The following is a 61,771-nucleotide window of genomic DNA, read 5'->3' on the forward strand; positions in this document are numbered from 1 at the left end:
AGGTTGTTAAATTCCTTCCTACAACAGGGACCTGAGACCCAGAAAGATGCAGACATGACCAAGGTCCTTGGAGAGGCCGCAACAGAGCCAGGAGAGGAGCCCGTGTCCTAAGCCAGCATCCAAATCGTGATGCTTAGGGAAGGTCTGCACGTCTGGGCGTCCAGCCCGTGGCACACATGCCGTGCTCCAAAAGCCACGGAGGTGCACAAGATGCATCTGCTGCTGCAGAAGAAACGGAATTAGCAAGCGGGAACTTGGATGGCCTTCTCCTTGGTGTCCCCAAGCCCTGCTGCCTCCGTGTTCTCCTCTCCCTGGGAAACTCAACCAGCAGCACTAGGAGATGGGGGAGCTGCCCCACTTCCACCCCCAGGTCAGCAGGGTCTCCCAGGGTCCAGCCAGGCCCCCTTGGACCGGTTGGGGATCGCAGGGGTCCCGGGCCACACATGTGGCCGAACATGTCCCAGGAACAAGGGACCGGCCGGGGGTCGCGGCAGCCACGTGGGTCGCGGGGACGAGACTCCCGCCCTGCCTCCCCCGGGGGTCCCGGCGCTGCGAGGGGGGTGTCCGCGGCGTCCCGGCCCCGCTGCGGGCGCCGCTCCCGGTCCCAGCGCGCTCGGGGGCGGAGCGCGCCCAGCCCGGCGCGGCGGCGGCGGCGGCGGCGGCGGCAGCGGCGGCGGCGCCGACCCGGCCCGGCCCGGCCCGGCCCGGCCCGCCCCCGAGCCGCGGCGTGGCGGATCCGGAGCCCCGCGCGGCGCTGCGGCCGCGATGGCTCCGTCCCGCCGCGCAGCCGCCGCATGAAGGTGCGCGGGGCCGGGGCGGCGGCCGCGAGCGGGAGCGCGGAGGCGGCGCGGCGGCGGCCCGGGGCTCCGCTGGCCCGGAGCCGCTTGGGCACATGGCGAACCGGGCTGGAGCCGGGCCCCGGAGCGGCCGCGCCGCCGCCGCTACCCGGCGGGCTCGCCGCTGACGGGAACCGGCTCTCGGTGCTGCTCAAGAAGATGCACTTGTTCCGGAGCTCCAGCTACGAGATCCGGCTGGAGGGCGAGGGGGGCAGCCTGCCCCGCATCCAGGGCATCCGCTGGGTGAGTGTGGGCTGTGCGCGTGGGGGCCCGGGGGCGACCACAGGCCACTGAGTGCTGCCCCAGGGGTGCTGGGAGCCCCAGGGGTCCGGCCAGGAGGGAAAGGACCCCTCAACCCACCTTACCTGGTGGTTTTCCCCACGCTGGTGCAGCCCCTTGCAGCATCTACCAGGCTGGGGGCTCCTTGCTTGGCAGTGGTTCTAGGGCTGGTTGCTGTCGTGGGATTAGGGGTGTTAACAGGGACACAACAAAATGGGGAACCTGGGGGACCTACACATGGCCCCAGTGACTTATCTCAGCCTCCAGACCCGCTTCCTGGGCAAGGTTTTGCAGGGCAGGTCCAGGCTCCTGCTGCCTTTCCAGGTGGCCTGGCACGGGGCTGTGATCTGTGACCTGCACGCTGCTCCCCGCCGCCTTGTTTGCTCGCTGCGAGGCAAGGCGTGCGGGGAGAGCGGTTCTGCAGCCGCCTGCCCCGAGCCCTTCTCCAGGCGTAGCTCGCAGCGAGGCATGAAATGAGCCCTGTGCTATTGTGCTCCGGCAGCGAGCGCCCGGGCAGCGGCGGCCGAGCGCGCGCGGGACCCGAGCGTGCGAACAGGAAACACCGTCCCCGCGGCTCTGCCTCTGCACGGTTCGAAATGTTCCTTCTGCATCGGGTCAGACTGTTTCTACAGGGCGAAACCTGCCGCTTGGCAGCAGGACAGGGCTCAGCATCACGGCTCCCAGGCCGGGGTCAGCGCGGTCCCCTTGCCAAGAGCTGCTGGTCTCCCGAGGGGACGTTCGGTCCCCGCTTGTGGCCTCTTCTGGCCCCTTTGGATCAGGAGGTGACAGCAGTGCGTGGCCACAGGCGCGTGCACCCGTCCCAGCGGTGCAAGCACGCGGTTCCAGCACCCTTTTGTTGGAGCTTCTTTGCTCCAGGCCATCTCCGGCCCCTTGCTGCAAGGGGGGACACCTGAGGCCAAAGGTTTTAATGAAAAAAAAACATTAAGGAGACAACCACCCTCTTTTTTTAGCATTTTTATGTGGCACTGAAGTTACTTTACAAATAAGAAAGATTTCCCTCTTTCTTTTCCTTTCCCCTGTTTCCAAGTGGTGGAAACTGATTTCTTTTCCTAACCGAATGCACAGGACAGCAAAACCCAGGCAGCTCAGGAGAGCAGGAGGGTGCAGAGGCAGTATTTAAAAATCCATCTGACAAAATACTGTGAAGAGTATGTGCAGGTGGGAGCTCTCCCTGGCACCGGGCTCAGCTCAGCCCTGGTTTGAGCAACGAGGCTCCAGCTCAGGCTCTCGCTCCTTGGCATCGCTGGTGCATCGCAGCATCCCCAGGCAGCTCTGTGCTTTGTCCCTTCCAAGAACGGCTGTGACACTTGAGTACGAGCGTTATCCGTATGGTGAGAAGACGGAGAGGGGCAGAGCAAGTCCTCCAGAGCCCCCTCTCCATCAAGGGTCCGGGGGGGAAGGCAGGAGCCTGGCTCGCTGCCATGCTCTTGGAGGCTGCGGATGGGCGAGGACTTTCTCTGGAGCCGTAAAGCCTGAAATAGCTCCTGTTGTTTTCCTCGGAATCCCAAACAAAGCGGCGCGCGAGCGCGGAACAGTTGCTCCCGGCCTTGGCTGGGCGCCTGCGGCTGCCGGATTTCTGGAGACAGACAGGATCTGAGTGCCCTTGTGTCCCGTCAGCAGGAAGATGGAAACAGGCAACTCCTTAGGAAGCCGTTTGGAGACGGCAGCGGGGATGCTGTGACAATTAGGCAGGCGCTCAGGGCGGGCCGGGCATCCTGTTGAGTCAGGATGGACTCAGGAACGGCGCAGCACCCGCCATAGCAAAGTGCAGGGGAGCGAGCACACTTTGGGAACACGTTTCAGGACATTTCTAAGACTTTTCCTTGCTGGCCGGTTCACGAGGGGATGTTTGGGGTCTGGAAGGTGCTGAGGACCAGCTGGTGCCCATGCACGGAGGTGGTGACGTCTGCCACCGGGTCCCACGGGAGGGAGCTCCGCGCTGCGGCCGCGGCCTGGCTTGGGTTTGCAAACATTTGCTCTACAATTGCCGGAGAGTTTCCTGTTCCATGGGGCAGTCACGAGGCCCGTGAAAGTTTGCACAGTGAGTAAGTCACGGTGTCCCAGCCGCAGGAGTGGAGTGGTCAGGTTGGGAGCGTCTCCAGGGACCTGCTGCATTTGCAGAGCTGCTCGCGTTCCCCCTGCTCCCCCACTATCTCTTAAGCATCTTGCAAACCACCACGTGCCTGTTCTTGGCTTGGACCAGGACTCTTCTTCTGGTCTGGGCTGCTCAGAGGAGGAAGAAAAAGCCCTGGGGCAAAGAAGGAGCTCCAGGAGATACCTGAGGTCTTGCAGGACTAGGAAATGCTGCCGCAGACCAAGCAGCAAGGGCAGAGCAGCACCTGGCCCAGAAGATGCCAACTCACCCGTGCTGCTGCAGCCCTTCCCATAGAGCCGGGCTTTGTAATCGCCTCTATCATCACCAAGCAGCCGGAAATAAAAGTGTGAGCTTGCAAAATCTTCCCCTTGAGATAACCGCCGTGCAGGTGAAAGCACCTTGAGGAAGGATCGCTCTGATCCCGTCTCGGGGTTAATGCTCAACGTGCGCTAACTGTCCCAGCGCGTGGCGTGGGGAACAGGTCTGACGGGTGCCTGGGCTTCCCGTAGCCTGGGATTTATTCGGCGCGTGCAGCAGAGATGAAAGGTTGTTTATGCAGGGCCGGGGCCGCGCGGGAGCCCGCATCCCTCATCCCGTCGCAGTTTCCCCTCCGTCAGCGCTTGCAGGGGAGATGGAGCCTGTGGATTTGCAGTGTGGAGCGGGGCTTTCTGGTGACTTCTGCCACCGTGGGGTGAGAGGGTGGCCGGGACGAGGTGGCCCCAGGGTGCAGGGATGGGATCACCCAGGCTCTTGGGCAGCGGGAGAGGGAGCTGCTGTTTTCTTTTTGTCTCCCTTCTTTGAACTGAAACAGCTGGAAAAAAAAAAAACAGGAAAAAAAAACAATTGCTGATGGGGGACAGCAGTGGAAATGACAGCACTAAAGGAGCCAAGGGAGTCCCAACCCCAAGAGCTCCCCTGCTCCTGACAGGCATCCGTGGAGCTGGGGGATGCCCTGGAGCCGCTGTTTGGATCCATGAGCAGACGTGGGGACAGACACAGCTCCACAGTCACTGAGATCCCCCTCCAGGTCCCTTCTCCTGGTGATGGGAGCCAGTGTGATGAGGAGCAGGAGGCTCCCAGCCGTGGGGCCTTGTTTGGGGAGAGCAGGAAAGAACGAGAAGGGGAGCCAGGAACTCGCAGGAAGCTCTGGATGTGTCAGGACAGGGACTACAGCCTGGCACTCCCCAGGGTCATCTGTGAAAGGAGAAGGAGATGGAAAATCCATGACCAGGGCCACCATCATACCCATACCCAGGCATGGGTTGAAGGCAGGAGGTGCATGGCTTGGATGCTCCCTTGCGTTTTCATCATTGCAATGACATAGCCATTCCTGCTCAGTATGAAAGGGGAGCAATTTGGAAATACAGTGGGGAATGGGATTAGAATGGGATGCCATGGGTGTCTCGCTGGGCCCCACGTGGGGATGAGGACTTATTTTTGAGACAAATGTAGAAAATCCTGCCCTGCCAGGCTGGAAAATACGTGGGTGAGACTCGCTCTGCTCAGTGCCCTTGCAGGTGGTGGCTGGTCTATCCAGACCCTCAGCCCAGAGCATGAAGAGAATTCCCAGCTATTCCTGACAGCAGTGACAGATTGTTCCAGGAGAGTCCCCAAGCCAAAAAGCGTGATGCTCTTTTAGGTCTGGCTTTGGTAAATGGCAAAGACATTAAAGAGCTGGTCTTAGAAAATAGCACTGGATCAAATCTTCACGTGTTGCTTCAGTTTGAATTAAGCAGAAAAAGAACTCGGTCTCCGTTTGGGTTTTTCCATTCCCAAAGGGTGCGTTTTTAAGGAACAAGGAGGCTATTTAGAGAAAGGGAGCTGGACGGAGGAATTCAGCGCCGTGCGGGAGGGACCGGCTTGCCGTTTCTCATGCGGCACGGTACAAAAGCTGCCTGGAATTTGCATCCCAAACAACAGGGAAGAGCGCTCAGAGATAAGCTCCAGGCTTCGCTGCCTGAATAAACACCTTAGAAAGGACGTGCAGAGGAAGTCGCAGGCACGGGAAGGCGAGCAGGGGGTGGCTGCAGCATGGGAACGGCTGGAGCGTGTCAGATCCGCCTGGAGCGGACACCAGCCTATGGGGGTTCAATATCAACATTGTTTTTTCCAAGTTTTATTCTGCCCTCTCCATTAGTGACTCGTGGCTCTGTTTTCCTGGGGTGGAACTCATGTTTTTGCAGGTAGCAAACTTCGATAGATATTTTTTAGCTCCCATTAAATTGCCTAGTTCTTTCCTTGAGGTAGTTTGGAGCCCGTCACTAGGAATGTGGAAAATCTGGGCTTGTTTTCTTCTGTCCCTTGCTAATATTTAAATTTTACCTGTTCTTCTGTTTTCCTGGTATACTTGGTGCCAACCAGGACTCCCAAACCCTGCTCCACGGAGCTGCTGGTGCCTGGGGTTATTCCTCCCCAAGTGCAGGATCCCCCTCAAATAGCTTCATATTTGCTACCTCCATCTCTTTGGTGTCGAAGAAAACGAGAGGTTGCAATCTGTGATTAAATCAACTGTTTCTAGATCCTCGACATGCCGGGGACCACCAGTGATTGGTGACTGCTTATTTTCATGATTTAGTCTGTAACCTTTTTCCAGCAGTGCTTCATTGGAGACCAGTTCTGCAACATGTAGCCTGCAAAGAAGGATTCAGGCATGCGCTCCTCCCTGGTGCACACAGACACAAAATTCATCGTTTTCTTTGCTGACCACAAGTCTTCTGGACCCCTGTCCTCTTCCATAGTGCAGACAGGAGCAGATCTGGTCCTTAGGTGCCCCCACAAGTTGTTTCTCCAATTCTTCAGGGCCTTCTTGTGCCTTTCCAATAAGCTGCTGGAGCCTGTGATCTTCTCTGTCTTTCACATTTGGAGCCGGTTTCAAAGTTGGAGGAAACCCTTCCAGGTCTGAACGCCTCTCCTCACCCTAGGGCCACACGAGCTTTCTGTGGGTCTTTCTGAAGTTCTTCTCCGCAAGTGTTTGCTCTGTACCCCAAATGCACCGTCTTTGATCGCTGCTTACAAGGATTTTAGTCTTTTAACTTCCTTCTTTTATCTCCCAGCTTCCTTATTTTACTGGAACTTCCCCTTTTGAAATTAAACACAACTGCGGGGGGTTTCTTGTTTGCAAGTCTCTGGCATGCACGTGGTGGTGATGTGAGGATGCTGTAAGGTAACTGTAGTGTTTTGAACTGGGTCCAAACTTGTTTTCCCTTTGGGATATCTCAACCAGCTGCTCCACGAAGCAGTTTTTGGTGGTGTCTGAGGAGTTAACTTTGGTAGTGCCTGTCCATGCAAGTTGGGCACCTTGCGGTAATGCCGATAACCCTCATAGGGGCTGATCCAAGAGCTCAACCCAGCTCCTGTGAAGTCCATGTCCTCCTAAGTGCCTTGGGGGAAGCAGGAACCTGCCTGGACCACGCAGGACGCTGTGGGACCATAGCTGTGACCCCACACTCACCATGTCCCTTCTCTTTGGTTTCGCAGACCCCGCTTTTGGACAGTGAATCTGCCTTGGACTATGGACATAGCCTGACCCAGGTGTGTTGGCAGGGAATATCCACAAAGGCTGAAGTTTGGGATCTGGGGGATGCTGGGGTGGAGGAATGTGCCTTGAAGGCTGAGATGGGAGGACAGGACTGGAGCATCCCAGTGCGCAGGGCCCTCAGCTCAGCGCAGTTGAGCTTTGGTCAGTCCGGGGGCCAGGGATGGAGATCATGTTATGCATGACCTTGGCCGGGTTTAGGACCCTTGCAGGGACAAACCCTGCGATGCCTCGGAGCAATCAGTCCGCACCTCCCTTCCCACGTCCTCATGGCAAGGAGGGGTGCCCGGGGGCACCATTCCCTCTGCAGACCATAGGTCTTCCTTGCCCTCCAGGCATCCTCGGAGAAGATCTGGCGAGCTGGGAAGCTCCTCTTCAGCCACCTCGTGATCACCTGCCCCGGCCTCATCCGTGACCACAAGCATCACCTGCGGCACCACAGGTGGGACATAGAATCGTAGAATCATAGAATGCTGAAGGTTGGAAGGGACCTCTCGAGGTCACCTAGTCCAACCCCTGCACACGCAGGGTCACCTAGAGCACGTGGCACAGGACTGCATCCAAGCGGGTTTGAAGATCTCCAGAGAAGGAGACTCCACAACCTCTCTGGGCAGCCCGTTCCAGGGCTCTGGCACCCTCCCTGTTAAGGAATTTTTCCTTAAGTTCCTGTGGAACTTTTGGTGCTTCAGTTTGTGACCGTTTCCTCTAGTTCTGTCGGTGTCACCAGTGAAAAGAGGCCGCCCCATCCTCCTCACTGCCTCCCTTGAGGTACTTCTAGACACTGCTCAGGTCCCCTCTCAGCCTTCTCTTCTCCAGCTGAACAGGCCCAGCTCCCTCAGCCTCTCCTCATAGGGCAGATGTTCCAGGCCCCTGATCATCCTCGTAGCCCTGCGCTGGCCTCTCTCCAGCAGCTCCACATCCCTCTTGTCCTGTGGAGCCCAGAACTGGACACAATACTCCAGATGTGGCCTCACCAGGGCTGAGCAGAGGGGTGCCACGCACTGGGGGTACCACGGGCTGCTCCAGGCTCCGTCCAGGGACCGGGCACCCCGAGGATGTCAGGATTCGCCCTGCCCCTTGCAGGCAGTGCCCTCCTCATGCTGTGTGCCCTTGCAGGCAGTGCTGCTCCGGGAAGGAGCTGGTGGACTGGCTGCTGGGCGCGGGGCTCGGCGTGCAGACGCGGAGCCAGGCGGTCGGCGTGTGCCAGGTGCTGGTGGACGGAGGAGTCCTCACGCACGGTGAGCAGGGGCAGCACCTGGGACCCCAGAGGTCTCTCTGGGGCTGTTGGTGACGTGGGTCGGGGTACCAGCCAGCGTCTCCCATGGGTGCGCACGCGCCTGGCCGTGCCCAGCCGGCCGTGCCACCGGGCACAGCTCAGTTCCCACGCGCTTCTTCCCGCAGTGAAGCAGGAGTGGCACTTCCAGGACAAGGACACGCAGTTTTACCGCTTCGCGGAGCTCGAGCTGAGCCCCGAGCCTGGCCATGGGCTTCGGGATGCGGAGGAGCTGCTGGAGGCACTGGGCTACCTGGCCCAGCTGGGCCCTGATGCGCTGCTCACCATGGCCCTGCGCAAGCCGTGAGTGTCCAGGCCGTCCCCAGGGAGTGGGAGGGACACAGGGCCCGTTTCAACCCAGCTTCACTCGCGGTGGCTGGAGATGCCAAAGGCTGCCATGGACAGAGCTCAAGGAAGGTTTTCTGCACAGGGCTGGGGTGCAGGGTGACCCGAGCATCTTCTCCCAGGCTCTCGGATGGCTCCGAGGACCTCAGAGCGCAGTGGTACCCATGCAGGGTATTTAGTGGCCCTTGTTTGAGACCCTCCTGGCACCTTCTGGACAATACTTTGGGGAGAGAAAGAGGCTTCCCTGCCCACCAGGCTGTGTCTGTAGAGGAGCGTTTGCACCGGGCTGTGCCCCAGGACGTGGCAGGGAGAGGGTACAGAGCCTTCTCCGGGGGTGCCATATCCCACAGCACTGGATCCCGGACTGCCACTTACTCCAGCTCTCCCCGCAGGCCCACGCAGCGCACAGAGGATGAGCTGGAGCTCATATTTGAGGAGCTCCTGCACATAAAGGCTGTGGCTCATCTCTCCAACTCGGTGAGTGTGGCCATGCTGTGCTCCTCGTCTCCAAACTCTGCCCTGGCTCATCGTCACCTCCCAAGGCATCGGGACATCTCCCCGTTCTCCCCCTCTGCCCTCTCCAACCACCGCGGGGTCCCTTCATGTCCCTGCCACCTCTGTTTGAACGCGTCCCCTCCTCGCTCGGCTCCAGGCCGTGGTGGCACTAAGGGAGGGCGCCTCTCGCTGCAGGTGAAGCGGGAGCTGGCGGCCGTGCTGATGTTCGAGTCGCACCCCAGGGCCGGCACCGTGCGTGAGTATCGGCCTCAGCTGGCCCTTGCTCCAGGAGAGGCTGCTGGGCTGGGCTGGCATCTCGAAGAGGGTCCCCTGCTAAGGACGAGCGGCTGGAGCCATTGCCACCAGCTGGGGACATGCCCGATGTCCTGCAGCAACCTTAGGATCTTCACGGACCAGAGATGGAGGGGACTAAAGCACCTGGGCCGGGTTGGCTCCTGGGGTGGCTGAAGAAGGCCGATGCCCATGGGGGATGCTCAGGGGACACCCCTGTCCCAGTGCTGGACACCACAGTTTTCTTTGCAGTGTTCAGCCAAGGAGATAAAGGCACATCGTGGTACATCATCTGGAAGGGCTCGGTGAACGTGGTCACCCACGGCAAGGTACATGGAGCCCCTGGAGCTCCCTAGGCCCATCCTCACCCTCACTGTCCCCAAGTGCTGGTGGAGCTCTCTAGACACTCAGCTTTGATGGTCCAGAGCGAGGGTGAGGGCTCCCACCCTGTCCCTCCTTCCCCAGGGCTTGGTGGCCACCCTACACGAAGGGGACGATTTTGGGCAGCTGGCCCTGGTCAACGACGCGCCCCGTGCGGCCACCATCATTCTGCGGGAGGACAACTGCCACTTCCTGCGTGTGGACAAGCAGGACTTCAACCGCATCCTCAAGGTGAGCAGGACCCTGGACACGTCAGCGCTGCTCGCTCCAAGGCGCTTCATGCCTCTCATGTGGGATGCACTGGGGTCATAGTGCTCCCAGGGCCCCGGGAAGGTCTTCTCTTCTTCTGCATCTCCGATGTGGTTTTGGGGATGCAACCAGCTCCCCTGGCACCACCCAGGGTGCCTGCTCCCATGGGTTTGAGACACTAGCACCCATCATTGCCCACCAGCTCCAGTGCAGGGTGCAGGAGGCCGTGAGCAGCCCTGGGCCATGGTTTTGGGGGATCGGATCAAGGTCCCGGAGCCCGGCATCCCTCTCCGACGCTCATGGCAGTTCTCACTCTCTAGGATGTCGAGGCCAACACCATGCGTCTGAAGGAGCACGGGAAGGTGGTGCTCATCCTGCACAAGAACCTGCAGGGTGGCAGCAGCCAGTCGGTCACAGCGAGGAGCAGCAGGTAACAGTGGCCCGTCCCCATCCCTCCTTGCTTGGAGGTGTCCCTGGGTGAGGGACACGTGTCTGCAGGGCTCCCAGTGTCCCCATGTCCCTTGCTGGCTGCAGCCCATCTCTGAGCTGGTGCCGTCCCGCTCCCTTTGGAGGACTCCCCTGGGAGGATCCTGTCCCCGGAGCGGGGACAGGGATGCCTGGCCAAGCTGGCTGTCCCTTGGTGAGGACACGGCTCTGGTGCTGTGTCCTTCCCTGCCTGATGCTCCCTGCGTTCTCCCTGCCAGGTACTCGGTGATGGCTGGGACGCCCGAGAAGATCCTGGAGCATCTGCTGGAGTTCATGAGGCTGGACGCGACGCTCTATGACCCTGCGGGTACGTGGGCATCCCTGCCCTGGCAAGGACAGCCTGGGTACCCCCAAAAAGCAGCTGGTCTCACCCTTAGGAGAAGGTGATTCCCTTCACCTCCCTCTGCCTTTTAGCGAGGAAAATAGGGTGAGGGAGGAACCAGGAGATGTCCCCAGTGAGTAAGGAATGAGCTTCTGAACTAGCCTCATCCAAGGCTGTTTTGTGAGCTCCTTTCTGCCTGCTGAACTTCTGCCATTTCTTTAACGCTTTCATCCCTATAAGCTCACGTTCTTGCCAGCCCTTTCCTCAGCATTTAGGAACAAATCATGGCCTGGGTCCAAGACCAAGAGCAGAGTCCCCACGGAGGGAAGATTGTGGTTGCCCCAAATAGACCCCGAACAGGGGATGGGTGCCCAGAGCTTCGTGAAGCCCGAACAGGGCCCGGTTTGGTCTCTTGCAGACACCCTGCTGGGGGATTTCCTGCTGACATACACCGTGTTCATGCCGACGTCGCAGCTCTGCAGAGCCTTGCTGCACCAATATCCTTCTGCAGATGAAGGGGGGCCGGGGGGTCCACACCACAGCGTGCATCCCCCTGCCCAGGACTGCTCCGCTTGCTCCCTGCCTTCCCAGTGGCTCCTTGGTGGACTCCAAGAGAACCCCAGGTTTCTCAGGCACAGAGCATCCCCTGTCTCTCCTCCTGGTATTGGGGTCTCCTCCCTGTCCTCTCCCCTCATTCCCAGTGGTGACCCCCTCCTTGACTCATCCCACTTTCCGCGCGGAGCCGCTGGAGGGCTCGGAGCAGGAGAAGGCCACCTACTCCCTGCACAAGCGCCGCAAGATCCTGCGGCTGGTGAGCCAGTGGGTGCTGCTCTACGGGCGCCTGCTGCAGGGCGACCGCAGCACCACGGCCCTGCTGCAGGTACGCGACGCCGGGAGGGAGCTGGCACCGTCCCGAGGGCATCGGGACGCGGCCGGGCCCTGCTGAGCGCCCGGCGTCTCCCATCCGCAGAACCTCGCAGACCTGGCGAGCCAGGACCCTCGCCTGGGTGGGATGGTCCAGGAGCAAGCGCAGGACCGGCGGCGGCCCAGACCGTGAGTCATAGAATCATAGAATCACAGAATCATAGAATCATAGAATCACAGAATGCTGAAGGTTGGGACCTCTCGAGGTCACCTAGTCCAACCCCCTGCACACGCAGGGTCACCTAGAGCACGTGGCACAGGGCTGCGTCCAAGCGGGTTTGAAGATCTCCAGAGAAGGAGACTCCACAACCTCTCTGGGCAGCCTGTTCCAGGGCTCTGGCACCCTCACTGTGAAGGAATTGTTCCTTAAGTTCCTGTGGAACTTTTGGTGCTTCAGTTTCTGGCTGTTTCCTGTAGTTCTGTCGGTGCCACCAGTGCAAAGAGGCCGCCCCATCCTCCTCACGGCCTCCCTTGAGGTACTTCTAGACACTGCTCAGGTCCCCTCTCAGCCTTCTCTTCTCCAGCTGAACAGGCCCAGCTCCCTCAGCCTCTCCTCACAGGGCAGATGTTCCAGGCCCCTGATCATCCTCGTAGCCCTGCGCTGGCCTCTCTCCAGCAGCTCCACATCCCTCTTGTCCTGTGGAGCCCAGAACTGGACACAATACTGCAGATGTGGCCTCAGCAGGGCTGAGCAGAGGGGCAGGATCCCCTCGACCTGTTGGAGACTCTTCCTGATGCCCCCAGGATCCTATTGGCCTCCTTGGCCATGAGGGCACCTGCTGCCTCATGGTCAACTTGTCGTCCACCAGGACACCCTGCGGAAGGACGGGGATGCCCATCCCAAAGACAGCCTGGTGGCACCCCAGGGCCACCGCATGCTCTGGAGGCCACAGGGAATTGCACTTTCCTTGGGGTGAGGTCTTAGCAATCCAGACAAGCTTGCAGTGCAATCGCTTGGCATCCTGGCGTGGCACTGACAGCTCCCGAGCATCCTCAGCCTCGGCACCAGGATTTCCCAACACGGCCGAGGCTCAGGGGTGCTGGATGGTGCACGGGTGCTCAGCGGGTCCACCGCCGTGGTCTCCTGGGCTCTAAGCCCACATTTACTCCTCTCTGTGCAGGCTGGAGAACGGAGGCGGCAGCGTTTCTCCCCAGCCGAAGGTAGGGGCAGCCCTGACAACTGCAGGGAACTAGAGTTGGGTCATCTCTGCCCTTCCCTCCATGGTCCCCATGCAGGAGGGAGGGTCAGTGCATGGGCCCAAAGCATCACCCCGCACTGACCGTCTCTCTCCCACCTTGACCCCAGGCTCGAAGCTCCGTGAACTGGTTTTCAGGCCAGGAGGAGGCAATTCTAAACAGCAGCTGTGCCTTAAGAGCTCAGGACAAAGGTACAGGTGACACACACGTGTGTCCCTGCTGGAGGGGCTCCGTCCCCTCTGTGATGTCCCTCTAAATCCTTTTCCCTCCCCAGTGCCCTATGAGATCTACAGACCCGACCACTCGTGCCTCATCACGGTGCTGCCCGTGAACGCCTCGGTGCGGGACATCCTCCGTGCCCTCACCCCCAAGCTGGGCCGGGACGGCGAGCACCTCCTGGTGAAGGTTAATTCAGCTGGAGGTGAGCAGGATCTCCGTGTCCTCGGAGAGGCTTTTCTTGCTGGAGAGCTGCAAATGCACCGCGGGCTGCTGCCCTGCAGGGAATAAAGGCAGCATTTGCTGGGTTCTTGGATAGGATCATAGAATCATAGAACGCTTAAGGTTGGAAGGGACCTCTCGAGGTCACCTAGTCCAACCCCTGCACACGCAGGGTCACCTAGAGCACGTGGCACAGGGCTGCGTCCAAGCGGGTTTGAAGATCTCCAGAGAAGGAGACTCCACAACCTCTCTGGGCAGCCTGTTCCAGGGCTCTGGCACCCTCACTGTCAAGAAATTCTTCCTTAAGTTCCTGTGGAACTTTTGGTGCTTCAGTTTGTGGCCATTTCCTCTAGTTCTGTCGGTGCCACCAGTGCAAAGAGGCCGGCCCCATCCTCCTCACTGCCTCCCTTGAGGTACTTCTAGACACTGCTCAGGTCCCTCTCAGCCTTCTCTTCTCCAGCTGAACAGGCCCAGCTCCCTCAGCCTCTCCTCACAGGGCAGATGTTCCAGGTCCCTGATCATCCTCGTAGCCCTGCGCTGGCCTCTCTCCAGCAGCTCCACATCCCTCTTGTCCTGTGGAGCCCAGAACTGGACACAATCCTGCAGATGTGGCCTCTGCAGGGCTGAGTAGAGAAGCAATCTCTCAACTCACCAGGACTCGATCTCTCTACTCACCAGGGCTGAGTAGAGGATCTACTCACTCCTGCTGGGGCTGGAAGCAGCTGGGTTGGGAGCTGGTCACCGGTCCATCCCAGCTCCGTGCCGGGATGCCGGCTGCATCCCGATGCCGACCGTCCTCTCTCCCGCAGATAAAGTGGGGCTGCAGATGGATGCCGTGGGGGTGTTCACCTCGCTGGGGCTCAACGAGAGGCTCTTTGCCGTGAGCGTGGAGGAGCTGTGTGGCCTGGTGAGCGCAGGGTGGGTTGGACGGGCAGCCCAACACGGGGGAGACCAGGGCTGGGCACGACCAGGGAAGGATGGAGCTGTAGGCAGGGCTGTCCATGAGATGGGGTTTGTGCCCAGGGTGAGAGGTTCCTCCATCCCGCAGAGCCATCCTGGTCTTCCCTCTTGCTAACAGCAGGGTGGGATGGGTGTCCCCTCTCCCATGCGCAGATCCCCCATCCCGAGCAGCTGGGTCCCAGCACCGGCTCCTCTGAAACCCTGGACCTCATCAGCTCCAAGGACCTGGCCAGCCACCTCACGGACTATGACTGGAACCTCTTCAAGAGCATCCACCAGGTAGGGTCAACGCAGGGTCCGGGGAAACCCCCCCTGCACCCCTCGCCCTGATCTGCATCCCGGGATGCCCACCCGGCGCGGGATCCCTCGCCGACGGCGTTGGGCTCTGCAGGTGGAGATGATCCACTACATCGTGAGGCCGCAGAAGTTTCACGACGTGACCACGGCCAACCTGGAGCGCGTGATGCGGCGCTTCAACGAGCTGCAGTACTGGGTGGCCACAGAGCTGTGCCTCTGCCCCGAGGTGGGCCGGCGAGCCCAGCTCCTCCGCAAGTTCATCAAGTTGGCTGCACAGTGGGTACCTGCGCGGGCAATCGGGTCCCTCTCCGCGTGCTCTGGCTGACTCTGCCCTCGCTTGCAGCCTCAAGGAGCAGAAGAACCTGAATTCCTTCTTTGCGGTGATGTTTGGTGTGAGCAACACGGCCGTGAGCCGCCTCGCCAAGACCTGGGAGGTGAGGAGCCACCAGAGCCCTCCCGTGGGCTCGTGGTGGCCCCACGGAGCCTCCCAAGGAGGGGCAGATCCGTGTCCTCTGGCCTGACCAAGGGCTGAGGGCAATGGCCTGGCCAGGCTGCTGGGGGCCAAGCTGACCCCACACCCCAAAATCCCAAAGTGGGAGATCTGCTAATGCCGGGAGTGTCTTTCCCGGTTTCCCACCTAGAAGAGGGGCAGGATCAGAGCAGACATTCGAATCAGCTCAGTGCCCAAATCCCATGAACCTTCATGGAAACCCCCACCAAATCTACCCCTCCTAATAAGCACCGGGACCAAGGGGTGTCGCAGAGCCAAACTCTCAGAGATGGGGAATACAGGGCGTGAAAACCAGGAGATCCCTGGAGACCTGAAGGGCATCACGCTGCATCCCAGCCTTCATGCTGGTGATGCCCAAGCTGAAGCTTGGCCAGATGCTGCCACCACCGATGGGCACATTCCCCTCTGCCGTGAGCTTGCGGCAGCCGCGGCTCTGGAGGGGACACGGTGCTGGTGACACTCTGGTGACACTCTCTGCACAGAGGCTGCCCCACAAGATCCGGAAGCTGCACTCGGCGCTGGAGCGGATGCTGGTGAGCACGACCCCCTTCCTGCCCACGTCATTCCCACCTGGAGGATGAGCCAGAGCAGGGATGCTCCCGTGCGCATCAGGATGGGGTCGTGGGTGCACAAGAAAGGGGAAGGTCTCCCCCATCTCCCTGCATTTGCCGGGGCTCCCTCCTGCCCTCAGTGCCCAAAAACACACCGGGTCACGGGGACAGGGACAGTGCCACCTTCTCCCCCGAGCTCTGACACATGCGGGTTCAGGACATCGAAGGGCTCTTCTCCTGCGCATCTCCCTCCTCGGAAGCATTTTGTGTCTCTGGCTGCCCCATGCTGAAATCTGGTTCTGTCCCCAGGACCCCTCGTGGAACCACAGGGTCTACCGGCTGGCCGTCGCCAAGCTGAGCCCCCCCATCATCCCCTTCGTGCCCCTTCTCCTCAAAGGTAGGTGACTCGGCACCTGCCAAAGGGAACCCTTCACCTGCATCCAAGAGGTTCCTCATCCTCATCTGGGACCCCAAGACATAGCCAGGCAGCTGGTCCTCATGCCGTGAGGTCCTCTTGCAAAACACGGCTTGCGTGGGGCACTGCCTGGCCCCAGGACTCAGAGGACTGAGCCCTTGGCCCCACCACTGCTTGCTCTTTGCAAGGCGAAAGCTGAGGCAATGCACGGTACCTTGAAGCCAAGCCCCGGTCTCAGTCTGATCCCAAGATTTCACCCGCAGATATGACGTTCATCCACGAGGGCAACCGCACATTGGCCGAGAATCTCATCAACTTTGAGAAGATGGTGAGTGAGGCAGCGTTGCTGCCCCATGGAAGGGCAGCTCCCGTCACCTCCATCCTCTGGGGGCCTTGGGATCTGCCTGTCACCCCGTGTGTGGGACGTGCCCCCTGCACAGCCTCCGCTGGAGGCAGGTGAAGAGCATCCACGTGGCCTTAGTGCAGCTCTCCAAGAGTCCCCTTGGAGCTCTTGGAGCGTGTCAGGAGCAGCCAGGACTGGCTTCCAGCTGCTGTCCTTCGCAGAGGGCATGAGGCAGCCACATCCGCTACCAAAGCCAGAGGGGACCGTGTCTCACCAGCCTGGGAGCAGAATGGTGGATGTGGCAGCAAGTGACCCTTGTGCATTGCCCACAGCACATGATGGCTAAGACCGTACGTGTCCTGCAGCGCTGCCAGGGACACGCGCACGGTGAGCGCTCGCCCAAGGGCTCAGGTTGGGCTGGCGTCACCCACGGGTGGCTTTGGGGACACTGCTAAGCTCCTGGTCTCTCTCTCCACCTAGCCCCACTCTCCCCACTGCGGAGTCGCTCCCCACACCGCCTGGAGGACCCCAAGGCCATGAGGATCTCCACGTGTACGGCTTGAGCTTGCGGAGCCGCTCGGAACCCTGCGCTCCCACCCAGGGGCTCCGCGTGGGGAACACGTGTCCTTGCGTGGTGCAGTCCCTTGGGGACACCATAGGGACATCAGCCTCATTGCAATGGGAGGAAGCTGAGCTGGGCACTTTGGGGATCCAGGGATGGAGGCTGAGCTCCCTCTCCCTGCCATGTTGAGCAGTGTGAGCCTGTGTCCCACGTTCTCCTGGATGGAGACTCCAGGCTGCTCCCTGTTGTGCTGAAGGGAGAATCCGGCTGCGATTCCCACCTGCCTGCGTGCCCTAACCGTGCCGTACGGCTCTAGCCATAGGCAGCAGCCGGGTGCATCGCTTCGTCCTGGGGTACAAGGCTGTTCGTATTCCTACCCCTATTCCCCAGAAGTGATGGAGGGGGTTCAATGAGCCACTCCAGAGGCAACGGAGGAGGCTAGAGGTGACAGAGAGGGATGGGTGAGCTGAGCCAAAGGCGTCGGAGGGGGTCTGCAAGCTGAGCCCGAGGGGATGCAATGGGATGGGGTGAACCCAACTGGAGGTGGATGGATGGGTCAAGTCAGAAGCGATGGATGCAGCTTGTGAGCAGAGACAGAGCTGCCAGAGGAGGCTGGTGAGCAGAGCTGGTGCTGCTGAAGGAGGAGCCCAGCCAGAGGCATCAGCCCAGCTTCGGTTCCGTCTCTCTTGCAGGCTCCGAGCAGTCCCTGAGCGTGCGGAGCCCCGTCTCCACCTGGGCCTACCTGCAGCACCTGAAAGCCATCGACAGCCAGAAGGAGCTGCTGCGGCTCTCGCGAGGCCTGGAGTCCTGACGGAGGGCGCGGAGGGGACGCGGAGCAGGGACGGAGCGGGCGGCCCTGCAGCTCGCTGCCCGCTGCAGCGCGGGGCCGCGGCGGAGCTGCCCGAGGGCACCCGTGCGCCCGGTCCAGCACTGGAGCCCGCGGGGGCTGCAAGCGGGCCAAGGCCGCGGACAGTGGGGCCACGGGCCCGCGCACAGTGAGCAATAGAGGTATTTTTGTATGCAAGGCTGCGCTCGCCTTTCTGCTCCGTGCAGCAGCCCTGGTTCGCTCCGTGGAACAGGGTGGCCCTGTGGTGCTTCCTGCCCTGGGGGTGCCAAGGCTGGGAGATGCCCTGTCTCGTGGTGGGGGCTTAACCAGGGCTTCCCGGTGGGCAGATCTGGCTCCATCGGGACATGCAGGATGAGGTCGCACTTGTGCTTTGGGAGCTGTGACCACCCAGGGGATCAGTGGCTGGACAGCTTGGTGTGGTGACAGTGGGCAAAGTCCCTGGCCCTGGGGACAGGGCAGCCCCCACGAGCTAATGTCACCGTTGCCCATGCTTCAGTTTCTCCCCATGGATGGGGGCAAGACCACCACCCACAGCGGGGGTACAGGGCATGGAGCCAGGACAGTATCCATAGTGGAAAAGTGCTGCGATGGCTCTTTGGGATGGAGCCTGTGACCTGATGATTGTCCTGGTTTGCAGCCGGGGATGGCCAGGATGGGCCATTATCCCTTCCGGGCGCTCTCCGCATCCAGGATGGAGTGTGGCCTGGTTGTCTCTGTGGGCACCATGACCTGGTGTTAGCAGGAAGGAGAGCAGCAGGGCAACCTCCTTTGCACTGCTTGGGCCCAAGCTGGGCCCGACCCTTCCCAAAAGCACAAGCAGAAGATCAGGAGTATACGTTCAAAGGGCTCTTAGCTCCCAGTGGCAGATCCAAAAGACCCAAGAGATGAGGACTCCCATCCCTTGCTCCAGAAGATCTCTGGATGTGCACAGAGCAGATGTAGTTGCTCAGAGAGGTCCTCAAATTTCGGTTTCAGGGAAGATTGCTGCCCCTAAACATCTCCCTGGAGCCTGGCAGATGCTCTCAGCCTATGGTAGGGCATCTTCTGGCCACAGATCGGTGCCTCACTTGAGACATCAGGTAGCCTTGCTCAAACCCCCAAAACATGATACACCTGGACGCAACCACTGCACAGTAGGAACCCCTGGTCTCAGCCAATGCTTCCTAGTCAGCTATTGGGCAAAGACATGATGCCAAACCCTGGCAGACCCAACTGAGCGGTGGGGATGGTGTCAATGTGCAGGACTGCAGCTAAGGTAGGTGTTCTGAGCGTGCTTTAAACGACCTAGTCGCATGATGGTGACAGGGTAAGGGGCAAGGTGCTCATCCACCAGCCCCATTTGGGAGCCCCGCAACCCAACCAGCTCATCTGAAAACTCCGCTGGGTCTTGGCCCTGGTGTCGGCGCTTGCCATGTCCCCGCTCCACGTGTACGGAAGAAGCTGCCACCGCTTCCCATCACATCAGCTGAGCCCCGTCAGCCTCGCAGGACATTGCAGAGCACCCGCAGGGATGGGGGAGCAAAGCAAACTCTCAGGAGATAACGGTGTGTCCTTCTCCAGGGCAAAAGAGAGAGGCAGTGCCAGATCCCTTGGGATCTAGGCCCTAATGGGGCAGCCCAAAACTCCCTGTCACATTCCGAGGGGTTGGGTTTTCCCTCAAAACAGCCCCGAAAGGAAGGAGCTCATTGGTGGGGAAGGAAGGGTTAAATCGGAGTTGCATTTTCTTTTTCCATATGTTTGTAGGCCTCCAGATTACCCTCAGTCCATAGGTTTGCTGGCGCTGGGCTCGCTGGCTGCCTGCATAGATGGACACGTCCAGGGGCTTTTCTCTTCCTCGACTGCAGACAGGATTCTGGCCCAGTCATCCGTCTTGGCTGGAGAAATCCCTGCTCAAGTGGAAAAGCTGAGTCTTGGCTATTTTTCCCTATCCAGGCTGTAAAGAGCTCCCTGCAGAGGTGCCGTATGGGCAGCACTGCACATGCAGCCCATGCACGGGATCGTGCCCGTGTCCTCCTGCAGTGCAAACACCTGCAGAAGGTCTGGTGAGGAGTCAGCGGCTGGCAGAGCTGGCATCCCCAATGTGTGAAACTGCTCACCTACCACCTCCCAGCAGGAATATTCCATTCTGTCAACACCCTCTAGCTGCTTCCCAGGCAGAAGCTACCCAAGGTTAGCACAGCTGAGATAAGGAAACGGTTCTGGCAGGTTTAATGGGTCCTTAGGAACAACAAGTCGTGTCCAACGTGTAGCCTCCCATGGGAGACCCCTCTGCACTGGTCCTGGGGCTCCCCATGAAATTTGCAGTATAATCCTGAATTAAACCCACTCTGTTTAACCCCTTATGAGCCCTGAGTGTCTCTCACTGCCAGTATCCCACCCTCTCTTGCCCACCCTCCGTAGTCCGAAATCTGCATTCTTCCCAGGAGCACAAGCTTGTAGGTACAGGCCCTGCCAGCAATTCCCACGGAGCTCCAGGAGCCCTAGGAGGTCCTAAGGGTGTGAGAAGCTCTGGAGAAATATTATGGTGAAGGGCAGCAAATCCAGCAGGATCCAGACAGGAGGATGCCAGGAAGAGGCAAGGCTGAAGCTCAGTTTCAGGCAGCCCTGCCCATAGAGAACATGGGACTAGGAGAAAACAAGAGGCTGCATCTGGTTTCAGATCAAAATCACTTCAGATCAGAATCATGGGAAGAGTCAGGTCTGGACAGGGCTGTAGTGCAAGGTGTGAGGGCTAATGATGTTGTTATTGGAATCAGGAGCACACGTGCGGACAGAGCCTGCTAGGAGAGGATCTTGGCTGCTTGGACTTTGGGTTTTGATCCTACATCCACCATGTGCCCCATCCTGGGAGCTGGGGTTCTTTGCTGTTGACGTGGTGTGTGTTTGGGCAATTATCTTCTTCTTTCTGAGCCTCAGCATGACAGGAAGAGTGACACAGACCCAGCCCCTGACTCACCACCATTCTGCAACACCCCTCATGGGCGAGCGCCCTGAAAGAGTTAGGGTAACAGGGTTTGGTAACAGCCAGCAACCAGTGACATTGTCCTTTTCCTGTCCTCAGTGACTGACACCAGACCATGGCGCAGCAAAGTCTGCTTGTCCCCAGACCGTGAGAGCAGGCGTGAAAAAGCAGGATGTTCCCAGGAACCTGGGGTTGGCAGCGGTTCATGGCACAGCTCGTTGGTGGAGAAAGAGACGTGCCGTACCATGGGAGTGTGCAAGGAACCCATGAGCAAGTGGGGAATGCTCACACCTCCACGAGGAGCCAACTTTGGGAGGGTGCAGCTGAGAAACGAGAACAAATAGGCAGTTTTTACCTCCTTGCTAGCAGAGCTGATGCTCCAGGTTAAGCCTGAGATGAGCAGAATCCTCCTTGGCTGTGGTGCCAAGGAAGCAACTTTCTACAATAGGAGCAATAGGTCCCACATCTACACTTCCAGGGAGGTGCCATTCCTAGAGGCCCTCAGGCAAATCTTCTACCCCGGAGTCCTTGTGGGGTGACTGAACGATGCCCCTTTGGGTTTCTGCAGGGTGTCCAAAGCAATGACTGAATCTCTTGTATGTAGGGCCAGCGGCATGGACCAAGACCCAACTCGGGAAAGGTCCACCATGCCTCAAGAACAGGTCAAAAATCTAATGAGGCTCCTATAGGGTTGAGTGTGTTGTGGGGATAATCAGACTGATTACCCAGGGAGAAGGCGAAGTGCAAGGCTGAACGTTCTCCTTGCTGCAGCACGTGCTCTCCTTCAGCCGCAGGCCAAAGGGAGATGTCTGGTGATGGACTCCCATGTGTGTGCTCAACCACAGCGGGCAGCCCAGGAGCTGCAGGACCCGCTCCTTCACCTTCCTCTCTCCAAGCATCTCAGGGATGTGTTGAGACCTTTAACAGACACGAGGGTTTCAACATTGTCCTGGGGAGCAAGTACTGTCCATCTCCACTGATGTGAGCTCCTCACTGCCAACAGAGTGTGTGGATTTGGGGAGAAGCTGCCTTACATGCAGTATGGGGATTGATACTGCTTTTACATGGATTCTTGCAGCCCTAAATGGCTGCTTTCTTTTTCCTGTTTCCCCAAATCTCCTTCTCAGATGTTCTGTAAGTCCTGAACAGTCTCAGTTAAACTGAGCAGAGCAAACACAGTGTGTACATGTCTCAGGCTGGTGGTAAATGAGTCCCAAGCTGAAAATAGCCAAAAGGAGATCCCTGACAGTGGGAGACCATCCTGGATCATTCACACATGGGGTGCATCAGGCGATGAGCTCAATGATGAGCATCAGGTGACACCAAGGTGAAGGAGCAAACAAGATGTCTCTTGGGGATGACAGGTCAGTGGGTTCACCGACTCAGGGTGGAGAGTAGGAAATGACAGAGGAGTGAGAAGGAAGCCAAACCTCGTTCTCCCTATGTCAAAAACTTAGTCTGTGCCAGCTAACTCATCCCGTGGTATTAAGGCTGTTGCAATACTGCTGTGTTGGCAGGATAGATCACAGGTGGTTGTTATTTGCTCTGCTAGTGAAAGTTATAAATTGCCTCCACTTTCTTTGGGTGGTGGCTGAAGGCCAGTTATCCTGTGCAGAGCAGAAGCCTATTCTTGGGGCACAGATGGACAGGGAGTGATCTGACACTAGCACACACTGTTGGTGCATTTATTATTCAACTGGAAAGATGAGGAAGGGCGATTCTTGCAGACAGGAATGCTGTTCTCCCTGCCTGGTGAGTGGATTGCAGCCTGGCTGGGGTCTTGGGGACTTCCCTGTCACTATCCTCCAGTGGCAAAACTGGCCAAAGCTCCTGCTCACCCCAGTTGTTTGCCCAGCTCCAAAGTTTATCTGCTTGCTTTGGTGGGATGCTTTCCCAACAACAAACAGGGAAAATGGCAGTTTTAAAATTAAACTCTGAAAGGAAGGTGGTACCGCTGAATGGAGCTTGGGTTTGTTCTGCTTCTGGGAAGATGCTGGTGACCAAGGCAGACACAAGCTGTCCACCTTCTTAGTGTTATCCAGGGCCATGGAGAAAGGCGGGGTGGAGAAGAACAGTCTGTGAGGTTGTCTCAGGACCCAGGGCATCACTCAGAGAGGCCACAAAGCTTTCCTGCTCATGGAGCAGCACTGGTGCTAAAGTGTGGCTCGCAGCACCGTTCCTCAGGGTTTCCTTGTGCTGCGGGAATCCTTGGAAGCCTCAGCCAAAGCCAGTCAGTATCCCAAGGAAAGCACCGTCTCAACAGACAGCAGTTGGAGAGGAAGGGTTGGTTATCTTCTACCCACCAGGAGACAGAAAGGGGCACATGTTGGGGGCCAAGGCCTGGCACTAACCTCATCCGTCGTGGACGCGCTGGGCTCTGGGTAGGCACGGAGCCCATGGAAAAGCTTTCCCTTTGCTCCACAGCCACTGGCAAGGCTCTGTCCTGGGGAGGTGTGTGCGGTGGAGCAATACCAGGAGCTGGAATTACCAGCCCTCCTCCCACTCTGTAATTAAGACAGGCACATGATGAGTTTTGGCAAGGTTTGGGTGCAGCCTGTCTGTGAATTACTTGATGACACCACAGTTCAGGCTCCCCTCCTCTTCCTCTTCGCTTGGAGGGGATCCACGTACAGCTGGTGACGCCACAGTTGGACTCCCCTCCTCTTCCTCCTCACCTGGAGTGGATCCACATATAGCAGGGAGCGCTGGGGAGTGTTGGCATTCCCAGCCCTCCCTTCAGGACACTTTGAAAATCGAGCTTGCCATATCTGGAACGATGAAGACCTGGATCCTCCTCGTCGGAGCGGGCATAGCCTTGGGCTGCGTGTCTGGCAGTGAGTAACAGAGTTTTGCTTCATCAGCGAGGTCGAAACAGCTGGTGCATCTGGTGGGGAAGGGGATAATGATGGGTTGGAAGTAGACAGTGCTGAGGGCACTACCTCAAACTGGGACCTCAGAGCCCCTGGAATGACTATTCCCTGGTGAGGCTGGATCCAGCAGAGCTTAGCAGAGAAAAGGTGAGGGATATTTTCATGGTGGAGGGCATCCTCTGACTACAACGGGCTCTGCTGTGGATGGGGTGGTTGCAACTTCCCTTATCCTAGGCTGCATGGTGGGAGATTTTGCCCAGTCATCTCACAGACAACTTGGAGTCAGGGTTGTATATGATTTCAGAGAGATCTGACAAAGACAGGAATGTGTAATTAGAAAGCTGGGACCATCAACCTACATCAGGAGCAGTGTTGTCAGTAGGTCAAGGGAGGAGATCCTGCCCCTCTATTCAGCTTTGGTGGGGTCGCATCTGTAGCATTGGGAACAATTCTGGGCTTCCCAGGACAAGAGGGATGTGGAGCTTCTGGAGAGGGTCTACTGTAGAGCAATGAAGATGATTAAGCAACTCGAACATCTATCTTAGGAGGAAAGACTAAGCGAGCTGGGCCTGTTTAGTGTGGAGCAGAGAAGGCTGAGAGGGGATCTGATCAACATGAGCAAATCCTGAGGGGAGAGTGTAGGGAGGATGCGGCCAAGCTCTTCTCAGTGGTGGCCAGTGACAGGAGAGGGGGTAATGGGTGTGAATTAAAACACAGGAAGTTCCATGTCCATGTGAGGAAGAACTTCTTTGGTGGGAGGGTGCCAGAGCCCTGGCACAGGCTGCCCAGAGAGGCTGTGGAGTCTCCTTCTCTGGAGATCTTCAATCCCACCTGGATGCCACCCGGTGTCCTTGCTGGAGCAGGGGTTGGACTAGGTGATCTCTAGAGGTCCCTTCCAACCTCAACCATTCTGGGATTCTGTGAATGGCTCTTTTGTTGAAAGTTAATTTGTCCTTCAGGTGAGTCCTCTTAGAGGTAAAGCTGATTTCTTTGGTTTGTGTCTGTGCAGTGCACAACACAGTGGTGTCTCGTGTCAGGCTGGGACTTGTGGATGCTATTCTAACACAAACCATAGCTCATTTCCATGTATAAAGCAAGTCTGACAGCTTCTGGGAAGGCTTTGTCACATCTCCGAAACTGCCTCACACCTCAGTGACTGGAACCATTCAGGATATGGTCCACATTTCCACATTCAAAATGTCTGGCAGAAATGAAAATGAGTTTGTTCTTGTACAAAAGCTCTTTTCAAGGAGGGATGGATTTGGCTGAAGAAGGGTCTCATTTCTGCTGGGAAAAGGCCTTGGAGGGTAGAATGCCTGGCTCTGGTCAGGGAACAAGTGATCGGTCAGAGGACAGGGTAGGAGGATGATCTTAGCTGCCACCATCCAAATCCACCCCTGTCTCCAGGGCAGCAGCTTTGCATACAAATAAGTTCAGGTGCACACAGTTGCTGTCCGTGTTGGTCGCGTCCTTCTGTTCTGGCCACCATCCTCATCATTGCCAGCTCTTCCATCAGCTCTACCCTTCCAAAAGCTCCAGCAGCTCCTCTGCCTTAACCATGGAGAGAAGCAGGTGACCACTCTTCAGCTGTCTTGCCATAAGTAGGCTCATGTCCAAAAGGCTGACTGTGCAACAGTGGAGCAAGCGCCCACCATTTGTCCCCCATGCCCTGCTTATCGTCCCCATGCAGGGAGAAGACTTGTCACCTTGCTGCTCTCTTATTGCCCTAGAGACCAGGCAGGAAATGGGTCGGTGCTGAGCTTGCTCCTCCAGTGATTCTGCAAGACTCCCAGTGCAGACTGAGTCATTCCCAACCCCATAAGGTTGCTTCGTTGGGACTTGCTCTGGTAACATGTGCCCCAGGACCAGGAACATCTCAGCAGTGACTTGTGTGTTAGCAGTTCCTGCCTTGCAAAATCCCTATGGGACTGCTGCTGGAAAACAAGCCTGGATACATGATTCAGAATGAGCTGTGACGTCTGTTTTGGGAGCAAATGGGATACAATCCACAATTGTAGGGATAGGGATTCTAGATGTCAACCCCATCAGAGCTCCAGGTCTTACTGTTCTGCTCCACGGCCTCTGACAAGGCCAGGGTAGATCCTAGAGGTTCTACCCCAAGGATTCTGCAACTCTAAAACCCACAATAATTCAGGTAAAGCAGAAGACTGCAGAACTAGAGACACAGGTATAGAGAGAAACCACTGAAGTATGACACTTGAAGATCTGACCCCTGCTCTTCTCAGCTGCTGTATCAGGATTTTGCCCTCTGGGCATGTTTTGGCTGCTGGAGTTAAAGGAAGGACACCTGGGAATTGTTGCTCCCCAGATGGCTTTTAAGATGTTACTTGATTGCAGGTTTGCTAGAAAACGCAACACCTTCTCCTCCAGCGACTGCTTTACAGGTAGCTTATTTGAGACACAGCTTCCCAGCACGTCCTCAGAAACGATTAGCTTCCTGGTTGGAGCAAAAGGGATACCAGAAAGGCCATTCCCAGGTTACCTCATGTCTCATTCCTTGCATCAGAAATTGCTTTGGAGCCTAAATTAAGTGATGGGTAGCAGGGAAGCAAAGGCACTTTCCTAAGCACACACTTCTGGCTGTCTCTTGATCCACCACAGTCCCTCTTAGCCTGACAGTAGGTGTCCATCATCCTTCTGAGACTTGGTACTTGCATTATTCAAAGCACAGCTTGAGTGGCTGCATTTTTTTTTTTAACTTTGCCCCATGTGCAATAAATCACACACTGGATGACACATTTATCATAGAAATAACTCATGAAAGAGGTCCCAGTTCTCCCAGGATTGCAGAAAGACTGACAGTTGGTTTGCAAATAAGGGTGTTTGGAATGTGGCAGTTCTCCTCTGACCCTGTGACTGCTGGGCCCTGGGGGTGACTGTGGGGACTCCTGTTCATGCCAAGCCTGGCATTTAAAGGGTGGTGAGTAAAGAATGTGTTTCCTTGTGTAAAGTGGCCTGTGAAGGTCTGTCACATAGTGGATATTTGTGGCTGAAGATGAGACCCACATGGATGTGTGGTCCAAGGAGGGCTGTGAGGATTCAACTGCTGCCCACCAAAATGCCACCCCCAAATGCTGACAAAGTTCAGCCAGAGCCAAGGTATCCCAAATAGACCCAAGGTAGGAGCTTGGTCCTTGTGTGTCCCCCACGAAGGGATCAAAGCGTCAGTGATGCCTGGTCACCACCCAAGCACAGGCAGGACTGAGTGGGATGAGAACAGGACTGAGTGGGGTGAGATTGAGCTCCAGAGCAGGAGATGATCCCTGAGCATCCCCACTCATCTGTGGGCCTCCGCTGACCACCAGACCTGCAATGAGAGCTTCCACTAGCTGTGATACCCCAACTCACATGGGGATGGCGGTGTTGATGCTGGTTGGGCACAGGAGGCAGTTGGAAACCCCAGAAAGTTCATCCCAGCTGAGCTCCTGTACACCCTGCTCCAAGGTCTTGGGTCCTGGCTGACCTGGAGCGTGTTGTCTCAGTCGCAGACACCTCTTGTAGGACCTTGGTCACAACTATTCCCTGCTTCATGCTCTGAGGCAGGACCCAGACACACTGGGGCAGATTGGGCAGTGATTACTTGAGGAAGAGAAGCTCCCAGGTCCTCGGCTGGACAAGGCAGGGCTGTTGCTCCATGCTGCAGACCACAGCGCTGTTTCTCTGTCCCCAAGATCTGTACACAGCCCCTGACTCCTGCCAGGGGCGCTGCGAGGAGCCCTACAACGGGGAGGATGAGTGCCACTGCAACGCCGAGTGCGAGAGGTACCACAGCTGCTGCGAGGACTACTATACCTACTGCAGCCCAGGTGAGCATCTCCATGGGGGATGCTCTACAAGGGGTCATGCTTGCCCATGCCACCGTGCATACGTACACACATGTATATCCACCTATGTTGTCACGTATATGCATGCACACATAAACCTACATGGGCTACTGCGCACAGGTGGGTGCACAAACATACCTGGACAGGTAAATGTGGCCTGTGATGACTCCTAAAGAACAGCCTGGACTCCCACATGTGGCTGTCCAGCAGCCCCTTCCCCACATGATGCTTCTATCACCAGGAGCTTATTTTCTGTCTTTTCTCTGTGTCCATATAGGTGGAGAATGGGCCGAAGGGGCAGAGCACACACTCAGAAATGGTGAGTCTCTTGTCTTTCTGATCGAGGGTGATAAATAACCCACATTTCGCCCTGCCTGCCTCCGGGCTGTTCATTCCTCTGTGAACCGCATCCCGTCTGGATCGATAGCATCTGATTGTCACACATCTGTTCCTGGCTATGAGCACACCCGTATCGCTCTGTTTCCATTCACTTGAGGCCACCGTGTGTCAAAGCCACGCAGTGTAGCAAGAGCCCAAGCGCGACTTGCCAGGTTGCTGGTAGCACCATCTCATCGCGCCAGGCCCAGTGGCGATGCAGCCTTCCGAGGCAGAAATGAACTGGCATTGGCATCCCCTGGTCCCTGGGCATCTAAGATATCCAAAATTGAGAGGTGGCTAATCCCTACACACGTATTCCAGGGAATATTGTCATGTGTGGAAGATGGGGATGATATTGCCTGTGTCACCCCAGCTTCTTCTGGAGGAATCCCACTGTTGTTGGCCCTATGGGCAGCCCCCAGGTCCTGACAGGTAGACTGCAATCCCTGCAGCTCTGCTCGTGGCTACCAGGACACTCAGCACAGTCAACCCCAAGCTCCAGGAGGGCTTGGAAATCCATCAGGACTGCACAGAGAGCACAGGGACAGGGGCTGCACGTGTCCTGGCTCAGCTCCTGGTCCTCACAGCCAAAATGCCATGGCCAAACCCAACCCCAGGCTCTGCTGGGAGGTTGGGTGGTGCCTGCTGTAGTCCCCAGCCCTCTGGTCTCAGGCTGCCACCAGTCCCTGCATCCCTTAACCCTCCTGTGTGTCAACTTGAGCGCTCAGGTCTCATGTCCTGACACTCTGCCTCACTGGCACCTTGCTGAGGTCCTTCAGAGTGGCTGCGACTTCATTTCTCCCTCATTCATCCCTCATTTCCCCTTGGCTGGAAGGGGCTCAGCCCTCCTGCCCGCTCACACGGCCCCTCTGCCTCTCCCCACAGAAGGTTTCTCCAGCAGCCACGATGCCATCACGGACGAGGACCTCCTGCACATCTCGGAGCAGCTTTACAAGGCGGATCACAACAAAGCCCAGCCAACGGACATCATCCTTAACCCGCAGCACCAGGTTTCCCCGGACCAGACAGGAGACCAGGAAGACCATTCCCCCGAGCCGTGAGTGTGATGGGCATTGGCGTTGGCACAGGCATCCTTGCAAGGTGCTTCTGAGCAAGGAGGCAGGATGGCAGAGACCACTGCAGCCACTCAGGTGCCAGGGTTGGTTTCCAAAAGGAACCTTCCCTCCTCCACTGGCTACAGGGTGCCCTCTCTCCCAGGCTCTACCAATATGTCAATGAGAAGCTCTTCTCCAAGCCGACCTATGCTAGCTTCATTAAACTGCTGGACAATTACCAGAGGGCAACGGGCAGGGAGGAGGATGTCACAGCAGAAGAGCTGAAGGAGCAGGACAACTTCCTCAAGGAGGTGATGAAAACTGAGCTCATGAAGAAGCTCTTCACTTTCCTCCACAAAAAAAGTGAGTGTGGAGCAAGCTGGAAGGAGTGGACCATCAGTAGGAGAAGGGGTTGGCTAGTCACCAGCATCCCTGAGTAGCCACTGCTCTGCCCCAGCTCTGCAGCAGGCCAATATCCCCTGGTGAGGATTGCTCTCCCTGCAGTACTTAGGAGACTCCTCACCTCACAACCCCAGAGATGCTCTCTGCAGGGAAGTCACAAAAGTCCCCAAAATAAAACGTGCCCCTGGAGCTGGGACATGACGTGGGAGGATGCAGGGCACAGCGGCCGGTTTTCCAGGGCTGCCCACAGACGTGGTTGATTGAACAGGGACTGAGTCCACAGGAGAGGACCTGGCTGGGATAAGGGCTAGTGGGTAGAGCCTTCACCTCCCCAAGAGCTCCCATTTGGAGCAACGACCCAGCTCCCCTCTCCTTGCCTCGTGGCTCTTCACCCTGCTTTTTCTCCAGACCGCTACGACTCTGAGCAGGAGTTCGTTGCTGATTTGAAGGAGATGTGGTTCGGCCTCTACTCCAGAGGCAACGGCGAGCAGGACTCCAGCGGCTTTGAGCACGTCTTCTCAGGTAGAGCCCAAGGCCGAGTGCCTCCCGATGGGACTGGAGGAACACGGCAGCTTCAGGCTGTGGAGATGCATCTCCCGGGGATGGACAGACCCCAACTGGGTGCCTTGCTCTGTGCTTGGATGGACTGGAGAGCTGTTGATCAGCAGGGACCAGACTGAGCACAAGCACTTGGTCTAGGGGGATGTGGCAGCCCCTTCTGAGCATACCCTGCTTTGGGAAGGGTGGAGGGAGGTATCTAGGGTCTCTTCCACATCAGCACATGGGGATGGAGAGTCCCAGGCTCATCTCATGGTCTCATTTGTCTTCAGGGGAAGTGAAAAAAGGGAAAGTGTCTGGATTTCACAATTGGATTCGCTTCTACCTTCTCGAAAAACAGGGCCTCGTCGACTACTTCAGCTACAGCTATGATGGGCCGGTAAGTGCCTCCACTGGGCTACCCAGCCAAAGGCACTGTGTAAGACACCAACCAGCTCAGCTGGTCCAGGCAGAGCTGATTGTCACTGAGTCCCAGCGCTGTCTGACAACCCATCAGGCCAGCTAAATGTGTTCCCGACCTATTTCCCTGAGGTTGGATGTCCTTGGAGAAGATATTAGGATGCTGTACTTCAGATGAGCTTTGCTTGACTTCACTGCTCTGACCCAGCCCGAGCCAAGCAGACCAAGGAGCTGATCCCTCTTTCTCCCATTCTCTAGTGGAACACCTATCCCGATGTGCTGGGGATGCAGTTCAACTGGGATGGCTTTTACAAAGAGGTGGGCTCTGCGTTCATCGGCTCCAGCCCCGAGTTTGAGTTTGGCCTCTATTCTCTGTGCTTCATCGCTCGGCCTGGAAGGGCGTAAGTACCAAACCCTTCTGGTCCATCCCTGCGTGTCCCTTGGCCAATTCCCCATCCAGGGATCCCACAGCGTGTCTGGAGGAGCCCAGGGACTAGGACTTTGCTCCTGGTCTCTGTATGCTGAGCTCAGCACAGCCTCTTTGGGCACAGTGCAATGGTTCAGCACAGGGATTGCATACGGGGAGGTCCAGGGAAGCTGAGAGCAGGCCAGCAAGTTGGGAGATGCAACTAGTGTTGAGGAGATGGAGAAGACTGCAGCTTGCGCTGTGTCCCCGCAGATGCCACCTGAGCCTGGGTGGCCACCACCTGAGCATCCAGACCTACACCTGGACCAAGTCCACGTATGGAAACGGCAGGAATTACATCGCCACTGCCTACGTGATCTCGCCCTGAGGCTGGGAGGAAGTGGGGTGGCTGCAGCCACACGGTGTCCCACTGCTTGGGGACATGGGGCACCATGGCCGTGGCCCCAGCAGGACCGGTCATGCCGTGGGATGCAGATGACCACGCAGCAGGACCTGGTGCGTGTGAGGCACTGGAGGGAGCTGGCCAGGACAGCAGTGGTGGCCGTGGCCAGGACACAGCGGAGGGAGGGAGGCAACGGTCCCAGCGCCTCTTGTTGCCACCCAGCATTGCATTCCCCAGCCACAGCAGAAGAGCGGAGAGAACTGAGGGACTTCTGATGGAAAGCAGCACTCCTATGCTAAATAAATATCAATCCTGTAGGGAGATGTATTCTCTTGCTAGATCTTAAAGCCACTGCTCATCTCTGCCCCCTGCTATATGCACTACCAAGGCAAAAAGCCCCCTTTGGTGCCATGATTAGGATGAAAACAAGCGCCAGCTTTGCCCAGTCCCTCTCCCAGAGCAGCAGCTATTGGACCCCCTTGGGTTCTGCGGTGCCCACATCCAGCCCTGGGGATGGAGCAGGTTTTGCTTCATGTCCTCTGGCTCCCTGCAGAGCGGATGCGTGCAGGGAACGGAGCAAAATCTTGTGCAACGTGCGGCCGGGAGCCGCAAACCCGCGGCGGTGGCTGCGCTGCTGCCCGGCCGGTCCCGCAGCCGCAAGGTGGTGCTTGCAGCTCACGGCAGCACCGGGAGCGCGGCCGGACGGGCTCCGCGCTTGTGGCCTTGCTGCTCAGAGCCCACCGCCAGCCCGGGCTCCAGCAGCCCCTTCCTCACCCAGAGCCCCTCTTGACCCCGCGTGCCCCAAAGGGCTGCACTACCTGCACACGCGTGTGCCACGATGGGAGTGTTGTGGGGAAGAGCACCTTGTTCTGAGATATTTTACCCCATGCACAAATCTATGCATGTATGAACAATTGCACACGTGTATACGCATGCATGTCACACACACAAGCGTGCACACACTATTTGCACGCGCTTGCATGCTCACGCATGCTGCCACATGGGACATGCATGCGCACATACATACATACATGTTCCCTTAAGAGCACTTGCATGTACACACACAGATTGGGACGGCTCCTTTCCACCAGCAGTGAGAGCAGCTCTCAACACTCCCCATGTCCCTTTTCCCCCATGCAGTGACACCTGCTTCCACACCCCATAACAATCCCAACACATCCTAGGACCCTTAAACCATATCTGAAAGGGAAAAGGCATGCAGAGAAATCCCTGTGCGGACTTCTGTCCTTCCTACTCCTTCCATGCAGACTGTTCCATCACTAGGCAGTCGGCTCTGTTTGGGGAAGGTGGTAGCTGAGAGCACCCAGGACCGTGTCATGTGTCACAGCAAGGAGGACACTGGAGAGACAAGGATGCAGGCAGGGCAAAGACATCTCCTACACAAGGGTCAGTGCTGTCACCGGTGCCACTCAGCCCTCCAGGACGGCACACGAGGCCTGTGTCCTCCCATCTCCCTTCACCCCTGCGCCCAACTGCTCTGCAAGCTCCTGGGGTCTCAGCTCCAAGCCCTGAGGAGCTGCTAACGGGCCCTTCCCCAAGGAATGTCCCCGCTCAGGGGAGCTGGCAGAGCTGCTGGGTTCCAAGTCTCTACCCCAATGGCAGCACCTCCCCAGGGACCGTCACAAGGAAATTAGGGGCTGCCGCGGATGCCTCCTCCATCCCAGCCCAGCTGTGCTCTCTCCAGGGGCCCCCAGGCCTCCCAGGTGTCCCCATCCCCAGTGCTGGAACTGCTCCGGGCTCCAGGTGCTTTCTTAGCAAGGGGGACCCAGCAGCTGCCAGGCACAGGGGGACAAATCCAGAGGCCCAGCAGGCAGCAGGAAGGAGAGGCAGAGGCCAAGGGGATGGCATATAATAGTAACTTAATAATAATACAGATAATAATGACTCCTTACCATAATTTCCCATATCAGAGAGGATGGATGACAGAGAAGGGACAAACGTTGCCTACTCTTTGCTCCAGGACAGCTTGGCCAAAGGCAATGGCCCAGCCAGGATGGCCACCACCATAACTGTATTAAATACCTCTCTCTAGGCTGTATTCCCCCAGAACCCTCAGATTCCCTGGAAAACGATGCTTCGGAGAGGACCAGAGCTCCTCATCTGTCCCAGCTCCCTCAGGAGACAAGAATCCCATTGCACACAAGGACCCCCTGGTGCTCAGCACCCCGGATTGGGACCCTGGGCTCTGGCAGGGCACCCCCCAGCTCCGGGCGGCCCCGGGTGCTCCCGTTTTGCCCCTGGGTCCCGGTTCCTCCGTCGCGGAGGCGGCGGCGATGCCGGGCGCTGCCGCGGGGATTGGAGCTGCCTGACAGATGGCCGGCTGCAACAGTTCCCGGGAAAGGGGTGGGAGTCCCCGCACCATCTGCCAGGGGTCACAGGTGACCCCCAAACACCGCCAAGGGGGGAGGAGGAGGGCGGGGGGGGGCATGCCAGAGCTTAATTTGCAAAAATGCGTTTGGAGATTGGGGACGAAGCAGTTCAGGGGAGAGGGGGTGCCGTGGAAGGAACCCCTGGGGCTGTGCTCCTTGCCAGCAGAGAAGACACTGCCCCTCTCCGTCACCCTGGAGCCTGTCACCGCGCAGGGGTTAATTGCATGAATTAGGCTTAACCACAGGTTCCAGTCCTGCCTCCACCAGCCCCTCGGGACAGCGCAGAGCCCTGGCCAGCACGTCTTGTGCCAGGTGGCCCTTGCTGTGACGGTGGCCCCGCGTGGCGGGGTGGCTTGCAAGGGGCAGGGCCCCCAGAGCACAAACCCTGCATGGGATGATGATGCCCCAGGGCACTTTCAAGCTTGCTCAGAGCCCATCGTGAGGCTTCTCACCAGGAAAAGTGGTGGTTCCCACTCCCTGTGGGACCACAGGGGCCATGCAGAGGGCAGTGGGCAGCGAGTGGTGCATGCAAGGTGCATGCGTGGTGCATGCCAGGTGCATGCATGAGATGGCTGGTCCATGCAGGCAGGGAGCGTGCAGCAAACCCCAACTGCCCCCATCGGCTGCATCTGCAGTACTGTGTCCAGTTCTGGGCTCCACAGGACAAGAGGGATGTGGAGCTGCTGGAGAGAGGCCAGCGCAGGGCTACGAGGATGATCAGGGGCCTGGAACATCTGCCCTGTGAGGAGAGGCTGAGGGAGCTGGGCCTGTTCAGCTGGAGAAGAGAAGGCCGAGAGGGGACCTGAGCAGTGTCTAGAAGTACCTCAAGTCTGGAGGAGCCTCATGGCCCCATCCACAAGGTTCTGCACTGTGAAAGGGATAAAATTCCTTCTTCCAGGTATGCGGCCAACCTCTAGGAGCCAGTTGTACCAGGGAAGCATGGGATGCACCAGGCTATGTCCTGGGGCTCAGACCTTGAATTACCATCCCAGAACTAAAAGTTGCTTCACCCCAGAATTAGTCAGTGCAGGATCCAAATCCTGCTCCCGATTCTGCCTCCCTCAGTCACTTCCCTTCCCTGTCCATGCCCACCTTGCCACCTTTGGCTTGTAAGATTGGCTTTTTCTCTCTGCATAGAAGGATCCCAGTGCCCACCAGGCATCACAGATGGTTTGTGTCCCCCTGGCACAGGGGCTGGTGCTGGCCTGGCACCAATCCCACAGTCATGGCCAGGCCAGGACTCTGGGAAACCCAAGTCCTTTTCCAGAACCTTTTTCTGGGATTAACGGAGACAAAACCTAGAGGAGAATGACACTAGTCCTGGCCCGGTTTGCTGCATGGTGGTGGCCTAGCTATGGGCAATTGGCCAGTGCTTGGAGAAGTGGTATTCTCTGCACTTCATCTGCTTCCAGAAGAAAATTCCCCGGTTTCATGGAGGGCTTAGATGTCTACTGCAATGGCCTTTTCTGGGTTTCTGCTTGCCTTTAAGGTCCTTCATCCAGCCTTTTTTTGCATCAGTTTTAAGTTGTAGGTCATGAACTAGTGACTTGCAAAGGCCAGGAGGGAACAACCCTTCCAAGCATAGATAGTAGATCGGACAGCTTGGTGCCGGCATGGCTCTGCTCTTGGACTGTCACATCCCACACAAAGATGGCCCTGTCACAGCCTTGAGTCTCAACCTTGGTCCAGGAGGGCCCGTTGGGTTATTCATTCATGTCCATCTCCCCCAGTGCTTGCATGCAGCCATCCCATGCTGAGCACCTCAACACGAACATGATGGCCCCAAGGACATCATCACATCCCTTCTCATCTCCTTGTCCTCGTGGCTGCCTCCCAGGACAGACCCCCCTTCTGCAAGGCGGGAAGCAACAGCGGGACCCTCCGGCTCTATGAAAAGTGTTGGAAAAAATCAAACAAAATGAGTGGAGAAGAAAAGGAAGGGCAGGAGAGGAGGGGCAGGTGTCAGCAAGCTGACTCCAGCCATCTGTTGCCAGCCCAGGGACTCCAGCCGCCCCCAAGCTCCGTGTCTGACGGGGGCACCGCTCCCTCTCGGGGGGCTGCGCAGCCGCATCCCCCACCTGAGCGCATCCGAGCCAGGGAATTTCGGAAGGAGACGCTGGGTCTCTGCAGCTGAGCTCGTGGGGCTCATGGGCGATGGTTCTCCCCTCCGCTTCCCTCAAAACAATCCTAGAAAATGTGTCCTTGGCTTGCAGGAGCATCCCAGGCCATCCTGCCCCCAGCTCCAGGCCAGGAAAGCCAGGTGAAAAGATGCAGCTCCAGCCTGGAAGCTTCTACCAGGGAAGCGGGATCATCCTGGACATTGGCTTGGTTCACCTTATCCCACATCCGAGACCATTTGATGGACCATTTGGTCCATCTGAGACCAAAACCTCCAGCCAGCATCACTCTGGCCCAGTCCGTTTAGGGCAGGACACAGAGATGCTCTTACAGCACCGTTAAAAAAGCTGGGAAGAAGCTCTGCAGTGGCACTTCGGGCCACCCACTACCACGAGCTTCAGGATAGCCAGGAATGGGCCAGAAACCCTATTCCATCCTGGTGTGAAGCACTGACCCTCTCCAAGCTCTGCATCTGCTGCATCTCTGCTCCCCTTCCCACCTTCAGGGATCTGCTCTGCTCCCCTTGAGGAAATGCCAGCACATGGGTGCAAGCGCCGTGGCAGCACCCAGGTGCCACGTTGCCTTTCCAAGCAGGGAATGCAATTGCAAGGAGATGTGTGCTCATCAAGAGCCCGCTACGTGTGAGTGGATGTGTCCTGAGCTCCGAGCATCTCATACAGGCATGTGCAGAGACATGGCAAGCAGCCTAGAAAACACTTCTTCCACCAAGCAGTGACTTTGCATCCTGTCCTTTCCAAAGAACAGGGGCTTTGCAATGTAATAGAGCAATATTTTAATGCTGAAAGGATCTTACCTTGTTCTCACATTTGGGAATAGCCGAGCTGAGCTTTCTAAAGTGATTCAGCTCTGATTTATCCTGGCAAGGACCAGGACGAGCACAGCATTATAATGCAGGGCTCTCAAGCAGCCGCAGCCCTGGGTACCCCTACCAGCTCCTGGCCATTAGAGCCTTTGAAAAGTGAGGATGAAGAGGGTTCAGCTCCATCTGAGCCCCAGTATGGCAAAGCCTGCTGCATTATATACTAATCCGAGAGGCCTTGGGGACCGTGACTCTAAGTGGAGGCTCTCTAATCCCCTCCCGTAAATGATACGGCACTAACTACCCCGATGGGACGCTGGCCACATCTGGTAGGAGAGCCTGCCGGGAGCGCCCGGCTATACATTTTGCTAAGAGGATGAGGATGCAGAGGGGAATATGCTAAACCATTTATGCTGTGGGCACTTGTCTTTTTTTTTTTATCCAAAGTGGAGAGATCAGATGTCTGAGCTGCCAGGATGGGCACAGGGGCTTCCAGGGCAGCCTCTCCAATCTGGAAGAACAACTTTGGCCCTCAGCTGCTCTCGGCAGCCCTTTCCCCTTTCCTTCATCTCGCCATCAGGCAGCAAAGTCTGGGAAACTCCTATAAAAATGAGTAGCCATCGGTCTGTGCAGCATCTTTCCCCCAGGGATGCAGGCGAGAGGGGCCGAACCCTCTCCCAGGTGGATCCATGTGGACATTTAGCCAGGCTTCAGGGCTCACATATGGTAAAACCCCCTATTATGGCTACGGGGATTCCTTTTCGGGGTGCAAAGAGGACAAATGGGAGCGCTGAGCATCCTTCCCCCGGAGCCAGGTCCCCATGGAGGCCACGGAGCGGCGCAGACAGGGGAGGGAGCGGATCTGCCGGCGGCACGGGAGCATCGCCGGCAGCTGGGCCGGGAAGAGCCGCGGGGAGCAAAGGTTAATGAGCGAGCGGAGCCGGGCGCCGTTAGCCCATATGGGCCGCCGGGCGCTCGCCGCGTGCAGGCGGCGGCGGCGCCGAGGGGCTCGGCGCGCGCAGGGGCCCCGCTCCGGATTCGGGTCAGCCCCCTCTCCCGCCGCGCGCGTTGCCACAAGTTAACGGCGTCAGGATGCGGCCGCGTGCCTTGCTCGGCTCGTGCCCCCCATATGGAGCCTTCTGTCCCCAGATCGTGATGCTGGGCATCTCCTGCAGGACACAGAACGTGTTGCCGCGGCACGGGGACACTTTGGGGGTGCTGAGCACTAGGGGTGGGAAGTCAGGACCTGGGGACACCGCTTTTGGGGAGCAGGAGACCCATTCCTGGTGCAGCTGAGTGCCAGGAGGTCTCGCTTGATCCAAGGGGCAGGAGCTTGTCAGCATGATGCCAGGTCACCCATGGCAAAGCAGAGGCAGGGAAGCTCGTGGGGGTCAAATCTAGGGGCCACAGCGTGTCCTGCCATCCTCTGTCCTTGCTGACTCAGGACCGGGATGACCCAGGCAGGATCGCTCCTGCATCCCTCCCACTCCATCCCTGCCATAGGGCTGCTCTTTCCATGGGCAAGCAAATGCCACCAGGGCAAAAGGACAATGACACCGCACTCAGTGTCACATAGCAGCAGGGGTGGCAGTCAGGCAGGACACAAGGGAGCCGGCGCACAACAAGGACGCTGCCGGGGGCTCCATCTCCATCCCGGCCGGGCTCTGGCGTGGTGGGACAGCGGGATTTCCCGCGCCGCGGGGCACAGATGGGCCCGACCGTTTGCGAGCGAAGCCGTGGCCGCGTCCAGCGCACGCGAACGGCGCCGGAGGCCGGGAGCCGCGTTTGCCCCTCGCGCACCTTCCCGGCCAGGAGGGCTCCGGGGACGCGGAGCAGCCAACTGTTCCCCGCCGAGGCTGGCTGGCTGCATCCCGGCCTAATCCAATCCATCAGGGGGGTAATGAACTATGAAAGTGTGGATTCAATTAAGGGGGATTGTGACGGAAGGCAGAGCCCGGCGGCAGACGGAGAAAGGAGCCCGCGCTGCCCTGAAAGGGTCCATCTGTGCCGCTGGGTCCCGTCTTTGTGCTCCCTGAAAGGCCCCGCGCGGCACAAAGGCAGCGGCATCCCCTCCCCGCGCTCCTGCCAACGGTGCACGACGGGGACCCCGGGGAGCAAGGACCGGTGTCTTGCACATACGGGCTCAGCATCTTCCCAGCGCCTAGGTGGGACACGGGGAGGTGAAAGGAGCTGCTTATGGGATCCGTCGTGTGGTTCCCCAGGGCAAGGATGGTCCTGATGCCACGTCGGCCACCTCATTTAGGTGATTTCGGTTTTGCCTGCAACTTGGATACATGTTTGGCAGTTCCTGCAGTTCTCCGTTGAGTTCCCCATGGACTTGGGGTCTCCTTTGAGTACCCCCTGCTTGCACAGGGCCCAGTCCAGAGCCAGAGGGCAGGAGGTCTGGGGGAGGCAGGCTAAGCCCCCTCACTCTGGGTTGGCCCCCAAGGCTGCTCTGGTCCCGTTTCAGCCTAAATTCCACATTTTATTCCTGGTGAATCCAGTGCTTGCTAAAGCCGTGGACTCAGTGTGCAATGCGGAATCAGTGCCTCAGTTTCCCTCCAGGGCAGATGGCTGGAGGAGCTGGTAATGCCTTGGATGTGCAGTGCCCAGCACCTTCTTTGACAGGACAGTCTGGATCTCCCTGGGCTTCCAGAGGGTCTGCAGTGCAGATGCACCCAGCACCTTCTTTCATGGCCCTCTGCTCCAGGCCATTGAGGTGCTCCAGGCTCACCCTTGATTTTGCACCCCTTCCCCAGTGCAGTGCCAAGGACATCGGCACATCCAGCACCGCGATTCCACCTGCGGATAATAAAGAGTCATTTAGGCTGGAAATACCCCCTGAGGCCTCTTCATCTGAGAGGCTCCTGCCTGATTACAACTTTGGAGGGATTGGGCCAGGGACGAGTTTAAAGACAGGATTATTCCTGTACAAATTCTGATTAAACCATCCCCAAACCCTCCTGCTACAAGATTAAGCAGAGCTCTAATCTCGTCCGAGCAGCAAGACTTCGTCAATAACTCCAAATCTCTCCGCTGTTAGTTTATCTGGTGGGGATTAAGCTAGGAGGTTCCTGAACTTGTATTATAATAAAAAAATACGCTGTGTGTGTGCTGGCCAGTACATGACAGCTGTCATCTCGGTCGTCTCAGAGAGGGATGGGGTTGGGGGGAAGGAAACTGCTTGGAATGGCTGGTGCTACTGAGATGCCAGCTCTGTCCTGGCTGCAGGGATCACCACGGTTTCCCTGCCTGTGTCAGCACAAATCCCAATCCAAAGGGCTGCAGCCGTCTGCACTGGGCTGTGTGGATCCCTCCAGGAAAATGGAGATGCTTGGCTGGAAGTGCCTGTCCAGGTGACACCTCTGGGGCTGGGGATAGAGAGATGAGTCCCTGCTCACTGTGTCCCAGTGGGATGTCCAGCCCTTGTCCCGTCCAAAAGAAGGGAGCAGTTCCCACAGGCTGCAGAGATGCTCCATACCCTGTTGTTGACCCAGAGGCTGCAAGGCCCTGCTGGGGCACAGGCTCAGACGTCCCATCCTGTAGCATAAGCAGGATTTTCCATGGGGATCAAATCCTGAGAGAAAGGGAAGTGTGTGGGTGATGCCTGCATCCCTCCACTCCATAACTCTGCCTTCCAGGAGCTGATTTCCTAAGTGTCCTCATGGGAATGTCCTTATCCCAGCCAACATTCCCTACAAGTCCAGCCAGGATAAGACATAGTTCACGGTGGTATCAGCATTCCCTTTTCCCTGCATGGTCATGGAGCTCTGGCTTGGCACATGGAGGAGAGTGGGTCAGGAAAGAAGGAGCCTTCAAGAAGATCTTCTGCTGCTGGAGGAAGACAAGGGGTTAATATCGCTCAGCTACATTGAGATCATGATCCAAGGGTCTCCTGAGACTCCCCAGGGTGCCGGTCGGGGGTGACATCTCTCCTAGCTGCATTTCAGTACACCTGGGTAGCCCTGAGCTCCTCTTGATCGGCCGGAGCCTGCCCAGAGGGTCCCACACCAACCCTGGAGCAGGAGCCCAAAGTGCCCTGTCATGAGTGGGACCCTCTGGAAACAGCAGAATCCCTCTGGGTGACAGATGGACAGCCAGCACCTCAGCAGCCAGCACAGTCCACGAGAAGACCCAGGGACAGGTTGTTCCCAACCCTCTCCAGAGCCAGGGATGTCGGGTGAGCTGGGCTGTCCCCCCATGGTGAGGGATACCCCGGAGCGAGCAGATGCTGGGGGGGCAGCGCCCCTAATCCTCTGGACCAGGCCCTGCTGCATAAACACTCTGGACAGCTTTGCAAACAGATTGAACCGCGGCTGATCTGGAGCGCGGCAAAGAGCTTAGGGGCTTGGTGGAGCCAGCGCTGGGATTTACGCGAATTACCCGCCCCACGCTGGCAGGAGGCTGCAGAGGCTCCTCCGGAGCCAGCGGGATGGAGAGCTCAGCCGCATCCCTATGGAGCCATGGGAAATATGGGAAGGGGTCCTCGCTCTTCCCTGAGTAACCATGGGATGGAGAGCTCAGCCGCATCCCTACGGAGCCACGGGAAATATGGGAAGGGGTCCTCGCTCTTCCCTGAGTAACCATGGGATGGAGAGCTCAGCCGCATCCCTACGGAGCCACGGGAAATATGGGAAGGGGTCCTTGCTCTTCCCTGAGTAACCATGGGATGGAGAGCTCAGCCGCATCCCTACGGAGCCATGGGAAATATGGGAAGGGGTCCTCGCTCTTCCCTGAGTAACCATGGGATGGAGAGCTCAGCCGCATCCCTATGGAGCCACAGGAAATATGGGAAGGGGTCCTCGCTCTTCCCTGAGTAACCATGGGATGGAGAGCTCAGCCGCATCCCTACGGAGCCATGGGAAATATGGGAAGGGGTCCTTGCTCTTCCCTGAGTAACCGTGGGATGGAGAGCTCAGCCGCATCCCTACGGAGCCACGGGAAATATGGGAAAGGGTCCTCGCTCTTCCCTGAGTAACCGTGGGATGGAGAGCTCAGCCGTATCCCTATGGAGCCACAGGAAATATGGGAAGGGGTCCTCGCTCTTCCCTGAGTAACCATGGGATGGAGAGCTCAGCCGCATCCCTACGGAGCCACGGGAAATATGGGGAGGGGTCCTCGCTCTTCCCTGAGTAACCGTGGGATGGAGAGCTCAGCCGCATCCCTACGGAGCCACGGGAAATATGGGAGGGGGTCCTCGCTCTTCACTGAGTAACCATGGGATGGAGAGCTCAGCCGCATCCCTACGGAGCCACGGGAAATATGGGAAGGGGTCCTCGCTCTTCCCTGAGTAACCATGGGATGGAGAGCTCAGCCGCATCCCTACGGAGCCACGGGAAATATGGGAAGGGGTCCTTGCTCTTCCCTGAGTAACCATGGGATGGAGAGCTCAGCCGCATCCCTATGGAGCCACGGGAAATATGGGAAGGGGTCCTCGCTCTTCCCTGAGTAACCATGGGATGGAGAGCTCAGCCACATCCCTACGGAGCCACGGGAAATATGGGAAGGGGTCCTCGCTCTTCCCTGAGTAACCATGGGATGGAGAGCTCAGCCGCATCCCTACGGAGCCATGGGAAATATGGGAAGGGGTCCTTGCTCTTCCCTGAGTAACCGTGGGATGGAGAGCTCAGCCACATCCCTACGGAGCCAGGAAGAAGAGGGGAAGGAGACCTTGCTCGCCCCCAAGTCACCCAGCACCAGGAAGGGCTCAGGGAGGTGGTCCCAGTCTCCATCTGGCTGGGCTCTTGTCCCATCACAGAACATTCAAAGGAATCTCTTTGCCTGATTCCATGCCTCAAGGGCTCGGGAATCTGGAGCAGCACCTGCTTCTCTGTGAGGCTTGGTGGGACACTGGGCAGACGGACTGGAGGACACTGGATTCTGCAGGGACGGGGACATCTCACATACAGGAGTCACCCCCCTGCATAACCGTGTCCAAACAGGGCCGTGATATCTTGGACTTGATGCTTGTTGAGCTGCATCCCATCCTATCCCAGCTCTGCTGAAGCTGAGGAAGATGCAACCACGTTGTCTTCCTGCAACCACGCGCAGCTCCTTTCCCACCAGCCCACACTAATCAGCAAGAAAGTTAGTTGCCAAAATCTGATCTTCCCAAGGGGGAAAAGACGATTAACTCAAGAATCAACAGTCTGATATTTCGGCTTAGTGGGAAAATCCTCATGGTTTCCCAAGCTGGGCACATTAGGAGCTCAGTGGCTCACAGTGTTACCAGATTACAAACAATATCAGAATTACAGCTTTTAAATCTGGGTTTTAAAAAGGCTTAGCAATTATACAGCTCCGGGCACTCCCATCCTGCTATGGAAACCAGGGCGATGTGGAGTCGGGACCCTTGGAGGGAAGAATTGCTCCCAACTCCGTCTTCTCCAGGGAGAAGCTGAGAGCCTCTTTCCACAAACCCGACCACCACTGAGCGATCCGTGTGCTGGTCTCACAAGCGCCATGTCCACACACACATCGGGGGCTACCAGAGCACTCACATGCACCGTGCATGCACTAATGACACACTCAACATCAGACGCATGCGCATGACGCATGCATGCAAACATGCACAAGCAGGGCAGTATTTGCCCCCTCCTCGTGCTGCTCCCTGCCCTCCCAGGGCCACGGCCTTGTTGGAAGGGGACATTTCCCTGCTGCCAGGCACACGTGCCGCGGGAACGTGGCACGGAGCAGGGCTTGGCCACCGGCCAGCAACGCAGGGCGCTCGCGGGGCCGCAGGGGCTGGGACACAGCTGGACACAGCGTTGGGTCAGGCCCAGCCGGCTGCTCTTCTCACCCCGCTGTTCCCAGCGTGTCTTTGCAGGAACGGGACGTCACTCTGCACACGTGTGTGTTTGCGTGTGCATGTACACGTGTGTGTGCATCATCCAGCGTGAGGGCGCTGGGCAGGATTGTGAGTTTATGTGGGTGCATGCAGATTTGTGTGGATGTAGCTGCTTGTGAGCCCGTGTGTACCCTGCCTATGTGTGTGTCACACACACGTGTGCATGCAGCTTTTCCCGTGTGCATGCATGCTCACGTGTTGGCGTGTGAGTGTTTTGAATACGTGTATGTGCCCTCCTCGCCTTCCTTGGCCCTGCACATCCATGAGAATGGCAGCAAATTTAGAAAATCCATTTCTTAGCTCACCCAGCTGTAGTGCATCAAAACTCACCGTCTGGACAGCAATGAAGGTTCACGAAGGAAAGGGTTTTGTCCGCTCTGCAGGATGCAATAGCCACAGTAAGGAGGGACCAGGGCAGAGCTGTACCAAAATAGCTGCTCCCAAACCCCAGCTGCCGAATGCAGTAGCAGCTGCCCGAGACCGCTGGACTGGGGAGCCAGGAGAACTCCTAGCAATCCCCACACGTCCCGAGCGGCCCAGCTCTGGCCCCCATCCCTTCGAAGAGAGGCTGCAGCTGCATCCGCCCCCCAGGAGGCTCCCCGGCTGCCTCCCGTCGCCGCGCGGGGCAGCGGGAGCGTCGCTCCGTGCGCATCTTGCAGGGCTGAGGCGCTCGGCAGCTCCCACCGGGCTCGGCGCAGCAGCCGGCGCGCGGGGCCGCGGGATTCGCGGTGCGCTGAGCTGTGCAGGGCACGTGGAGCTCCGCGTCCCCACGCGAGCGCCGGGCTGGGGCCGGAGCCGCGGCCCCCGCAGCAGCGAGAAGCTGTTTCAGGTCTCAGCGCAGCTGGGAAACGAGGGCTCCTGGGCCCTGCGAGGCAGCGCAGGGAGCGGTCTGAGCGGAGGCGATGCGCGGCCCCGCTCTCGTCCCCGTCCTTGCTCATCCAGGGTGAAGTCAGGACGCCTGGGTCCTCTGCGCTCTTCGCGTGCGGAGAACGTGCAGGACTCATCCCACTGCCTCTCTACAGCCATGAACGCAGAACCGAGCTGCTGCTGTGTGCGTGTGTGTGTGCACATCCCTGTGCAAGGGCCTGTCTGCATGCATGCACATGCATGTGTCTGCACATGCACCTATGATTTGCACACTTTTCTGTGCAAGCATAGGTGTGAGTGTGCACATCTGTGCAGGTGCATGCACATGTGTATGCATGCATATCATTCAGGGCTCCACCTGCATATGGCCATTCCTGTTTGTGATCCTCTCTGCACCCCTTTGGCTTCTCTGCCTCTCCTCCAATGACCAGCAAAACACTTTTATGCCCAGCTCTAGATAAACCTTCCAGAAATGTCTTTGAGCTCAGCACCACACAGTACCTGTCCATCCCACTAGGTCCAACTGTCACCCTTCCCCAGTCTTGGGACCTCCCATGATCCTTGAGCTCCCTGGAGACTCAAGCAGGCTCCTAGAGCAGCTCAGCTGACTTTCTGGCTGCCCCATCCCCTTCAACCCTCTTGGTTTGAAGCCATCTAACAAATTCCTCACTGTTTGCAATCAAAACTCGTCTGCCTTGGCGGGGGGTTAGGGGCAGAGGCAACAGTGCGGCCCTGTGCAGGTTCAACATCCTTTGCCCAGGCCATCACGCAGGGTTTGGCCCATGGCACCACATACCTTGGAGGATGCGAGGACTGGTCTGCTCCTTGGAGGTGTCTGCACCAGAGATGTCTCTTCATGGACCGGGATTGGGTGACCGGGGAGGAGAGGATCTCCCTGGCCTGGGCCAGAAGCAGGCCCACAGCCACGGTTCTATTTGTCCTGGGACATGGACTTAATATCATGGGACTCCACCAGCTTTTAGCTCTGGGTTGGGCATCAGGGACTCCAGTCACACAAGGGAGAAGGGTTGTGATCGTGCAACCCTCCATCCCCAAGTTTCAGTGTGGATGTAGACGACACCAGGTCTGCTCAGAGGCCACATCCCATTGGGACACGGCTCAGGTGTTGGAACAGCCGCATCTACATTGGGGACCAGTGTCTCATGGCCAAGGGGCACCGGGCAACCCCTGGCCACCGCTGCACAGCAGATGGAGACAACAGAAGGTGACAACAGGACATTCAACGGCCACAGGACAATGCTGCTGGAAACAAGATCACAACTTTATTTGAGCTAGAAACCCAATTCTGCTTTCTTTACAAAAGGATAAACATTTCTCTTAGTACAAAAGGAAACAAATCCCAAGCCCTGGGATGCAGGGGCTGGACAGGGACCTCTGGAGCACAACTCATCTCCAAATTCCCAACTCTATACAAAACACCTCTGTAAAACAGTGAGGTTTGGCCAGCTGGGCTCACAGGGCCAGCAGGATTTCAAAAATAGTTGCCTGGATTTTCTTGAAAACAAAAATAGTTGCATAGCCTTTAAGTTATTGCTCATACAGAAACACGAGGGACAAGCTAGGAGCTGCTGGGCACAGTCAGGCAAAGAGCTTCCAAAATACGAGAAATGGCAATGTTAAATATGCAGTTAAGCATTAAATATGTAACTCCCTGCTTAAATACTTGGTTTAATCACCAGAAAATAGACCATGAGGGCAGGAAGAAAATAAATTAAATAAATAATGGCTAATAAATAATCCCGGAGCAACAGCACTGCAAAAACCACATGTCTCCACAAAGCTAACTCCAACTAAGCACTTGAAAGTCAATTGGAAAATGAGGAGGTTATTTAGCACATTCCATATTACATGTAAAATGGAACAAAATAAATTAGACCCCAGTAAATAATAAATAAGACAGGAAATTAAGACACACTTCTTTTGGCAGGATGTCTTCAGATCACAGATCATAATAAATACACTACAAACCATAAGAAGCCATGGCCCTAGTCAGGTTTAGCCGAACACTCATTTTTTCAGCTAATAAGTCTAAGATATTTGTGCTGTGAAAGGTCAACAGTCCATTAAAGAGGTTTCAAGATGCATGTGTTGAAATTCATATGCTGGTTTTAGGTAATAAACAAGGTCTAAGGCTCAGGAACAGGATGGGCAGCAGAGACCAGGTCAGGAGAGCAGCAAACGGACCATTAAGGATAATTTCTGAATCTGACTGCATCATAGCATCCCTGTTGATATGCAGGCAGCAAAGTTAAGGTTCTTCATTGGGTGAGAAGCTCCAGGGGGGAAAGTCATGATGGTCTCCTATAAGTAGTTCAGATCCCATATCCCATTCCCACATCTGAGACCCAGCTCAAGCACTGCAGGCGGTCCTGAGAAACCAGAGCTGCCTTCACCCTAGGGTCTCATCAGAGCACATGGAAGGGGAGCTGGTCAACCTGAGGGACTTCATGGGCTCATCTTCACCTGTGGCAAGATGAAGGTGTGTTCATGCCCACCACACACAGGAAGGAGCAAAACAGGCCCTAATTCACTGGCAACAGACAATTTGTCCCAGGTGTGGTCCACCAAAATGGGTTCATGTTGGGAAAAGATGGAAATTCCTGCAAGGAGAAGCCACCTTCATGAGCATCTCTGGCAGAAGGGACCGGGATGCAATGGCTCAGCTTTCAGCTGTGGCTGTTCCTCTTAACAGAGCTCAGCACCTGGACACCTCCGGATGATCAGGATTCAACCCCAGAGCTTGGAATAGAAGGGATAAGGAAACAACCCCTCTGTCCCCAGGCTGGGTGTACCTGGAACAAGCTCCTCACAGCGTATGTCCCGGGAGTAATGTTTTTTGTGCTGAAAAGTATTCCCATGGTGCCTAGAAAAGGCTGCTTTGGGGCGTTTGCTCTCAGGAACCCAAGGGGAAGGGTTCCTCAGCTCCTGGGGAAGCTCTGGAAATCAAGAAGACAGCACAAGTACAAACCTGTTGGGAGAGGACCAAAGGGCTGGCTGAACCTTTCACAGTGATGTGCTCTAGAGATGCTCAGAAGTCTCTCGTGCTGCCCTGTAGCAGTGATTTCCTTGCTCCAACTGTATCCAGCCTGGAAAGAGTCACACAATGTGGCTGAGCTTCTCTGCGTGTCTAACTTTTGGGTCTAACTTTGCTTTCTTACTCATTAAATATAGCATTGAGCTGAGGCCCAGTTACGTGGTGTGGGTAGGACTCGTAGCTCATGTCTATGGGGATCTCGTAGCGGGGCACCGTGTTTTGGAAGTGAGAGGCATGTCCATGTGTTCCAGTCAGGCTGACGGAGGGATAGTGGGCCATGAAGCTGTAGGATTTATCCAGGTCTGGAGACCCATCTTGCTTCAAGGAGAAGTTCCCGCTGATGCTCAAGGGTGGTGTTAGGGGACCTTCATAGGGAGGAGTGGTGCAGTCAGAGGGATGGTTTCCGAAGGAAGGATCCACCAAACTCTTGAAGGTTGGGGGCTTTAAATGCAGGAGATGTGTTTCCATAGTCCCATAGGGTGGGCTTGGGAGCCCTGGGGTCTGGTAACTAAAGGAGTGGCTGGATATGGCCGATTCACACACTGGGGACTTCTCTTCATGTTTCTCCAGGAACAAGGTCTGTGGTCCCAGCTGCAGACAACCAGCTACTAAGTTACTGGTCGGTTGGGACAAGCCCTTGCAGAGCATCTCCACGAAACTCTTCCCTTCAGGAGTCTGCCCAGTTTCAAGTACCTCAGACAGAGCCCAGATGTAGTTTCTTGCAAGCCTCAGTGTCTCGATCTTGGACAACTTCTGAGTCTTGGAGTAACAAGGCATCACCCTCCTCAGGTTATCAAGAGCATCATTCAGACCATGCATGCGTGTTCGCTCACGGGCATTGGCCTTCACCCGCCGGGCCCTGAACCGCTCCAGCCTTGCCTTGGTCATTTTCTTCTTCTTTGGTCCTCTTCTCTTGGGCTTGTCCCCGTCATCCTCTTCCTCCTCTTCTTCCTCAATGCTGTCATGTTCTTCATTCAAGCCAGCCATCAGTCCAAAGGGACCTTGCCTGCCATCGTCTTCCTTCAGCTCATCCTTGGAGCTCAGTGTTTCTTCCATCCAGGCCTGGGTGCTCACCAGCTCTGCCATCTCTTTGGGCTGGGTATAAGTCTTTGTCATCTCTGATCTCTGCAACAGAGGGACAAGAGGTTACCGAATTCCAGGAGAAGAGCTGTTCAACACATGGAGTGCGTTAGAAACTGAGCTCACACTTGTCTTCCAAGGACACAACTTGTTTCTGTCCACCAAAAAAGGTACCTAGAGAATCTGCCTGCTTATCTATCTGTCTATCCGCGTTTTATTATGAGCCCATCATTGTAGCATCTGGCACAAGGCATATTTATTACAGTTTTTCATTAAAAGACTTGTTTTCACAGAGCCTTTGTGGGGGAGTAATCACTTCCCAGCCCCTTCCTTCCCCACATCCTTCCTACGCCATGGGATTAGTGAAGCAGGTAAGAGCAGAGGAAAGTGCCCAGCACATGGGCTAATATCCCTCCTTATCCTCCATATCCTCCATATCCCTGCTGGAGAGCCCCAAGCTAGGAAGAGGCTTCAAGCAGCATTGAACAAGTCTCTCCCCATCACCCGCAGCTGAAGCCTTGCTTGATTTCCCATAGCCAGGAACAATGATGAAGAAACCACAGTCAACGCATTGAATTGGGAGCCACCAAAGCCTGTTCCTGGAGGATATAGGGCTTCTAGGAATGTGGCTTTAGCTTTTTCCCTCCCCACATTTTTATTTGGAGCCTGACCCCAGCCTGATTGTGCCACAGTCCCTCCCCACATGCCTCCAAGTGCAAGAAGCAGCGACCACCATGTTCCTGGTCCTCTGATGGTCACGTTTGGTCACATTTGACCATCACGTTACTGGTCCTCTGCTGCAGAGATAGCCCAGCCTGAGCTCATTTGCTTGGAACCTCATTTACCTCGGCCACATAATGAACACGGACGCGCTGCACAAGCCAGCCTGGGTTTCCCGTTAATCAGCCCCCCAAATCCTGTCAGCTTGCCTGACTCATTTAATAAAGCTTAGCGTGTAAGCGGCTTTGCTGAAAGTGCGCTGTCCAAGCCCTGGGACCACTGCCCCTGCCAAGCCCTGTGGAAAATCCCGCTTTTAATATGTGTGATGGGGCTTGTGGGCTTGGATTAGGGTGTTAATTGCTGTGCACAGCTATCGTATCCCAGGAGGACCATGTGGCCCCAATTAACTCTTAATTAAATAGGGGCCTGTCAGACACTATAAAATCTCATGGGCGGGGATGGTGAAGGAACATTTTAAGACAAAATCATGGTTATGGATGGGCCAGGAGGGAGCTGTCCCAAATACCATCCCAGTGGGACCACAGCTGACCATTGTCAACCATGAGAGCAGCCCAGGTATGTCCTGACACCTCCCCAGACTGGAGTTTTGAGGCTGGGATCTGGGATGGAAAATATTCCTGTGCCTGGGATGAGGTGACCTCAGCTCCCATGATGACACCATGCTAGGAGCTGTCCCCTAAACAAGGCACAAGGTCCAGGACATGGAGCCAGATCGGAAACCAAGTCCCATTTGCCCATCTAGGTCATACAGGGAGAACAAGTGAGGCTGTAGTATTCACAATACTCCATTTTATCTGTTTTCCTGGGAAAATCAGGGAGAGTGGTTAAACCACCACCATGCCTAGTAGGAACCAGGACCAGGGACAGACCAGTGGGTCAGGAGGGCTAATGGTGGGACAGGGGCAATCCTGGAGGTCACTTTCACCCTATCCTTGGAAAATTCACCCAAACACAGCATCCCTGACCAGAGCATCCATCCCTTCCTGGTCACATGCATCAGAATCCACCAAAATCTGCTCTTAACAGGAAAAAATGACACACTCTGGGTCTTTGTTCAAGAGAGAAGAACAACAACTTCCTCCCTTCCCTGTACAGTATCCCCATGGAAATGTTTCAGAAGATTTCTCACTTTGGAAAAGATTTTCAGTGTGAAAGTTTGGGAATTTTGCTCTATCTTTTCTCTAGAAAAGTGATGGAAAGAGGAAAAAGTTTTGAAAAGGAGGGAGTAGCTTGAGGAAGTCACTCCTGTAGCTTCCCAGTTACTTAAGAAACAGAAAGGGAGGATGGAAACTACTGTAAAATGGGAAAATCTTTGTCCAACTGCTCTTTACAGGAGAGCAGGAGGGCTTCAGCTCCATCTCTCCCTGCCAGGGTTCCCATGCCGGTCCTGCCCTCACTTTGTGTCGCAAAGCACTAAATTCCCATCCTACAGCAGGTCTCAAGTATGCCAACCCAGGATACTTGGGTTCAGCTCCTTCTCCTTTCCTGTAGGACCAGGAATTTAATTTCTACCCTCTATAGTTTCCTTCCAACAGACTCAGTCTCGGTCAGTTCATTCAGCGCAAAGTTGGACTCGATCTGGCTCTGCATAACCCCTTTTCTGAAGACTTTGACCCCAAACGGGGCCACCCAATGTCCCTACGCCAATGAAAGCAGGAGAATCCTGCCGAGCTGGGGACAAAAATTCAGGAAATGTCCTGGCGCCACAGCCAGACACAAAGTAGCCATCCAGGACCAGGAATTCAGCATGGAGAAGGGTAGGAGGGATGAGGCGCTCAGAGCAGAACAACTAGGATTTACTCGAGAGCTTGCAGCGTGCTTTGCTTGGGAAGGCAGCAGAGCGCAGCCCAGCTGGACACGGTCCCCGTGGGCTCTGGCTGCAGGGCAGATTAAAGCCCCGCAGCTGCCAGCTCGAGATGCTGCTCCTGCAGCCCCAGCTAAGTTCGGATCTGCAGCCAGTGGTGTGGTGATGGGGACAGGAGCTTTGGTTGTGCCTCACCAGGGCTCCCCCAGTCTTGTCTCGGTCCCAACCACAGCCAATGGATGGGGCAAAGCAGCGGGGTGTTGAGATTTCCCTGGGAGATCTGCTCAAGGGACACCCTGCAGCCTCTACACACACCAGAAAAAAAAGTGGGAGAAATCTGGGGGTTGGCAGGAGCCACCAAATCCATCCCAAATCTGTGATGTGGGGCAGCAAGAAGGAAAGGGGAGAGTTTATGGGTCTGAGGGTTTGACAGGGCTAAAGGGAACCTGGCTGTCTCCTGGCCTCAGCTGCAATGTGCAAAAATGGTTTTCTCCCTGCTGAAATCCTGGCCCCATCCAGGCTGGATTCAGTGGGGAAGGGGCTGCATTTGCACCGGCCACCCCATCTGCCTCCCTTCTGGGAGAGGCAAAAGGAGTGGAGGCAAAAAAGCCGGAGGGCTGGAGCAGGGGGCTTCATATCCCCCATCAGCTCCATCCCAAGCAGGAGCCTGGCCCTGATGTCCCCCAGTGTTTGGGTCCGAGCAGAGTCCTCAGCATGAGGGTCCCCGAGTCCCCCCCAGCCCAGCCCGGCCGGGCATGGAGGGTCCCTCCGCCCCTCACCGTGGCGCCGTGGCGGCTCCTCCCGAGCAGGCGGCGGGACGGGGTCCCGGCGCTCCGAGGGATCCCCGTCGCGGGTGGGCACATCCCGCCGGTCCCTTACCTGGGTATCGGAGCGGTGTCGCCGCTGTCACTTGCCCGGGCTCATGGCAGGGTCCGGCGCGCGGGCAGCTCCCGCGGCAGCGGCGGCTCCGCGCGCGGGCGGTTTTGATCGCTCCGCGCTGCCCGCGGCTCCTCCACGGCCCCGGCTCCTCCCACGGGGGGAGGTGGCCGAGCCCGGCTCCTCCCGCCACCCCCCCGGGACCCCCCTTGTTCCCCCCGGCCCCACGGGGACATCCACGGGGGACATTCGCGGGGGACACCCTGGGGGCAGCGGGTGGCACAGATGGGCACTCCTGCATCCTCAGATGCCGAGGGGACATCCCTGGACAAGCCCACGCAGAGCAGCCCCATCCATGTGTCCACTCAGCACCCCGTGACGGGCATCCGCAGACATTCCCTGGATAGGTACCTTAGACAGCATCCTTGGCCAAGGATGATGTGACAGCGACACAGGGCTGCCAGGTCCCCCCCATGTCCCCGCTTTGGCTCTCAGTGGCCATGAGGGTCCCAATTCCAGCATTGCCACCCACGATCCCATAGGGTTGCCCTGGGGGGGGTCTGTGTTCACCCGTGCCATGCTTGGAGAAGGTTTCCTGGACATCTCTGCATGGCCAGAGCTCTGTGCCTCGCTCTGAGAACTGGCACCATGGCCGCACTGCTGATCACAGGCCAGGAGAGAAGAAAATAGCACAGATGCTTAATGCGCAGACCCTGAATTGAACCATTTCGGATAGAATTGATCCACTCGGGATAGCCAGATAGATCCTAAACTTGACTGTGCTCTGTGAAGTCTGCAGTGAGCAGAAAGGCTGCAAAGAGCCTGGGCTAAGTCCTGGATGACTCCAACGGAGCCACTTGGGTGCAGGGGCAGCATTTTTTACCCATTTGTAATGAGTGTGAGGGGAGCATAATTAGTCTCTGGTAAGGCCAGAAGGGGCCCATCTGAGTCCTTTGCTAATCAGACAAGAGAACGGCTCCAGATCTCCTTCCTCCAGCCCAAAAACTCCTGTCCTGGAGAAAAAAAAAAAAAAAAAAAAAAAAAGAGGGGGAGGCACCGAGGCTGGGGAAGGGATTGGAATGGGTCCCCCCTCCACAGCACCAGGGACCCAGGGGTGGCAAAGGGACATGGTGGCACCCAGCAGTCCCTGCAAGGACTATTGCCCTTGCATTTAGCATCACTCCTTGGGAGACTCCCTGCATCCGCAGAGGACCCTTCACATTAATTTAGAGCACTTGCAATCATGTCTTTGGCAGCCTGGGATTACAGGGAATACTAATTAATTCATTAGTGGATTCATGGCTTACTTCCCACCGCTAGGCTGGGCCGGGCACGGGGGAACAGATTGCAGCCAATAAATCTGCCTGTTGCCGCTCTGCCCCGCTCCGTATCGAGCCCGTCCCTTGCGTGACAGATGGCTCCAACAGGTCCGGGCGCCCGCCTCCCTCCGAGGATGCACAAAAGGGACCGGCGGGAGCGTGGGGCACATGGAAATCCATCCCCGTGCGCCGGGACGCCGGCGCGGGTGACCCCCGCGCACCGGCGGGCGCATTGTCTGCCGCTTCCAGCGCCGGCCACGTGCCGGGCGCTAATCCTATTGTGCGGGGGGATGTTTGCATCTGTCGGCGCCGGGAGCCGCGTGTGCCCCCGAGGGAGCATCCTCGCAAGATGTTCGCTTTTTCCCCGCTCCCAACGATGCCCCAGCTCCGAGCGGCTCCCCGTGCACCCCCATGACGGCTTCCCTCGCCCCGCGGGACATTCCCGGCGCTCCGCGGAGCGCCGGGAATGTCCCGCGGGGCGAGGGAAGCCTGACCCGTTTTAGGGCTGGAGGGAACACCAGCTGAGCCGAGCGTGCCGGGCATTATCATTTATATTGCATGGGGCTGCGGGTCCAGCTGGGCTCCGCTCTGCCTGCCGGGCACGGGGAGGGACGAGCAAGAGCTCAATGGGTCCGAACATCCCTGTCCTGGCCCATTTGGGTGAGGGCTGGTGACTCCTGAACCCAGCGCCTACCCCAAGGGCTTTTCTACCCCTGCCATGTGTCCTTATTTTGTACCCTCCCTCCTTGCCTCCTCACTGCACATCCCTCTCATCCCAGGGGTTCTTCTTATCCTCCTCCACGTGTCTGGTCAATGGCAGGGTCTGAGTTTTTGCAGCAGTTTTTTGAGGGGACACTGGTCCTACCAGAGGGGGAGAGGAGCTTGCAGGCAATGCCTGGCTCTTCTGTGCAAGCACAAGCATCCAGGGAAGCATCCCAGCAGTGATGGAGTGTTCCCAATTCAGGAATGATGGTGGGTTAGAGCAGGGACGTTGCAGAGGAGACATCTGAGGTGTGGAGATATCTCCAGTGAGGCCCCCAGGCAGGTTTGGGCCAAAAAGAAGCCCCAAAATCCAGAGGGAAGAAAGACTGAGGAGTAGGAGCCAGAACATTAAGCAGGGACAGCATCAGATCAAAAAACCTGGGGTCTGCTGTGACATTCATTTTTCCCTGCTACTACTGACCTGGAGATGAGGTGGCAGGTCCTGGAGCCTGTCTACATCACCCAGTGGATCCATCCAAGCTAGCCCTCATGTTCTGGCTGTGTCCTGATGCTCTGCAAGGAAACCTCCCATGAAAGGGTCTCCTTCTCAGGTGCTCCCCATCTTTTTGATGTGACCAGAGCAAATAAGCAGCACCTGTGGAGGGGCGGACCCGGGGCATGTGGGCAGGTGTGGAGCAGATCCTTCCTGCAAAAGTTGCTGGAAGGAGCTGGAAGTTGAGGTTTGGGATGGGAATCAGGGAGCAACCCTGGGATTGGATCAGATCCTGCTCATTTGGGACTGGTATCAGCTCTTCTGGCTCTTGGCACATCTGCTTGTTTGGGAAGCTCCCCATTGAAGCTTCACTTGGAGGCTCTCTGAGTGCCAGAGAGGGTACAAAGCCACCATCCAGGGGAAAACACGCGTGTACAACAGGAAAATTTGGGAGTGTGCTCCATGAGCATGCTCAGCTCACACATAACGCACCCGCTTTCAGCGGCTCCCACCCCACCGTTTCTCCCTTTCCACTAATCTGATTGCCAGAGCTGCGTTTTGGATGGGCCACGGGCTGAAAGGGAAGGTAATTGCCAGAGTAAATATTGTGAAAGCCAATTGCAGCCCCAGCCCCTGCTGCCCACCGCCCCCAGCGCCCGGGACGGAATTCCTGGGCCTGTGCGGAAACGCAATTACCGCGTATTAACGGGGTCTAATTTAATCCCGGCAGCTGCGCCGAGGCCGGCTGATTTGCATGACACTGGGGAATGCAATTAAAGAGAAATCAGGGCTGGGGGGCCTGGCCGGGCTGCGGCCGCCGCTCGCTGACCCGTGTTTGTCAATTTGAGTGATGGTGGCACCGAGGAGCCGCTCTGCATCACAAAAGGTGCCTCTCTCCACGGACCGGACCGGGGTCTCTCAAGCCCTGAATGCAGCATTTTGTGGCCCGGGTCCATGGGGGCTGCGGCCACGTCTCATTTTCCAGTTTCTATATTTCCCCCTTCCCTGTTACTGCCAGTCCTGGAGGGGAAGGGACAACGCGTGGCACTTTGGGCTCTCCAGGGAAGTGCTCTCCTGGGGCCGGGCAGCTCTCCACAACATCCCTGTGGCGTGCAGGGTGCCCTGTGCCCTCCAAAGCCCCATGGACATGGGGCAGGAGAGGACGGGGAAGTCTCATCCCTGGTTTCTTGGCCACCCGGATCCACTGCAGGCCAGAGCCAGAGAAATGAGGAGCATCCCAGGCAGCCTGGAGACCCAGATGGGTGACCCAGAGCTGTCCCCCCGTGTGGCACCCAGGGCATCCTGGCATTATTGGCCCATTCCAGCGCTCAGGAAACATTTGTGCCTGAGTCATCACAGGACTCCCCATGCTGGATCTTCCTCAGTTTCCCCAGCCAAGCCCAGGGCTATCCCCGAAGCAGAAGGCAGGCGCAGGATGCTCGTGGGCTGATGGGCTCCATCATGCACAGAGGGGCTCAAGCACCCAAGCCTGACCCACAGCCTGGGGGCTGAGGGGCCAATCCTGCTCTCCCAAACCCCAAATTCAGCTCGGAAGCCTGGCCCTGCCTTCCCCGGCCAGCACATTTGCTCTCTCAGCTCTTGGCTGCCTCATGGCACAGCTGGGAAAGTCCAGATTTGCTCCTCGTTGCCTCAGGCCCCATGGAGCTGGCAGGGGAACCCGGGCATCCTGCTCCAATGAACGCTCTGTGACCAGGGACACGGGCCAGCAGGGCTGGGGACAGCCAGGGCATGGACACCATCCAGGGGAGACACCTCTGACACACACAGGGGACAGAGAGGGACACCCCAGACATGTCCCTGCCCCACCTGACACAACAGCAGTGCAGGTGAAGCCAAACCATCCCCAGAGATCCATCGGGACCTCATTGCTGGAGCTCTCCGAAAAGGAAGGGGTGGCAGAGTGCCAGGCATTTTGTCCAGGAGAAGGTTTAAGAGTATGAGGTCCTTTCCCTTAGCAATACTTGGGACTGATAGTAGAAAACCGTGAAAACTTAGCCCTTATTGGCACTCAGGAGAGAATCTTTCCCCATTGGCACTGAGGGTGGTACCGGCCCTCCATCACTCCATTACCGTTACTCCATAGGTGGAATGTCCTGAATGGGCAGGAGACCCTTTGCAACAACCTCAGCTTGCTCCTGGATGTGGAGAAGCAGGATCCATCCCTAAAACCCCCTTCCCATTCCCCGGTTGGGTGTGCATGTGTCAGGCATCCCATGAGGGATCCGGATGCTCAGAGCAGCCCTGGCCCTGTGAATCTCCTGGTGCTTCACCCTGGTCTCATTCTGCACATTCCCAATACAGAGCTCCATCCAAACGTGGGTCCAGACCAAACAGGGTGGGTGTCCCAGCCCTGTCCCTCGGTCGGATGCTGCAGGTCTGGGATGAGCAGTTGGCGTGGCGTCCCCGGCCGCCGCGCGCCGCTTTGCATCTCAATGAATGCTCCGAAGTTGCCGTAATTCGATTGAGGGGACGCAGGGCCCTCGTGAGCTCAGACAACATCTGCTCGCGGGCCGGCACTCCCGGAGGGGGGACACACGGTGTCCCCACACATGCAACGAGGACCGGGGGTCTCCTCACCCCTGCGAGCGCTCTAGCCCCTCTCCTCCGCTGCATCCACTGTTTCGGTGCGGTGGATCTGCTGGCTCTGCAGATGCTCTCCAGAATGTGACAAATGTCCCAGGACAGGGCTCCCAGCCACGGGTCCCAGCTCATGGGATCCGTTTGTGTGAGTTGCTGTATATACCAGGGAAAGTTGATATGGGAAGATGTTCCTGAAGTCACCTCCAAGTCCACTGGCCGTAGATTCAGATTCAAAAGGCAGGAGAGTCCCAGCTCACCTGCACCCACCTGCTGCCTGCGAAAACAGAAGCTCTTGCAACCCCTTGGTGGAGGTCCAAGGGGTCCTCAGAGACCCCTCAACCCCATGGCTGGGCTCGGGGCTTTCCACCCTTCTCCCATTCACATCACAAGCTGAAGCCACCCCAGGGCCTGATGGTGACAAGTGGCAGCTACTGGGGAAAGGGTGCTGGGGGAACACACAGAGATACCCCCCTCACTGCAAGTGAGGGGAATCGTCATCACCTCCTCAATCTCCTTCTTGCCCGTACGATGCTGAGGGAGGAGAAGGGTGTCCAGTCGCTCTGCTAAGCACCATAATTTCCATCGCATCGCGTGTTCTCATATAACCATTACAGAGCAGCCCCAGACAGGCCTGGGCATTGCCCTGGCGCTCAGCAGCTCCCGCAGGGACCCCCCGGCTGCCACAGGCTGTTCTGGGTCACCGCGGCGGCGACGGCGCGCGCAGCCCTGGCGCCGCGGAGTCACCCCTCCGCGTCCCCGGGGAGCATCACGAGGCCGGCGCTTTGGGCAAGCCCTGGGCATTGCTCTGGCTGCAGGAAGAGCAAAGATGCTCCACGGCACGAGGAGAGACGCAGGAAGCGGAGGGCTGGGATGCAGCCCTGGGATACGCAGCCAGGCGCAGGGATGTGAATCCGGGCCATGGCGGGAGACGGTCGCGCTCTGGATGCGCATCCCCAGGGTTGCGCGCCAGTTGCGCATCCCCGGGTGGGAGCTGACATCTGCTGGCGAGAGAACTCAACAGCTTCCCGAGCCAGGAGGATGCTCCGCATCCTGCTCCACCGCCCGTTCCATGCCCAGAGCCAGGGCATGGTGCAAACGTGGGGAAGACGAGAGCTAATGTGTCTGGCTCCTAAAGTGCTGCATAGTCCGGGCTGGGGGTCCAGGGCATGAGAAACAGAAGGGACTTGAGCCCAACATTGCTCTGGGGACCAGTGCATGGGGTCAGCCCAGGCCAGGCAAGGCCCACATGTCTGAGCAGACCCCCAGGACCTTCTTAGGAGCCATCCCGGCAGCCAGAAACATCGTCCGAGGCCATTTCTGGCCCTTTATGCCACCAGGGTGGGAATAAAAGCGGCCAGCGCAGGCATCAGCAACGATCCTGCAAAGCGGTCCAGATCCCTTGGGACCCGCACCAGATTCATCTTGCCAGGAGCCTACCCCAAAGGGGTGACAGGAGTTTGTCACATCGCCCCGTGTCCCAGCTGGCCCCAGTGAGCCCAGGCGGGCTGGCACTGGCCAAGAGAGCACAGCCTACTATCCTGGACCCCAAATCCCCGGTCCTGGCCAGGGTTTGGAAGGGGAGAAGCAGGAGGTTGACTTGGCACACGCCGTAGCGCGGCTGTCTGGCCGGCGACCACGGGCCCCAGATGTTGAGCTGCGGGCACGGCTTTGCTGGGAGCCACGGGGTCTGCCCGCTTGGCAACCTCCTCACGCAGCTGCCTCAGCATCTCCTCTGGCTTCGCAGCAGGGGCTGCCATCCCCGGAGCATCCCTGGACCATCCCCTGGGAACGGCCGCGGCTCCGGGCAGAGAGGAGCTGCACAGCACCTGGTCCAGCTGGCCCGGGCCCAGTCACCGGCCAGGCGGAAATATTTCCCGGCCCTCCAATTAGGACCGCGTGGCTTCGGATGAAAGCAGGAACAACGAGCCCAGGCATCTCCATGAGCACCTGGATCCAGGATCCCTGCCATGTCCTGCACAGCTCAGAGGAGCAGCGGTGATTTTTGCAAACTTGGAGGATGCAAGAAAAGCAAAGGAGGGAGACGTTCGCCACAATTAGAGCAGAGCATCTCTGCCCACATGTAGATGGTCTGGCCTCCCCGAAGCAAAAGCCTTGCTCTTTGCAGGGAGCATGGATTTTCTGAGAATTTACGAGTAAATCCATTAATTAGTTTATGAGCTAAAATTAATTAGAAATGGATCCTCCAAGGACTGCTGCTCCGTGTCGGATCGTTAGGCCCGACTGACAGTAATAGCAGTAAATTGAGTTAACTGAAATAATCATGGTGTCATCTCCCAGCCAGCTGGGTCAGCTCCAGGCTCAGCACAAGCCACAGAGGAGTTTCAGATTCCTCCCCGTTTTCCTCAGGCCGTGTCCACGTGCAGTCCAAGCTTGTGGCCATAACCGTGACCATGCATGGAGATGACCACCAAAGCTGACACGATGGCTTGGATGGCTCCTGCACAGCTCTGGGCCTGACATCCAGCCTCTACTCCATGCTCTTGGTAATGCAGAAGGAGATGGGATCCAGCCTCACTAACTTGTGCTGCTCCCTGGTCCCTGGTCATCTTCTCTGCCACTACTAAGTCCACGTGGTTGTCTGTTTCTACCTCAATTTTTACGTAGTTCCCATGTCTAAGGCCCTGATTCTTGCTGACTGGACTCATCATGGTTTGAGAACCATTTGCAGGTCTGCTCCATCCCTCTTGGAGGACCAGAGCAAGAGAAGATGTGCCGGGTCACTCCGCCTTCATCTGGTCTCATCTTCCTGAACCTTGGAGCGTCTGAGATCCAAAGATCCTCTGCTAGCCATGCCCTGGGGCTCTGCCATTGCTGGACTATGTCCATGCCATCTCATTGCTTGGAAAGCCTCATTCTCCTGCAATGTTTGGATTGCTGGGGGTGCTCAGATCGTGCTGGCCCTGAGTTTAACTCAATACTAAAATACAAAGACTGCTACACAGAGGACTGGCAGCTAAAGCACCTGCCTTAGAGGTAGAGATGTGGCTTCAAGAGTCTACCAGGATGGTGGTTGTCGCTCATCTCCAGTGATCCTCACATGTCAACCTACGGACTCGGATACTAGGGAAGGACCTTGCAGTATTCCAGGGCCTCCAATTTACAGGCTGCAACATCCATCCAGGAACAACAGACAACAGATTTTGCTGTCTGCCTCTTTCTAGGAGCATGCCAGATGGCCCATGCCACCAGCAGGGCCTACTTGGACCTCACAGCCCCATCACCTTCAACTTCCCCAAACTTCCTTGGACTTCTCCCCTAGCAAGCCCAGGTCCCCATGCTGCAGTGATGCCTATGGCACAACCAAGCTGCCTGCTCCGAGCATCCTAATTCAAAGGTTTTCTGTTCAGCTGTGCTGAAAACGGCTCTCCTTCTGAGGTCAAATCTCAAGCTTTGGGGACAATGCGGAGCCTTTTGCAAGAACGCTCCTTTGTGCAATATGCAAAGACGGGCAATCCTTTCACGCCGGATTACACCGCCCAGCACAAAAACACGAGGGCTCTGTCAGCCAGAGCCTAATTTAAACTCCACTCCATCCTGAGCAAATCCACGGCTAATAACACGATAACCCACCTCAGGGAACAATTACTCGAAGAGGAGCTGTCAGGAATGACTTGTGTCATCTCCCGGGGGACATCCCACTCTGTGAAGACTGGCAGCACAGAGCCCTGCACTGCGCAGCAGCACCGTCATTGCACAGGGCTCCGCATCCCCTCCCAGAGCGTTTTAGCTTGTCACAAAGTGTTTTCGCCAGAAAAAAACAAGTGATGTTTTTGAAAATGAGATTTAGCTCAGCCGCAATGGCAAGTTGCAGGCGGTAGGTTCTTCCGTGGACATCATAGCTGTCATTGCAGATGTGTTATCCACCTCCTATGCTTGTCTTTGCCCACTAAGAGGTGATCTTCACCATATGAGAGAGCATCTGTTGTTAAGTAACACAACATGAAAGTAGGCCCAAATGTGCAGAAATGCTAAACATGCTTAGAAAGCTGTCCAGAAATGCTGAAAGGGACACGGTGACGAGGATGTCCCCAAACCTACCCCAGTACCGTAGCAACATGGGACTTGTGGGACATATCTCTGTTTCCCACTTGTAGCTGAAGCCACATATGGAATGGGGTGTCACTGGAGCACTGCAGAACTTGGCATCACACTGGACCACTTTGGTCCATTCCTGGAGCTAAAGATTCCAGGTACAAACAAGCCTTTTACCTCCGAATCTGGAAGTCACATAACACAGCACAGGGCCCATAGCTGCTCCTGATCAGGACCAGGCACTCAAGCAGCAGTTTCTGAGAAGCAATGAGCAGAAATAAAGCAGAAACTGCATCTTCCTTTTCCAAAAGCTCCTGTGCTTCCAGGCTGGCCTTTCCCAGCCACAGCACGTAACACTGCTTGGCTAGAAGAGTATCCGTCAGCCGATGGGAGTAGGTGGCTGCTATTTGTATGGGGACACGATATTTTTCTACTATTTTTCCACTCTCCTGAGTGTATTTTTTGCTCGAAGGAGTTTGCTCTGGAGAAAATCAATCATTGGCACAAGCTGCTCTTACAGCATCCTGCCACCAACGAACAAGAGACCTTGAGATGAGCCAGTCATAGAGAACCAGCAAATTTTGTCCAGTGCAAAGATGCCACCCTTAAAGTTGAAGCAAAACCTAAGAAATTGATGAGGTTCTGTTCACCGGGTCTCCCAAACTGAGACCACCACAAACCCCTGGTTACCAGGATGGAAGCATCCCCTGGTTGCATGTGGTTTTGGGGTCATAATCAAAAGATTCACCTCAAGGGGCCCTCCTCGGAGCTGAGCTCTTCTCACGGCCACTTCTGCTTTGCCATCCCGTCGTGCTAGGACAGAGCTCTCAAGAGCAGCGCACAACTCCGAAAAGACAGGGAGCATTTCCTCCCCCATTCCCAGGAAGATTAAGAGCTTCCCACGGAGCTGCCAGCATCATCCTCATTGCCATGGCAACCAGGCATCTCCCGGCCCGGAGACAGGCATGTTTTTGGCAAAACAGGGAGTCAAACTTGAGTCTTTGACACCTCAGCCCACTCCCAGTCCTCCACGCGAGGGCGGCCACGAACCACACACGAGGCAGCCTCGGCTCT

At 57.0% G+C, this 61,771-nt stretch overlaps 3 protein-coding genes across 4 annotated transcripts; 2 read left to right on the forward strand and 1 right to left on the reverse strand.

Moving 5' to 3' along the window:
- The first annotated feature begins 794 nt into the window (after positions 1–794).
- On the forward strand, positions 795–17,629 carry RAPGEF3 (Rap guanine nucleotide exchange factor 3). The gene is made up of 27 exons (XM_088531778.1): positions 795–1,079; positions 6,709–6,762; positions 7,102–7,208; positions 7,883–8,004; positions 8,168–8,342; positions 8,777–8,861; positions 9,075–9,135; positions 9,423–9,499; positions 9,636–9,782; positions 10,121–10,230; positions 10,505–10,593; positions 11,027–11,105; positions 11,338–11,488; positions 11,579–11,661; positions 12,654–12,693; positions 12,839–12,920; positions 13,004–13,150; positions 13,977–14,074; positions 14,281–14,406; positions 14,519–14,700; positions 14,768–14,858; positions 15,418–15,468; positions 15,796–15,883; positions 16,165–16,229; positions 16,577–16,631; positions 16,725–16,796; positions 17,499–17,629. The coding sequence occupies exons 1-27, from the start codon at positions 795–797 to the stop codon at positions 17,615–17,617; spliced, it is 2,841 nt and encodes a 946-aa protein (XP_088387904.1). The 3' UTR covers positions 17,618–17,629.
- Positions 17,630–23,388: 5,759 nt separating this feature from the next.
- On the forward strand, positions 23,389–30,916 carry ENDOU (endonuclease, poly(U) specific). Of its 2 annotated transcripts, none has more exons than XM_088531773.1 (8): positions 23,389–23,437; positions 27,178–27,345; positions 28,594–28,765; positions 28,927–29,126; positions 29,574–29,687; positions 29,996–30,102; positions 30,381–30,523; positions 30,802–30,916. In XM_088531773.1, the coding sequence occupies exons 1-8, from the start codon at positions 23,392–23,394 to the stop codon at positions 30,914–30,916; spliced, it is 1,065 nt and encodes a 354-aa protein (XP_088387899.1). In that variant the 5' UTR covers positions 23,389–23,391. The 2 variants fall into 2 exon arrangements, with proteins under 2 accessions (XP_088387899.1, XP_088387897.1); XM_088531771.1 differs by having other exon boundaries at positions 23,392–23,449.
- Positions 30,917–47,148: 16,232 nt separating this feature from the next.
- On the reverse strand, positions 47,149–48,144 carry NEUROD4 (neuronal differentiation 4). The gene has a single exon (XM_010221497.2). The coding sequence runs from the start codon at positions 48,142–48,144 to the stop codon at positions 47,149–47,151; it is 996 nt and encodes a 331-aa protein (XP_010219799.2).
- Positions 48,145–61,771: the final 13,627 nt, after the last annotated feature.

Source organism: Tinamus guttatus, unplaced genomic scaffold, assembly GCF_059628265.1.
Source record: "Tinamus guttatus ecotype Peru unplaced genomic scaffold, ASM5962826v1 Tinamus_guttatus_pri_ptg000433l, whole genome shotgun sequence".
NCBI classification, from domain to species: Eukaryota; Metazoa; Chordata; class Aves; order Tinamiformes; family Tinamidae; genus Tinamus; species Tinamus guttatus.

Excerpts from the sequence above, each read along its gene's own strand:
- RAPGEF3 (XM_088531778.1), top strand. The coding sequence starts at position 795 with ATGAAGGTGCGCGGGGCCGGGGCGGCGGCCGCGAGCGGGAGCGCGGAG. Across the intron at positions 9,136-9,422 it reads CCCCAGGGCCGGCACCGTGC|TGTTCAGCCAAGGAGATAAA; the intron begins GTGAGTATCGGC and ends TTTTCTTTGCAG. Across the intron at positions 11,106-11,337 it reads TGCAGAGCCTTGCTGCACCA|TTTCCGCGCGGAGCCGCTGG; the intron begins ATATCCTTCTGC and ends GACTCATCCCAC.
- NEUROD4 (XM_010221497.2), bottom strand. The coding sequence starts at position 48,144 with ATGACAAAGACTTATACCCAGCCCAAAGAGATGGCAGAGCTGGTGAGC.
- ENDOU (XM_088531771.1), top strand. The coding sequence starts at position 23,392 with ATGAAGACCTGGATCCTCCTCGTCGGAGCGGGCATAGCCTTGGGCTGC. Across the intron at positions 23,450-27,177 it reads CTTGGGCTGCGTGTCTGGCA|ATCTGTACACAGCCCCTGAC; the intron begins GTGAGTAACAGA and ends TCTGTCCCCAAG. Across the intron at positions 29,688-29,995 it reads CTTTGAGCACGTCTTCTCAG|GGGAAGTGAAAAAAGGGAAA; the intron begins GTAGAGCCCAAG and ends ATTTGTCTTCAG.